The sequence below is a fragment of the Silene latifolia genome, chromosome 11 (assembly GCF_048544455.1).
Source record: "Silene latifolia isolate original U9 population chromosome 11, ASM4854445v1, whole genome shotgun sequence".
NCBI lineage: Eukaryota > Viridiplantae > Streptophyta > Magnoliopsida > Caryophyllales > Caryophyllaceae > Silene > Silene latifolia.
In genome coordinates, this window is record NC_133536.1 from 206,028,236 (window position 1) to 206,100,324 (window position 72,089).

Here is a 72,089-nt window from a genome sequence, read left to right on the forward strand (position 1 = left end):
TACTTTTTTAAGTGGTTCAAGCTTTTTTAACCATTATAAGATGATCGTTGATCTCAAAATGGAGATCTTATAATATTTCTTTAAATTTGTTATTAAGCGTATATTGTTGTGTAATTTTACTATTATGCTTTCCCGATCAACCTATTTGAATTTGTATTTTTGTATTCATGAGTATAATCATCTCTAACATATATTTTTCTTTTTCATTTTATATGAACTATTATCATGGCATGTACTAAAAGGAAGCGTACTAAATGGAAGCGAAAGTGAACTTTCAGATAAATATTAAATAGTATGGTTTCTAAATTCTAATCCGTATATTTTAAGTTTATGTGTTTTTTTTTTTCAAAACCGGAAGAGATTATTTTATAGTCTTTAATACTATTTTTATTTTTATATAGGATCGTGGACATAAGTATAACAAGAGATGGATCAAATTCTTGAAATAGTAATAATGAACTTAAAAAAATTTATGAACCTTTTGGAATTCGTATTAAGGGAATATAGTTTTTTAGATTATTGAGCAATTGAAATGAAAATTTAATTCGTAATATATGGAGTAGATACCGACCATACCGTTGAATCGTATCTAATATTTTTCTATCGATATACTAAATATTTTTCGGATGTAAATAATAATTGAAGCATGCACGTGGTGATAAGACTTCAAAGATATTTCTATGAGAAAGTTGATGAAGAGGTCTGAAAATAATTTGATCTATTGAGTTTACAACCTTATACGGCGTCATTGAAGATTTTTCCATACGGAATTTATTATATGCGGATGGTTTTAACTTTTAATATTTAAAAAATTCACTTTATAATATTGCGCAGTAAAACACACGTATATATAATGAGTCGTCTTTGTCATTGCTCCGTTGTCAAGTTTCTCAAAATTAGTAGCTACCACATTGTCGCGATTCGATTTAAAAAAAATAAACCAAAATTGTCAAAGAAATAAGGTATTAACTAACTAATTTCTACGTATTTGAAGACTGTATATTTTTAAATGGATCAACAACTAATTGCTTGAACAAATATTAACAATACAATAAAATATCAAAACTAAAACAGATAAACCCGTGAATTTCACGGGTCACAGACCTAGTTGTTGAATTAAAACATTATGATTGCTTTAAAGTTAAATTTTAGACATAATCATTCAAAAAATGGCTCGACTGAATATGACCTGACCTGAATGTTTAATATTGCACACTCATAATTATGCTTAAATAATTTGAAAATATTTTAACCCAAATTGATCCGAGTCCAAAGTGACAAACCCGACCTAATCGATCCGAACTCTTACAAATCCGAAATTAACCTGGGCTCGAGTTGACTCGTCCCACACTCAATCCGCTTGACCCCTTTAACGGATCTTGTTACAACCATAACTCCAAAAGCCCAAAAATATTTATTACGCCGAGAGTTGGCATAAAGGGCCGCGAGCCGGTGGGCGGCACGGCCCAAGGCACGGAACGGCCCGACGAGAAAATCGAGGAAGTAGGGGCACGTCACGACTAGGCTTGAGACGGGCTCCGACGCGATTTTCTTCAGGGATCCGTGCCCAGGCACGGTGGAGCCCGACACGCACCAGGCACGACGGGCTTGACATGGCCCGACCCGGCCCGAAGAATGGCCCGTTGATCATTATTTATTAAACAAAAAGTACAATATTAAAATATATTTAAACCATTAATCATCATTTATTAAGCAGCAAAAACTACATTAATATTTAATAAAATATACATTTAAACCATTAATATAATATATATTTAAACCATTAATCATCATTTATTAAACAAAAATACTAAAAATATATCAATTATATAACGTTTTTTTTTAAATAAAACAAATATTAAAGCACATGGGGCCGGCCCACGGACAAACTTTGACGGTATATAATAGTATTATAATAACCCTAACCCTAAAAAAATTACTCAACTTTTTGACTGTTCAGATCCACATTCTCTCTCCAGGTAATAAAAATATCTCTTCTCTCTCTTCTTTTATTATATTATTAATATGGTTATTATTAATTACTGTATTAATTATTTTATTAATTATTAATCATGCATAGATATTTACGTAATGACGGAAAAGAAATCCATTGTCAGTCGTTGGGGTTGGCACCGTAGGTGTTGCCGTCGGAGATAAGGTGCTAGCTCAGGCCAAAAGTTATGGGATTTTCTGTCGATTATCATTTAGTGGAAGTTGTATACATTGGAATACTTTACTTTTTTTAGTGTAGGTGAGGGGCGAACCTTGAAAATTAATTAGTTATTACACGGGGAATAGCTACCCCAAGAATGTCCTCACGCAAAATAAAATGTAGTTCCGCTGAAGTATAATCGACAACACTAATGTCGGATAATCAACCATTAAAATACTTTATGAAATCATAGAATGTATGATATAGTATGAGTAGAGCATGAAAAATTGTGACTTTTATATATCCTGTAGTTAGATAACGGTAGATATAATACTATTTCTGTCAGAATATCAAATTTTGAAATACTTTTAGATAGAGTCTTTACTCCTTATGAACCAAGAAAAGAAATTATATAATACAATTAAAAAATTAATTAGTTATTAAGAATAGGAAAACAACTTGAGAACATAAGTAGTCACTTATTTAACATTGTGACAGGGAGTGATTGATTGAAAAATTTGAGTTTGAATAAATAATAGTCTATGCGACTTTATTTACTTTACAAACATGAGTATTATTAATTAAATAAATAGATTCCAGTCTTTTAGTAATTGATTAATTTTTGCAATGACGGTTTTAATACTATTCCATTTTGAAAACAATGAAACAAGTTTGATTTCGTAAAAACTCGGAAATCCATTTGTATATGGTTGTTGCTTAAGCGCCATATAAACATGAAATAATTTGTATCTACATACGACAACAATGGGCCCCTTTCTAGCTTGGGCCCTAGGCCGTCGCCCCTCGAGACGACCCTCAGAACCGGGCCTGGTGGTGGTGGTGGTGTGTGTGTGGGGGGGGGGGGGGGGGGGGGATTCTACCTCCTCTTCACAAGTCACAACTATTATCCAATAATATTCATGCAAGAGTTATTACTTGTATTGTGTTAAAATCGTTGTACACTATACTGGGAGTTTTTATTTATTTAATCATATTTATTGATAAAACTCTATTTTCTCAAGTCCAAACATTTTCAAGAGCTGGCAATTAAAGATTTACCGTCACAATTTTTTAAATTTACGAAAAATTCATACGGTACTCCTAACGTTTGACAATTTGCATAAAATCGATTTTTCTATCCTATGCCCACTAGGCATAGGATAAGAAACCTAAAAAGGAAAGAATTAATGATGTTTTTCTTGTAAAGTGATAAGATATTGCAATTTTCCATAAAAAAACATCATTAATTCTTTCCCTTTTTGGTTTCTTATCCTATGTCTAGTGGGCATAGGATAGAAAAACTCATATTCTAATTATAAAGCTACATATATTATTCAGTTGGTTAAAAAAAGATAGAGATTATAAGACTTTGAATACTAGAGTTTAGTATCACATGTAATTAAATGCTAAATTTTAGTATGTACTAGGTAGTATCCCGCGCTTCGCGCGGCCTGTTTTAATATTTTATGATTATAATTGAAGAAAAATTATATAATTCATATATGACCTTCAATATTTTCTCTTATAATTTTTTTTCTCAAATTTAATATTTTTAGGTTTAACTTCAATGTTTTAAAATAAAATACATAAGAGTTTTAATTAAAACTAATAAGTGATAATTAATTCTGCATGATCAACGTTTTATAAATAAATTTGTGACTGGTGAAATATCATATTAATCAAAATAAAATTTATTCGAATAATACAACAATCAACAATAAGTTCTCAAATTATATCATTTCACGATACTTTATGTCTCAAAACAATTAATATTTATTCAAAATGACGTGAACATAATTTTATGTAATTTTTAATTTTTTATGTATAACATGTGACATTTATCTATCAAACATATAGAGTTCAAACTCAACTTATTCAAATGTTTTGACTGTGTCTTGCATGTGATATGTGTCAAACATATCTATGAGAAATTTGCACCTTTTGTTTTTTTAAACAATTATATATAATGATGTTTAAGAGTTTATTACCTATAAATATAAAAGGTTGAACTTTCTCAAATATTATTTTTTGATGTTTAACTTCAAAGTATTTAAAAGATAACATATAAAATATTTAACTAAAAGTAATACGGAGTATTTGGTTAGTCATAATCAATATTTTATATTTGACTTATACATATTTAATTAAAGATATTAAAGAAAAATGTAACGTGTTTTCTACTTTTTCATGTCGTTTATAATACTATATTACTTAATAATCATTACTTTTGTTTTGATTATTCAAATGCACTTATTCAAATGATTGTAAGATATAAATGTTTCACAATCTTAACTATTGAAAGTAATGATGTATTTCTTGAAAAAACATATTGTGTATGTATATATGTACTTATTCAATTAATATATCTTTTAATTAAAACATCCTCAAGATTATACAACTAACATTGACATTAATTCTCGACTTATAATTAGTACTCTATGGTCAATGTGTTCTATGTATTGTTTTGTATTTTTAGTTAAGTTTATAACTTATGCTTATGTTTTACTAAATACTAATGATCAGATTGGATATGTGACATGACAAATTAAGCCTACAATGAACAATGAACATATCCAGCTTTATATTTAGTTATTGTAATGCTAAATGTAAAGTAGAGGTAGTATATGAAATCATTCCTAAATATTGTATATGTTGGTGAATTAGCCTATGGTTCTTTAGCAACTTAGTGATTTTTTTGTATATATACACAGTGAATTGTTTGCTTGTTCATAATATCTTTATAAAAAGATAAATAATTGGTTGAGAAAGAGGGATATAGTTTTAAAACTGGAAAAAGTACATACTTACATAGCAAAATTGAAACTTAAAGTACCCTAAATTTGTAAATACTCATATCCCTCTATATATTCCATTTTACTCTCTCATTTATTTTTTTACTATTATCGTCCTCTTTAGTATATTGGGAAGATTTAAAGAAACACAAACTATGAACAACTTATGCTACCCTTCAAATTAAAGAGAGTTATGACAATTTGATGAAAATATTATTAATTAGTTATCTTGGGCAGTATTGAATGGTCAGATTTTCTTTTATCAAGCAAGGAATAAAAATTTTCTCTTATCACAAAGTACTTTAATTGCAGATTATATATGAAATATGATAATCATCAGAGGCATAATACGAAATACAAGGGAACATGGCAATCAAATACATTTCTCTTAAACTATAATAAAAATGGCAGGCTAACTACATTAAACTCAATGCATTAAGAATATACTTTGATGTTGATTAACACTTGTACAAATCCGAGCCCGTTTCCTTCATTATCACTGGCCATTTAACCGTTATGAGTAAATAAGTTTAATACAAACAATTAAAGAAATAATTTTAGTATGAGGTTGGTATCTTAGCAAAGTTTCTATTACACACTTTTTGTAGATAACATTTCAGGTGCACAAAAATTATTCTGATAAAAGTTTCCATTGAACTCCACATTATTTTAAATCCTTGTAGCGATGCAATTCCGAAGCAGCTAAATAAAATCGAGAAAGATAAGGTACTGATAATTATGTACTTTAAAAGCTTAACATCTAGGCAAATATTTTTTTAAAATATGAGAGGAGGAAAAAGATAGAAGAACTCTAACACTAAGATGAAAGAACTACTTGTTATAAATATTTGAGAATTTATATCTACCTTCTCTTTTCTACCTTCTCTTCTCTACCTTCTCTTCTACCTTCTCCTCTCACAACCGATTAAAATATCATTTCTTTTGCTTCTTCTACTTGCTTTTTGACCCCACACGATATATACTAAATTTAATCAATTGTGAGAGAGAAAGGAAGAAGGTAGAAGAAAAGGTTGGAGGGAGAAGGTCTATAGCACCCCTCTAAATATTTATACTTGTGTATGGCTACATATGTAGGAAGGAGGTCAATGAAAAATTTCGTTGGAAGTTGAGGCATTTATTGAATATTTGAACATGTAGCACATTCGTTCTAAATTGCCCATTTGAATCTATAATGCTCCATTTACTATCTTATAGATCTGGCTAATTAATTGACTAAATTCGACGTTTAAAGTTATTGGAATTATAATCCACATCTTATCAATATCGTACTCCTCCCTTAGTCATTTTACTACCTATGAAAAATTTGGTGCATCTGGACATACATCGTATACTTGTATGAACATACTTTTGATATTTATGATGTATTTTTTTAAAAAATAAATTTTTCTATATGCCACGTTGTAGATACCTCATTTCTGCACCTCTCGCAAACCACCCGGTGATGATTGGGCCGCATGTTTGATTCGCGGAACGATTTGTGACAGTTCGTAAGATTATCGTCAAGTGATTGCTCAAATATTAATGTCGACCTCATAGTTGTCATCTACGTCCTGATACGGTCGTTTTGGCAGTAATTAGAGTACATTCGGAGTCCGGGTCAAAAACCGTCTCCATTTTCTGATAATTGTTAAATCCCGAGTCGGAATGTTCTGGAATGTTCCGGATATTTCTATTCCATATTTCACAAGTTTTATCTTTTGGCAAATAATATCCCGTAATATTCATATTAAATATTAAGGAAGATCGGATTATTTCCGTCCTACCATAACTCAAACGCGGAAATCTTTCTTCAGCAGGAGGAAACCTCCTGGGAATAGACGCAGCAGGTGTTGCGCCTCTTCCAAGAGACGCAGTGGCTGCTGCGCCTCTTCCCAGGCCCTTCTCTGCATGTTCCACGTATCTTTTTCATATCTTTCCGAGATTCATTTCCAAAGAGTCTCCGAAACCCTAAATCCGTCACGTGATTAGTATAAATAGGAGCCTTCGCTCCTCATATTTCTCACGCGAGTGTCCGCCCTTCTCTTCTCCCTTTGCATTCTAGACTTCGTTCTTACTAATTGGCGCCTACGTGCTTGAACTTTCGACCACGTAAGCTCGGATCCTTCCGGGTACCAGCCTCTCCGTTGCATGACCGACCAATTTGACCAACTACACAATAATCAATCAATTTAATCAATCAACTTAATCGTTTTCCTCTTACGAGGGCACTTTCTTTGCATTCGCGTCGAGCATCACTAATCGATATCTTAGTCCATCTCGTTTCGTCAACATGTAAGTCTGAAGGTGTATAATCCTTATTTATTTATTGTATTTTAATTATTGTATCACAATTGTAAGATTTATGTCGAAAACATCTAATTAAAACCGATTTCTAAAACGGTCTTTAAAAATCTCTTTTTACGGATTTCCAGAAGACTGACAGTCGAGAAAAGACGCAGCAACTGCTGCGCCTCTTCGAAAGAGCGCAGTTCCTGCTGCGCCTCTTCGTGAGGCTGCCGCAGTTCCTGCTTCTTTTCTTCTTCCTTCGTCCTCTGTAATTCGTCTTTCTTATTTGTTTTCACTCGTTTTATTTAATTCTTCGGTACAATAGTTTAATAATCACATGTATATAATTCATCATTCATTAATATGTTTTAATCATCATGAATCCGACTTAAATCCCTTATAATCCAATATTCGCGGGTTTTCGTCATTAAATTCAATTCCGGGTTGTAGAGATTCAATTCATCAATATTGAGTTTCTGGAATTCGTCTTTGATATAGTTTTCATCTGTTTGTTCACATGTTCGTCATTGATTTGTTGTTAATTCATCATGTTCATCATTATTTCATTCACCATGTCACTAATTAATATTTTTCACTTCTGTCATTATTCCATCTTGTATTAATTCGTTTGCATCCGTCTCACTCATGTTTTATTGCTTTCATGACCCATTCATATGTTAAATAACCTGCTAATCACTTTTATCCGAGTAAATAATTTAAATCCATCATTAAAATCATCAATTAACATTAACGGTTTGCAATTACGGCTTCACAGCCAGAACTGAGCCAAGAACAGACGCAGCGTCTGCTGCGCCTATTCCAAAGGACGCAGCTCTGTTGCGCCTGTTCCTGGCTGAGTTCTGTCTCTGAACTCCGTTTCTGCCTTGACTTAGTTTAATTAGCTTACGTAATTAACTAACTAATATCCGTAATATCGCTAATTTCTGTTTGTTTATTTCATTAATTTTATTCTTTTAATTAATTCTTTTATTCTTTTTCTCAAATTATTCGTTTTAAAGGTATTTTCGACATAAATCGTCTATCCCAATATAATTATTGTAATTTTCATTATTGTAATTTATATTTATTTCGTTATTGTATTCCTTTTATTGTTTGTATGCTTTCCCATGTAAATCAATATTAAATCCTATTTCGACCCAATTGTTTGTTAAATTAATTGTCAACCGACTTAGTATTAATTCTCACATGTTAGGATTAAAACTTGGATGTTGCATTGCATGCATATAGCCGACGATATATCGAGTACGAATAACTTCCCTAATCATTAGTAGAGGCCTCTATCGAGGCGGGCGGGATTAGGTGTTCGATCAAAAGAGCTTCCTAATACGTACCCTCACCCCTTACTCCAGATCTCCGTGAGCACCCGTGTTCATTGGCATCCACGAGAGTCATTCTAGACATAGAATGCTAAGGGTAACGATTGCTTAGTGTTCATGTCACTACTTTATGTCTTGACATGACATGAGGTATTCAAACGGTTCCAATTTCCCATAAAAATTGGTGGCGACTCCATACAAAATGCAGACGCTTGTTTCGACCTTCTCACCAAGCGCCCCCGTGGGCGGCCCGCTGTCCACAGTTTGGCGACTCCGCTGGGGATTTACACTTACGTGTAGCTAGGGTGAAACTCGAACAAGGTTAGGGAATAGTTTGTACAAGACAATTGTCGGTTTTCATAACTTGGTCTTCCTAGATCGTTTAATTCGGCCTTCCTAGGCCCAACCCAACCCATTCGACCAATCGTCCCGTCTAAACGGTCCTAATTCTTATTTGGGCCTAAGGATGGATGACGATTGACGTCATCCGTACCATGATGCTTACTCTTGTTTGTGTCAAGGGCCTTCACTACTTGAGGAAATGGACTAGGAATCAGCCTTACTCTTGTTTGGCACGAGCCTCTCCACAGACTTCGGGTTTGATGGTTCGGTATGGCAACTCACCCTTTACACCAAAACCCTTCTAAATGCACTCAGCATCCCGTTATAATGCTTGTATAAATGTGTAAACCCTACGTGATCACCACTTCTAAACAAAACCATGACGAATTTTCAAAAAATCAAAATCCTTTTTTTAAACAAGAATTTCGAAAAAAGGCCTTCAATTAGCGCAAAATCCGGTCAAAACTCTGTCCGTTTGTCGTGTCAAAATTCGGGCCACAAGCCCATTTCAAAACCTCACTTCGAGTCCACTCCTACAACTACACTACAGTTGACTAGGACACACATTTTCAAAGACCTTGTCTTTCTTCAAAACTCACTCAACACAAGTGGCACACACCCACTTCACGAGTCAAAACTTTTCTTCTTTTAGCAAGTGTGATAGAATGGTCGATCGTGTTTTGATTCGTCGCCGATCTCTTATCCAGTTTCCAAGATGCCCGGATCAAGTGATGAAACAAACCTCCAGCAAATTCAAGATAGTAATGATCGAATCCTAGCCGCGCTAGCCCAAATGCAAATTACTCAAGAACAAACCTATGACCGCCTTGAACTTATCGAAGGCCGTATCTTTGATGTAGAGGGAAAGTTGCCTCCCCCTAAAAGTGAAGTACTACGTTTTTCCGATGACGAGTCTAGAGATGAGAATCCTATCATAGGGACGACTGCAGCTGAGAAAAGGCTCCAATACCCGGAGGAGCAATTGATGTACCTTAAGGGGGATGACATTTATAGGGAAAACAATCGCAAGTATGAAGCCGTCAATTCCAAATTGCCAACTAACTTTAGCATGACGGATATCCCTAAGTTCAAAGGACATGAGAACCCTTTGAACCACATCCGTGCCTTCAAGGATTACATGTCTATCAAAGGCATCAAACCCGAGATGTTCTTAAGGATCTTTCCTTCATCTCTCGACACCATCCCGAAGCAATGGTTCTACACTTTAGATCACAAGAAGGTCGCTACTTGGGAAGACGCCGCCATCGAGTTCTCTAAACAATATGCGGATAATGCCGAGATCCAAGTCAACATGCGTACTCTAGAGGTTCTTACCCAAAATGACAAAGAAGGATTCACCGACTTTCTAAGTAGGTGGAGGAAGACTAGTACTCAACTAGTTGAACGCCCGGATGAAGCTACTCTTGTGGAAAAGTTTGTAGATAATCTCAAGCCCATATATGCCAATCATTTAAGGTACCAAAACATCAAAAGCTTCAAGGACTTAACCGTATTAGGGACGCGAATTGAAGATGACATCCGTAAAGGACTCCTGTCCAAAACGGTAGGTAGAGGATATCAAGGGTCCACAAGTCGTTCATACGGCTCTACTAGCAAGACCGATGAGGTTAACCTTCTCGAGCCATCCAAGAAAACAACCCCACCAAGGAAGTTCACAAATCTTGGGGATACTTACTCCAACGCTCTAAAAAGGCTAATGAAACAAGGTAAACTCCAACCCATTGGACCTACTCCCGAACCCGAAAGGAAATCCAAGTTCTGGGATGAAAATTCATACTGTGAATACCATAGGGGCAAAGGGCACGACACAGAAAAGTGCTACAAGTTGAAACACGTGCTTCAAGATATGATTGAAGATGGTCGACTCCCAATACCCCCAGGAGGTAAACCCAACAACACTCAGAATCCTCTTGGAGTTCTAGTGATTACAAGTGATGAATCTACCTTAGATTGCTCACACCTCATTTCTCCCATCGAAGATGAAATCCATGCAATCGAGAATGAAGGGAACTACTCCACCATGAATATGTTGTTTGGAGAAGACCGATTCATTAGGGCCGCGCAGGATGAGATCATTACTATGATACTTCAGGACGATCGCTTCAACCCTACTGCGTTGATCACAGAAACCGACACCAAGCAGCAGAAAGGATGGAGAAAATCAATCAAATGGACCAACAACCAAGGAAGACTCTTCAAGCTCACCACTGGAGAAGGAGAGATGTTCAAAGGAGAACCAGAAGACGATGAGTTCGAGTCGGAGTCGGAGTCAGAGCCGGAGTCTAGAGAAGTCATTAGAAAGTCTACTCCTGTTGTCATCCTCACTCCCTTCGTTTCTCCTAGCTTAGCCTCGAGTAGTCACAGTAGTTCGGGAAATGCCCCAACCATGTCCTTTGCCGCCACTTGACCATGGATCGGTTGGCTTCTTTGTTTCAACTTTACTCAAATCTTAATATGAATAAATCAGGTTCTGCTTACTCTCTGTGTTCTTTCGAGTGCAATTCTGTTTATGATGATACTGAGGATGACCAAGACCCAGACTTAACCGAAATACCTCCCTACGTAGCCAAAGAAATATTACAGGAAGGGGAAGGGGGACCAGTAATAGAGGACACCGAACCCATCAACGTAGGAACCGAACTAGAACCCCAAGAACTTAGGATAGGGACTACCTTGAGCTCTACCGAAAGGGCCGATTTCATAGACCTCCTAAATGAATTCAAAGACGTTTTCGCTTGGTCCTACAAAGACATGCCAGGGATCGACAGGGATATTGCCGAACATAGGATTCCGATTAAGCCAGGTTTCAAACCTGTGAAACAGAAGCTTCGACGAATGAGAACAGAATGGGCTCTAAAGATTAAGGAAGAAGTTGATAAGCAATTCAAAGCCGGGTTCATCAAAGTTTCCGAGTATTCTGACTGGGTAGCTAACATAGTACCCGTACCCAAAAAGGATGGGAGAATCCGTGTTTGTGTTGACTTTAGGGACTTGAACAAAGCGAGTCCAAAAGATGACTTTCCTCTACCTCACATCGACATATTAGTGGACAATACTGCAGACCACGCATTACTATCCTTCATGGATGGATATGCGGGTTATAACCAAATCAAGATGGCCATGGAAGATATGCATAAGACCGCATTCGTCACCCAATGGGGAACCTATTGCTATACAGTAATGCCGTTTGGATTAATCAACGCCGGAGCTACATACCAACGCACCGCAACTACACTCTTACATGACATGATGCACAAAGAAGTTGAGGTATACGTAGATGACATGATCGTCAAATCCAAAGAAAGAGAGGGACATATTGCGAACCTTCGCAAATTCTTCGCAAGACTACGAAAGTACAACATGAGGCTCAATCCTCAGAAATGCACATTTGGGGTAACATCTGGCAAACTCCTGGGATACGTGGTTAGCCAAAGAGGAATAGAAATAGATCCTTCTAAAATCAAAGCTCTGATCGAAATGCCACAACCCCAAACAGAAAAAGAAGTCAGAGGATTCCTGGGAAAGGTACAATATATAAGTCGATTCATATCGAAACTTACGATGATTTGTGAGCCTATCTTCAAGAAACTCAAGAAAACAGACCACACCATGTGGGATGATGATTGTCAAAAGGCGATATTGGCTAAACCACCAGTGCTCATGCCGCCACAACGAGATCAACCTCTTGGCTTATATCTCACAGTAACTGAAACTGCCATGGGTGCTATGCTGGCTCAAACTGTAGGAAGTGAAGAAAGAGATATTTACTATCTAAGTAAGAAGTTCTTGGAATATGAGTGCAAATACTCACAACTCGAAAAGACATGCCTCGCTCTTGTGTGGGCAACGAAGAAGCTACGTCACTACATGCTTAGCTACTCCATCAAGATATACTCCAAAATGGATCCAGTCAAATACCTCTTCGAGAAACCCGTCCTCAACGGGCGTCTGGCAAGATGGACTCTGATGCTCTCAGAATTCGACCTTAAATATGTACCACTGAAAGTCATAAAAGGTCGCGCCGTCGCCGAATTCTTCGCAGAAAATCCTATCAACGACGCACAAACCATAGATACTTGGTCATTTTCCGACGAGGATATACTTCAAACAGACGTAGACTCCTGGGATCTGTACTTTGATGGAGCATCAAACTTAAGAGGATTCGGAATATGAGTGTTGCTCATTTCTCCTGAAGGTGAGCATACACCGATTGCTGTCAAACTCGACTTCGAGGTGACAAACAACGCCGCAGAGTATGAAGCTTGTCTCATCGGACTACAGGCGGCAGTAAGCTTAGGAATCAAAAACCTCCGAGTACATGGGGATTCATCACTGATCATCAACCAAGTTACAGGATCTTGGAAAATCCGAAGTGAAAGCCTCGCACCCTATCAGGCTAGGATAGACCAAGTGGCTCAATTCTTTGATCACGTAACCTACTTACACCTACCTCGAGAGGAAAATCAATTTGCAGACGCTCTTGCGAAACTTGCATCTTTGATAAATATGCCAGATCACATGATGGACATGCCTTTGTGCATCGAACGACGGTCAGAGCCGGCTTATGTCCACCAAATCACCGATGAAGAGGAAATCGCGCAGGAACCCTGGTTCCAAGCAATCTTGAATTTTAAGCTTAATGGTACCTATCCACCGGATATGGACAAGAGGGGACAACGTGCTATACGCCTATTAGCTTCCCAATACATTCTGATGCAAGGAGAATTATACAAAAGAACACCTCTTGGTGTAGTCCTACGTTGCCTTGATCATTCACAGGCACGAAAGGTGATGGAAGAAGTCCATGATGGAGAATGCGGTCCCCACATGAGTGGGCCTATGATGGCAAATAAAATCACACGTTTGGGATATTATTGGACCACAATGGAATCTGATTGCATCAAATACGTAAGACATTGCCACAATTGTCAAATCTTCGGGAATGTGCAACATGTCCCTCCTTCGTTGCTCTATACAATGACATCTCCTTGGCCATTTTATGCATGGGGAATTGACATAATCGGAAAGATAACCCCAGCCGGAACAGGAGGTCACTGTTTCATCCTAGTAGCAATTGACTACTTCACCAAATGGGTAGAAGCGGCTTCCTACACTGGTCTTACAGCTAAAAATGTGGCAAAGTTCATACAAAACAACATTATCTGTCGATATGGTTGCCCACATGAGATCATTAGTGATAATGGGTCACACTTCCAAGCTGAAACCGAGCAATTGCTAGCCAAATACAAGATTAAGCATCACCACTCTTCGCCCTATAGACCACAGACTAACGGCACGGTAGAGGCGGCGAACAAGAATGTTGTCACAATTCTCAAGAAAATGATTGACAACTATAGAGATTGGCCAAGCAAGATACCCTTTGCTTTATGGGGGTATCGTACATCAGTTAGGACGCCCACTGGGGCTACTCCTTTCTATTTGACCTACGGCATGGAAGCCGTACAACCAGTCGAACTAGAAATACCATCCTTGCGTATTCTACTAGAAAGTCAAATCCCGGAAGCCGATTGGAAAAGGGATAGATATGAAGAACTCATCCTCCTGGATGAACGTCAGCTGCGCGCCTTGCATAATGTCCAAACATATCAAGCACGTATCAAACGAGCTTTCAACAAAAGGGTTAGGCCAAGAAATATCAAAGAAGGAGACTTAGTACTCAAATCGGTTAGAGCTCTTTTACCTGTCGACCCAAGGGGAAAATTCAAACCTAATTGGGCCGGACCATTTCTAGTCAAATCCATACTCCCAGGGGGTGCGGTTAGAATCACAGACCTAGATGGGAACGAGTTTTCAAACCCCACAAACCTTGACCAATTGAAACGATACTATGCCTAGAATAGGACCAAACACGCGCCTCGCGTAAACCTATGTGCCGCTCTTGTGGCACTGAATAAACGGCCCCTGGCCAAGCTGAAATAAGCTAGTGTTACTATGCTCTTGCATTTTGACAAGATTGCCATCCTCACATCATCAAATAAACTAAATTCGCACCTTGAGAACAAGCAAAAGCTCATGCTTATTTTCTATGTTCATTACAAGCTCTTGCTTCGAACAATTATTCTTTTACATTTACTCGAACTACGCGCAAGGGTTTGATTTTGCTTTTTTAAAGTGAATACGTAGGCAATCCTTCACAGGATTCAACCCGTTATACCTAAATGTAAATAGAAAGACATTTGCATTGCATTTGAAATTCGACAAGAATAATAAAAGAAAATCACAACGGTTTCATAACCATTTAACCTTTTATTCATTTCCAAAATAATAATAGTACGTTACATAATAAAAATAGAATAGGCTAGGATTATAAAAATCCCTCCTTTTTATTACAACGACAATAATAATAATAATCAAATAATAAATAAAGACTCGGGCTATTCTTCCATCTTCCCTTTGCCCTTGTCATTCTTGTCATACTTCTTGTCACGACCTCGAGCTGGGCGCTCTTGCACCACTTCAGACCTAATCACCAACGGTCTTTCTCGAGGCCTGACTCTTCCATTCTTGCCAGCCACCATCTCTACAACAGGAGTAGTCTTTGATTTCTTTGAAGGACGAATGACCTGAAGCCCGGCTTCTTCTTCTCCCTCTGTCAGATGCTTCTCTTTCTCTTTCTCTCCCTCGCGCACCTTGTAGTCAACAGGTTCGCGTTTCCTCAGTCTCTCGCGCTCTTCCAAAGTCGCAGCCTTTCTCCACCTCAGATAGGAATCCGACACCCATAAAGCATTGGCGGAGAAGTTCAAGAACCACATGTTTCTTTGGGCCCATTTAATAGCCCACTCTCTTCGGCTCTCTGTAGTAAGCGCCATAGCAGTCTGCGGGACGGTGTCAAGCCTCGGGATAAATGCCTTGCCCCCAACTTGCCTCATCGGTCTTTCCGGAAAGATGCATACCATAAACTCCAATCCCGGAATGCGCACGGACCTAGTGGGATCCAAAGAAGACACTCCAGTGACAGACTTGAGGTGCCACCACGGTACGACCCACCTAATCAACGGGCCATCATCACTTTTCAGCTTGTTCTTCCAATAATCGCAGACCCGGGTGAAGTCCACCATGTACAACCGCGTCCTCATCGCAATCATACGGGAATGATAGGAAAGTGCATGAACTGGGGGCTCGATCAATCGGAGCCGTTCCATAAGCCAAACCTACCAAAAGCAGGTATTAGACATCGAAAAAAAAAAAAAAAAAAAAAAAAAAAAAAAAAAAAAAAAACAAAAAAAAAGAGAGAAAGAAAAAGAAAAAGAAAAGATGTCTTTTACCTGCAAGATGACGGGACTCCCCAAAAATGGCAGATCACGGTTGGATTTCCTATTATCCAAGCCCAAAATAATCTCCCCTAAGCATAAGCAAGTGGGCTCTGTGACTCCATTTGCTCGATAAGGCACAAAAGACGAGGATCACCTCTCAAGTCTTCATCAACATGCCCTTGGAAGACATACACATGCAACAAACAAAAGCCAAATGCTCTCCTCCTAGCAACATGAGAGACAGTAGGGTCGGCCCTGTTGATGAATCGATCAATAAAGTTCAACATTCTCACGCCTTTCGGGGTAACTAGACGATCCACCTCAAGTCTGGTCAGTCCAAGCAAGTCTCTGAATTTGCTCTTATACCCTTGTGAAGTGGAAGGAATGGCAGAACAGAACACCTTGGGAACAGGCGCAGCACCTGCTGCGCCTCTTCAAAGGGACGCAGCTCATGCTGCGCCTCTTCCCCAGTCTCACTTCTGTGATTTCCGCGTTGGATCTTTCCTAATTCTATAAACGCATGATTTCCTATTCCTGCGAGGTTTTATTTTGGTAAATACGGGAAGATTACCATGTTTCGAGTTTCCTAAATTCGCCGGCACGCATTTCGAGGCAACGTCGACACCTTCGCCATTTCATCACACTAAAATCCCTTTTCCTTTTTAGGAAATAAATTTCATTTTTCATTTTTTTTAGGAAATAAATTTCATTTGGGAAATAATTTTCTTTTGTTTTCATTTTCAACATTTCATTTCTACACTTATAGATTTCTCTTTTTTCTTTTTTTAGGGGGTAACCCTCCCTACCGTCCGGTCATTTCCGACAAATTTTTTGCATTTTCGTGTTCTTTCGAGTCTTTTTTTGCGCTAATTAAGGCCATATGTATAAAAAATATGTTTTGCGTGATTTCCATGTAAATTTCGGCAGCATGACGGCGTAAACCGTTATCTACCAAACCTGTTCAAGAACTAACCTGCAGATACAAGCAACACAACCCAGCAGCAAAGGCACTCAGGCCATCATATATATACCAAATGAAGCAAATGTACAAGCAAACTGGGGGCTTGCGCCCCAAACAAAACCCAAAAAATGTTCAAATCAGATGTCCAAATGTACAAGTCTACAAAACTACACAAAACTACTGCTGGGCGCCCTCCAACTCAGCAACTCTTGCCGTGAGAGCGGCAATCTCGGCATCCCGAAACTCGAGCTCCCTCAACAAGCGAGCCGTCTCCTCCCGAGACTGGGTCAACTCTCGCTCCAGCTCGCGGCCAGCCTGTAAACAGCAGTAAATTGGCTCATGTCAATCAATTCAAGCAAAATTGGAAATCAAAAAATCAAAAAGAAATCAAATAAGGTTCATACCTGACGACCTCGACCACCGACGAGGGCCTCGATGGCAGTAGCTCGCAGCCGGTTGGCCACCCTCCATAGTGCCACGAACCGAGACGGCGCGACCTGCATTTCAAAAGAAATTCTCAGCAAATTGAACAAGTTCAATCAGATGTGTTCTTACACGAAAGGCATATAAGCTGGAGGCTCACCCTCCGAATCAGATGCTGCCAGTCGTCTAGGCCAGCATCCGTCACAGCTACGTCAAAGTCACGAGGCTCGGAGATCGTCGTCCTCCAGGTCGCATCAGTATACTCAAGGGTCTCGGGGTACACTGGGGGCTCGATGCCCGCCGCCTCGACCTCCTGCAAAGACAAATAGCTCTCATTAATCGATGATCTTTCGTCGTAACTCTCAAAATCAAATCAAGGAAAAGTAAGATACTCACCACTACTGGCCAGTACGCCAGCCTCCCGTAAAGGAACGCCGAGTAATCCTCGCCAGGGAGAAGAAGGTCGTCGCCACTGGCACCAGCCAGGTCCGCCTCCCTCAAAGATCGAAGGCTCCTAAACATCGTCCCGGGAGGATCAACCGGAACCGTCAACGCGTCCCGAGAGCACTGACGAGCCAAACGCTCGCCCAGATACCACACAGGACCCATCGACGTCCACAACAGCATCCGACTCGGGCTCCTAGGTCGAAGGACCTCAGCGACAAAAGGAGGCGCTCCAGCGTACTCCGCCCAAGGTCTGGGCACCCACTGCGACAAGATAAGGCAAAGATCATTCCTATGATCAAGTAAAGGCAAAGGATAAGAAGCAAGTGTATACAAACGGGATACTCACGCTGCTCAGCTGAAGGGCGTTCACGTCCCGCCGGTAGACGTTGTGAGAAGAACGCTTGCTCTTCGTCCGGCACATCACCCAATCCCTCACCACGGGATATGCCTTCTCCAGTGGCTCCGTCCTCTTAGGCGCGAGACTCGGGAAGTAGGAGTACACCCACGCCTGTAAAGTAGAATAATCAGTGACGATCTTTCGTAATTCAATAAAGAAAGGAATTTGCATTAGTCTAAAAGAGGAAGGTTCATACCTCGAGCAGTAGTCCAGGTCCGACAGCACCTGGAGAAGTCCCCTTCTCCATCAGCTCTGGACGAACCATGGCCCTCATAAAGCGGATGAGGACCGCAAAACCAGCAGTGACCCAGTCCCAGCGCCCTAGGGAACTCAGGTCAGAAAGAAAGGGAAGAAGCTTCGTCGACAGCCTCTCGCCCTTGTCTCCGAGGTAAATCGAAGACAGAAACCACCACAGCCACAGGTGAGCCCTCTGCTCAGCTGTGCAGGGAGGAGGAGCCGTCTCCCTCCCCTCGATCGTCACCAGCGCCGGGGTCTTCCCCGCAAAGTAGTCTCGAACGTAAGTACTGGGTACCAAGCCCGGCACTGCAACAGCCTTCGGCGACAAGTTCCAGCCGATCAATCTCCTCGCCTCGGCCGAGTCCGCCCTCATGGCAGTCTCCGGCCACACCATCTCCTCGGTCCCACACAGCAGACCAGAAATCATGCCGTAATTGTAACACCCGCGAATTTTCTATTTTGACATTTAAAATTTATTAAACCGTTTGACTACTTTATTTTATAATTTTGAATTATTCAATTTAATTAATTTTATGTCAAACACGATTTTTATAAACGTATTTTATAAAAGCTCGTTTATATAAAAATACGTACGATTAAATTATATCTTTAAGGCATGATTTATATAATAATATATATATACATATTTTTGGTCGGATAATAATAATGACTGTAATAATAATAATTTCCGTCTTAATTTTCGTCTAACATTAGACCGTCACATTTTATTTGAGAATCTTATCTTAACACGGACCAATCGTATGTCGACAGCACATATCCTATCCACCCCACACTCTGCTTTCACATATTATTATATATTATTATATTTTTTTTTTTTTTTTTTCGACAAAAGTAAACCATTATATTAAAGGAATGAAACAGAAAACAGAAGAGTCTGATACCAATGCCACTACAACTAGAAACTAACCAGTAGCGAAACTAACCGACCAGTTACGTCGGGAACGAAGAAAAGTGCGAATTCCAGACAGGGAATGGCGCACATCGATTGGAACTGGCATTTGAGATGCCAGAACTGAAGATAATTTTGGCGATGAAACGATAAAAGCAATGTCAGTAGACGAAACATCCTGAGTCTTCATGACCTGGTGCAATGCAAGAGAATGCGCCGCGAAAAGAGAGGAAGCACGCAAGTAGAAGATCATAGGTAAGCAAGTATCAGATACAACAGTAGCCACATATCCATTCTGAAAGGAACTCCTGCAAATAGAGATCTTGTAAGAGATCGTAACACGCGAAAATATTGGAGATATACCTGCCAGTTTGGAAAACCGTCGTGATTGAAACTCTTCAAGACGGAGAGAAGATAAACTTAAATGGGACTGGTGCAAGGTATATCATCAAACCCTGTTGAAGAAGAACGATGGAGATACAGCAGATGATCAGCCAGCCACTTACTGAAAGGGACAGTTGAATTAGACATAGATCTAATGCCAAGCAAGGAGGCCCTCCAGACATGCTGGATTACATCACATGAACGAAACAGATGTTCAGGAGTCTCCGTACCCGTCTGACATAACGGACAGGAAGTATCAATGCTTAAACCTCGATGGGCTAAAACAGTCCTAGTTGGAATAATGTGATGAGCTAGACGCCAAATAAAAAGAGGAAATTTCTTTGAAAACGGAACGAGCCAAATCAATTTCCATGGGAAGGCATATAAATGTCGTGGGCGTGGCGAGAGCTTAGGGAGAAGATATTTGTAACCCGATCGGATAACATATGCACCATCCTCAGTGTATTTCCAATACAGATAATCATCAATTTCAATTTGAGGTGGTTCCATGGCCAAAATGGCCTTAGCAGTGGGAACATCGAAAACCCGAAAGATAAGAGGTGTCTTCCATGAGCCATTCTCCAAAATCAAATCAGAAAGAGTAAGAGAACGAGGACTTGGGTCCTGTCGAACACCTGGGCACTTTCCTTGTACCCAAGGACTTGTGCGAATATTAATAGAAAGGCCATTACCAACCTTCCATGCCATGGCATCAGAGCAGCGCGATGCAACTTTACAAAGCCCTTGCCATACAAACGATGGCTGTGAAACCCTTGATTTAGGATTAGGAATAGGGAAATCTTTTTGATACTTGGGTGTGAGATATTTGGCAAGAATACCAGTAGGATGATGATGAATGCGCCAAAAATTCTTCAAGAGATAAGCCTGACTAAGAATAGTCACTGATTTGATACCAAGACCTCCCAAATCCTGTGGTGTATGTAAGTGTGGCTGAGAGAGCCAATGAATTGATCTTTGAGAAGAATTTTTACTCCACCAGAAGGCCGCAATTAAGGAGTCAAGTTTTTTAGAGACTGAAAGTGGTAGAGGAACAGCAGCAAGAATATGGACCAACGAACCAATTAAGATAGAGTTAATGATAACCAACTTGCTAGGCTGCGATAAATGAAGAGATGCCCATGACGAAATTCGTGTAGTGATCTTATCCAGTAATTCATGAAAAGCATTCTTCTTACATTTAGGAAGATCCACGGGAACACCCAAGTAAGTGCCAAAGGAATCAGCAATTCTCATTCGCAAAATAGATGTCATATGAGACTTGAAATCAGCTGGCGAATTCGGACTAAACTTAATAAAAGACTTTTGAAGATTAATCATTTGACCTGAGGCAGCTTCAAAATCATGGAAAATATCCCGAATAGACTCAAAAGAAGCCGGCGTTGCCTTACAGCAGATAAAAGCGTCATCAGCATAAAACAAGTGCGAAAGAGGTGGAGCATACCGAGAAATCTTAAGGCCAATAAGTTGATGCCGGGACTCAGCTGCCTGAAGTTGACGAGAAAGAATTTCCATACACATGATAAATAAATAGGGTGATATAGGATCTCCTTGGCGTAATCCACAAGAAGGATGGAAAGAAGGGGAAGGTTCGCCATTAATCATGATACTATATTTCACAGTGGAGATGCATTCCCAAATGAGATTTCGCCAGGAAATTGGAAAACCAAAGAAGTCCAAGGCTGACATTAGAAAATTCCAGGATACCCGATCAAAAGCCTTATGCATATCTAGCTTGATTACAGAATAACAGTTTGTTCCCTGTTTAGTTTTGTTAACATAGTGCATTATCTCATGAGCAATAAGGCATCCATCAGACATGAGACGACCAGGAACAAAAGCTTGTTGAGATTCAGAAATAATGGAAGGAATTACCAGCCTGAGACGGTTAGCCATACACTTGGAAGCCAACCGATAGATGACATTGCATAGACTAATAGGTCGAAATTGCGAGACACACTCCGGTTTATCAGTCTTTGGTATTAGAACAATGATGGTATTGTTCCACTCCTTTAGCATGACACCCGAATTAAGAAACCGAAGAACTGCCGAGGTCACTAAATGGCCTATCTGTGGCCAAAAAGTGTGAAAAAAGAGAGGTGTAATACCATCCGGACCTGGGGATTTCGATGCATCCATACCACGGAGAGCATTCATAACCTCAGCTTCCTTGAAAGACTCTTGAAGTATCGAACATTCAGTGGGTCCTAACCGGGAAGACGATAAACCAGCAAAACAAGAATGTAGAGAGTCCACACGATAGGCAGGATCCAAAGCAGTAGTAGAGGTTAGCAACAGTTTGAAGTAATTAACAATCTCATCACTAATATCACTGGGGGATTCCAACCATACATTATCAGCAGATCGAAGGGTAATGATACGATGTTTTGTTGATCGCTGTTTCACTCGATTATAAAGAAAGCGTGTAGGAAACCCATCTAAAATCTCACGCTTGACCTTGGATCGTTGAACCCAATATTGTCTCTGATTTCGAAGCAAATGTAAGCGAGAAGAGCGAAGCTGTAGAAATTCAGATGCAGAATTGTTGTCCACTATATGGGTAGCAGTTAAATCCAAATCAGCTTCTATTTCCGACCAGTTAATCCCGTGAGATATACGATGATTGACTACCCATTGGAGGATTGCACGTCGAGCTGTAGCAAGTTTACGGGAAACTACAAACATCGCAGAACCAAAGAAAGGGGTTGCCCAAACTTGTAAAACCAATTCACGGACCTCAGGATAAGACAAGCACCAGTTATCAATACGATACGGTCTTTTACGTGGTTTAGAATCCGGGCATAAAGTAAGGATTATAGGAGCATGATCCGAGACAAGAATAGGAAGATGTAAAATTGAAGTATACGGGAAAAGAGCAAACCAATCCTGAGTAGCATAGGCACGGTCCAGTCGTTCCATTATAAAATTACCATCAAACTGACTATTCATCCAAGTAAACCGGGGTCCAAAAAAAGGAACATCCATAAGACTATTCCTAATTTTCCAAGTCGTGAAATCACCTTGACCCCGAATTGCAACTGAACCGCCAAACTTATCAGCAAACAATTCAATCTGATTGAAATCTCCTAAGAGAAGTAAAGGAGAAAGATTCAAAACCTTAGAAGTAATACGATCCCATAAAGATTGGCGGTATTCAAACCGAGCTTCACCATATATAAAAATAATATATAATACATTATTTGTACAAGGAGCCATAGGGATTACTAATTTACATAAGATAAAGTGAGGTTCTATATATAAGGTTGTTAAAAGCAGAGAGGTATCCCATCGCAAAAGGAGGCCGCCACTACGTCCAACTGAATCTACACCGCAACAATTAGGCAGGCCCAGATGAGAAGTCTTATACGAAGCCGAGTCAAAGGTAGTCATAGTTTCTTGAAGAAACAAAATAGACGGATGATATTTGTGGACACTTTTATGTAGAAACGGAATTGTAGGATCATCCGTCGATCCTAGCCCCCTACAATTCCAACAAAAGATCTTCATGGGTAAACGGGTGGCGAATTATGGTCCGCCACCAGACCCAAAACAGGAACCACAGCATCACCTCTGGACAAAGAAAAAGGAACAAGCGTTAGTAATGGTCCGTCCCAAGAAAGAAAAGGACCACCTTGTTCCATACGTGGTTTCTTAGACACAGGTTCATCAAGAACCGTTGAAGAAGAGCAAGAAAAAGACCGTTTAGGCCGCAAAACAGAAACAGAGCACGTCAAATCCAGCGGCCTAAAAAGGAAAGGCTCAGCAGATAAGGAACCCAACAGTAACTCAACAGGCATTGGTTCATAGTCCATATCTACAGCCAAATCCATATAACTCATTTTGCGAGTATGCTTAAAACGAGTTCGGCTGTAAAAGTTAAAACCAATCCCTACCTTTCTTTTAAAAACAAATTTCACCGACCGTCCAAGAGAGTCCAAAGCAATATGACGAGTATTAGAGGAACTAGCAGGGGGACGAAAAAGGCAACTAACATCCAAAGAACGAGGAGGAGTGGACGGCTCAGCAAGGCCAAGTTCAAGAGTCGCATCCACCTCCTCCTCAGGCACACTCATGCGAAATGCGGGGGATACCTCCCTAAAGCGAGAAGGTACACCACCATGTGATGGGCCTCCCACCTCAAACGAGGAGAGACCACCACGAGAATGTCCAGGCACAGTAAAAGGAGAAACATTAGGGGAAAAAGGACCCGGCACAACCGAACCACGAATGACAGGGAAAGATTCAAGCAAGACCTCACGAGACTCGTCCTCATGGACACAAGTCTCAGGAGGATAATGATAGTCCATGCCATGATCCTCATCATCTGAGGAGGAAGACGAAAAAGGAAACACCGGTGATCCTCCACCGGAATCCACAACAACAGGGTCCTCAGAAGAGAGTGTATGAACATCCGAATTTAAAAATTGGATACGAGGTGGAAGTCCGAATATGTCAGGAGTATAAAACGTCGACCCAGGAGGGCCATGTAGCACTTCCAGTCCACGAGCAGCAAGCTCATTCAAGCGAGCTTGAATACCACGAGCACCATTAATCCTACCAGATGGACAAAAGGACACACGATGTCCCAAAAGGCCACAAGTTTTGCAGAATCGAAAAACTCCTTCGTAGGAGAATCCAATCCAAAGGTGTTCTCTATCATTAAGAGAAAGATAACAACCAGGAATCAGGGGTTTGGAAAGGTCCACCCAAACTTTAACCCGGACAAAACTCCGAGGTGGAAGGAGCGATGGATATGACTCTTCCTCACAAATATCTCCCACATGGGAGAGAAGAAAAGCAGCAACCGAGGGACTCAGAAACTGAAGAGGCAGATGATGCACCCTTATCCAAAGAGGAACCACATGAAAGAGCAAGTTATCAGGAACAGTGGAAGGAGAAACCGGACGAAAGACAAACAAACTTCCTTCAATGTTCACAGTTTGTCGCAGACGGAAGTAGGCTAAATCAACAGCTGAAGAAAACTCGAAAATGTAATAAGGCTTCATAGCACGAATTGTAACAGAGCCTTGAAGATGCCAGTGTTGAGAAATCTGATCATATATACGGAACACATCCAAAAAGCGTTGATCAAGAATCTTAGCAATTAGAGCTTTCGAAAAATCAACACCAGTGAAATCCGCACAAAGATATAGGGGCAATTTAAGACCGACACCAGATCGACACAGGTTAGGTTTAGAGGAAGAAGCCATTTTTGAGTAGAACAGAGTTAAGAAACAGAGGAACAAAGGAGAAAAGGTTTGAACAGGGAAAGTTTAGAGGAGGGCACGGTGATATTTAACGATGGAAAGGAGACAAGAGGGAGGTGAGGTGTCAAGAAAGGGGCTGCATGACTGCCAACTCAGCAAGTTAGGGGAAGGTAGGCAGGTTAGGCGGCGAGGAAGGAAAGTGAAGGCTATGGTGGAAGTTAGGCAAGGAAGAAAGGGAGGCGGTAAAATTAGGGTAGGAACTCTATTTTAGAGGAAACTCTATTTCAGAGTTGGACTGCTCACTTGTTGACTATAGTCTATCTTTTAGCTTCAGTTTATATTATTATATATATTACTATTATTAATATTACGAAGTACTACATTTTTATGGTTGTTGTTTGTTCATCCGTGACCCCCACACTCCCCTTTTTTCTTCTTTTCTTTTGCCAGCGGAAAAGACAAAGCAAGCAGCAACTTTAGCAACAACAAACCAGAGCAAGCAACCGCCATTTTCGACCCAACCAAACCAAGATCCCGCCTTCATTTCTCAACCAAACTCCATTATTTTTGTACCATTAGCTTCCTCGTCCCTTCCTCGTTCTTTTAAGGTAATAAAGTTTGAGTTTTGACTGAATTTTCATAAAGGTCGTCTTAAAAGACAGCTCAGTTCTTTATACTTTTCCTCATTTTGTATGCTCAATTTTAGTTGCGATTATTAATTTTATCCGTAGTTATAATTTTTGTTTTCTATACTGTCATTATATTGTTGGTAAAATGGGACAAGGGAAGGTTAACGCAGTTCGATCCATATTTTGAGGCCGTTAGTAATAGAGACAGATGTATAGGATGGGAATTAAATATTATGCACACTAGTAATTTTATGTTTTCTACTCTTAATTTTATCTTTGTGAGATGGGTTGTATTAATTGAGGGTTTGCGGTTTGACTATGGTTACGCAAATTGGGGTTCGTGAAGGTGGGATTGAAAACAACGGAATTGTTAATGCTTAAATGCAAAGGAGCTTGAGGTGGTATTCTGCATTGACCATATGATGATGGCTGACTAATTAATGACAATTAGCTATAAGATTATAAGGGGATTTTGTGCGCAAGTTGTCCTATTTGGCCAAAGTGATAAGTTGCAAACTAATTTGTTAACTTAAGCATAAAGGATTGATATCTTGATCTTGGACATTGTATATTACTACGAGTATTTGCGCCCGTATTGTGTTTGATTCGTAGTTCCTTTGACCATGACTCGTGAGTGAGTAGCTTAAAGTCTTGTACCTTAAGTGTTGAGCAGTTCCTTTAAGGGAATATTTGACAATATCGATATTGAAATTGAGATGGAAATCTGGTTATTATGGAGTATTATATTATGAGACGGAGTAATGAGTAGGACGGAGTAATGAGAGAGATGGGGTAGAGAGTTGAGATTGAATTAATTTTTGAGACGGTTTTATACAAGTTTTATTTATCCATTTTGAGAAAAGTTGGTACCTTTGGATTCATGGTGAAGTGGGTGATTATGTTGGGTAATTTAATTGGGTGAATAGTATCATTTTAATGCTTAAAATTTCGTCTTAAGACGGTCACAAATGAGCTTCTTTAATAGTGAAAATGGGTTTTGTCGAGCAGTTTTAGCGGGCTGTTTTGACGGGTTTCTTTATGTTATTTTGAACCAACCTCTTTGCTAACGTCTCAAGTACATGTACATGTTGGGTTTGGGTCTTTTGTTTGGGTGATATCCGTCGTGGTTTGGCCTAGGAAACCGTCCTAAGACGGCTGGACAGTAGGGATTGGCCTAGCTGTGGCCTGGCCGTGGCCTGGCTGTGGCCTAGGCAGTGGCCTGGCCGTGGCCTAGGCAGTGGCCTGGCTAAGTCGCGAGTTTGGGCCGTATCTATAAATTGTTTTGACGCTAGTTTGGTTTATTTAAAATATAATTAAATTAATTTTCGTCTCATATTTTATATAAAGATAATTCGTTAATATCGTCCTTTCACATAATTATTTTAGGTGGCTCATATGGGGTTGAAGATGAAGAGTAATTTTGAGGTTTTAGAAGCTTTCTCAAGTTTTTACTTATCTCTTTGCTAGCGTAAGGTAACTATTCCGAGTTACTCGACGAATTAATGTCACATTACTAGTTAATGTGTGCCTGTTGTTTGATAAGTGTTTAGGTGAATGAATAATGTTAGTAGTAAAGATAATAAGGTTGGTAAAAATTATGCTTATATTGATAATTATCACATGTTAGGATAGTTTATAAATTGAATTTGTAAATAATAGGCTCAGAATGAATTGTATAGCTATAATTGAAATGTTTTGTTGATTGTGCCGAAAACTGAGCCTTAGTCCCTTTGACTGATGCGATGTCAGTTAATTGAGTGATTGGTCGCCGCAATTTGACCCGTACTGTCGCAGGGCTGGGGTTGCGGGTAAAAATTCGGTTGAATGAATTGATAATCGGCCTTTTTCTTGTTTTAGGCCATTTATTATATCTCTATTTCACATGTGTAATTAGTTGAATTTAAATAGTTTCTTATTTAGTTAGTTGAATTTAAATAGCTTCTTATTTTGTAGAAATGGCCCTAGTTTCCCCTAAAGCCTTTTATATTGTTATAATTGCTAGGATTGGAAATTAGTATTGAATATTTATTGAGGAACTGTTGGGATTGTATGCTGTAAATAGACATTTATATAGCTTTCACATGATAGAATGTTAGAATTTATGTTGGTAAGTAGGACTTTTTGCCCTCTTAAGGTTAAGTGGGTGTCTTACTTGACTTGTGTGGTGAGTCTTGGGTGGTGTGGGCTAAAATATTCAAGCTGGGACTAGCTGTGACTAGGTCATAGGTGAGTATTTCGGCCTCCATCATAGATAGGTCTTTATAGTCTTTGACGAGTATATGTTCACTGCTTGATAGCCTTTGTGTTCCTGACTAGTGGATGTTTATCCAAGTTGGGGCATGACCTCAGGTACTAATTTTGATAGTATGGGGTCAGCTTAAGTACTAGCCGACCCTTCGGTGGTGTCCTTAGGGTACTTACTCACTTCACTTTGTTTTAAAAAAAGTTGTGAGTCTTGGGTGCGGTGGTGTGTATCCGCATGTCTAGGTCTGCGCAGATTTTAGGCTAGGGTTGTGTTGTCTCTTGGCCATGTTTTCTTAATAGTGTGGCCGAGCCAAGATACCGGTTCGAGTACCTTCCTACCTCGTGGTATAGACTCGAGTTACAAAGTGACTATTGACGGGACTAAGAACTTATGCCTGTCTTTGATATATTGCCCTTTCTTGTATGGTGATTCTATGAATCATAGAAGGTGAGATGCAAGCCGGCTATGGTTGATAGAGTTTGGATTCCTGGATGTTATGTGATTCACATGATAGTGTAGTATGAGTCGGTCTAGTTTTCACATGCTAGGACTATGTGTTGTTATATTGTTGTTCACATGATAAGCACGATTGTCTAGCATCTATATGCTAAGGCATTGTGTGATTCGTATTCATATTCTTATGTTTACATGTTATATTAATTATGACATTTCGTGGCTGGGAGAACTCGGAGTTACTCCCCACTGACTGTGGCTTTCGTATTTGTATAAAATGCGAATGACAGGTAGGTGATGCATATATGGGGTACATGGACGAGCTAGCGAGCAAAGTAACCTTGGGACCTAGACTGGTTTTATTTCATTGTGACCTTAAACCCTTTTTATGTCACATACATTTTAGGGACATATGTCTCCCTTTTCTATTTTGGGTTTGTATCATTACATTTTCTTATCGTTAGCTATGGCATGTAAAGTAGTTCGTTAGCATTGCAGGTTTTGGCACCCGCCTCTTGGGAATGTTGGAAATGTTGTGATTGGTTTAGAAAGTTTTAAAAATGACAGGTTTTTGGCTAGTTGAACCAATTACAAACATATCCTACCAATTTTTCTGTAGAATTTACGTGTTTACTTTTTCGCGATAAGTGAGGGTGTCACAGTTGGTATCAGAGCATATTTGCTCCCGACGCACGTTTGTGCACCCCACTATAAATAACTTGACCTTAAAATAATAAACTTGAGAGACGGGTAAGATGGGTAGAATTAGGATTTATGTGGTAGTCTCTGTGTGTTTGCTCTTTGTTAGGTACTAACATGTTTGTTGATTGTCATTTAATAATTGTTGCGTTCTTAGATCAATGACCGTGAACTTATTTATAGTTAATGGAGTTATTGCCCTTATTAAAAAAATTTGAACTAAAGGTTTTGAAAATATTTTAATGTTTTTCACTGGTTTTAACGTCAATTAGTGTTAAAGCTTGTTATTGGAGACGTCTGATAATTAGTTTTATCATTTGTTGGTGTAAAAATGTATTTTTATGTCTTTGAATTGGAATATTGATGTTCTTGAGTGATCGCCAAGAGTATCTCCGTTCCATTGAAAGGACACTTATATTTTAAGAAGATCAAGATTTAGTGCCTATTGCTGAGGATTGAAGATTTGTTCAACCTTTGAAGAATGCTTCTACTTCCTTGAAGATATTTCTCGTTCTTTTTGTATCTCGCCTTATTCTTAATCTCTTGGTGCCTATCCTTCATCTAAACTCTCTATTCTTCTTCCTAGGAAGTTACATTTGTATCCTTCCAACTTGTCCTTTCACCCTTGCTAATTCTCCCTTAACGCCTTTTAGATAGTTCTCTTTCTTTTGTGGGGTGTTAACCTTGGTTGGATAATTTGGCTTGTGGAGTTGTTTCTGGTTGACCTATAACCCCGGTTTTGAGAAGTTGTGATATTGGAAGGACTTAGGTTGAGTGTTGATACCTTAGGAGTAAACACGGAGTAAGGTTTATGATGTGATTTTGGAAAGAGATACCTTTAGGATGTTGATAGGCATACATAAATTGATGTTATCTTATGACATTGTTATTTGAGATTTGAGTATCTGACTTTTCCTTGTTGTCTAATTTCCCTTTCTCCTTGATCATAAGCGTTACCGTTCATACCTCCTTTCCTCGCTTCATCTTGCTCCTCCTTTAAGTTTGACACTTGTATCTTGTGAAACTCTATCTTTGACATCCTTGTAATTTTGACTTCAATTTCTACCTTATAAAATTCATTATAGCTCTCTTGTTGCTTAAGTTTGAGCTCTCTTAACATACTTTGTTTCTATGCTATCTAAGTTACTTTCCTTTTTGGTACAATTTTTAAACTTTCAAGCTACCAGTTTCGATTCATTCTTAAAAGTTTATGTCACTTCTGCAAACCTAACCTATTTTTAAAGATTTGAAAATGAAAATTTGATTTAGTTCCCTATTCATTTCTTGAATATAAACTCATTTATCGTAATTTTAATTACTAAACCCGAAATTTCTTTAAATTTTATCCAATTTCTATTAACCTTGATCTATTTATGACTTCTTTGTCAAAGTTTAATATTATATTTCCGGAATTTAACTCCCCTTTTAGTTTAAAGGTGAAACCTTTATTTCTACTTTGGCTTTTTGCAAAAGAACATTTGAGAAGATTACCTTTCTCTTATTTTGATTTTAACGTTGATCGGATGTTAGAACTAGTTATTGGAAACGTTTGATAACTTGTTCTACGATTGTCGGCGAATAGTTTTTGTTTTAAATTTGTCTCTGACTTGGAAAGTTAGCGTTCTTGTGTGCACGACAAGAGCATTTCCGTTCCATGAATGAGACTTATATTTTTGAAAACTCTTCATTAATGTTTTTGAAGGTATTTTAATTTTTGATTTATATAATGATTTGCCTTTTGACCTTATCTTTGATTTGGAATGTGATGTTCTTGAATACGTAACGAGAACACTTCCGTCCCTCTAATAAGAGTCTGGTTCTGTAGGAAAATTTTATTTGAAACTTTTGAAAGAATTCTAATTCTCGCGATAAGTAACTTTTTAAATGTTTTGGTTACCAAGTCCAAAGTTCCAATTTTGTTTTATATAACCTTTCATTTCTACTTTCAAGTTTCGAGGACGAAACTTTTTAAAAGATGGGGTGATTGTAACACCCGCGAATTTTCTATTTTGACATTTAAAATTTATTAAACCGTTTGACTACTTTATTTTATAATTTTGAATTATTCAATTTAATTAATTTTATGTCAAACACGATTTTTATAAACGTATTTTATAAAAGCTCGTTTATATAAAAATACGTACGATTAAATTATATCTTTAAGGCATGATTTATATAATAATATATATATACATATTTTTGGTCGGATAATAATAATGACTGTAATAATAATAATTTCCGTCTTAATTTTCGTCTAACATTAGACCGTCACATTTTATTTGAGAATCTTATCTTAACACGGACCAATCGTATGTCGACAGCACATATCCTATCCACCCCACACTCTGCTTTCACATATTATTATATATTATTATATATATTACTATTATTAATATTACGAAGTACTACATTTTTATGGTTGTTGTTTGTTCATCCGTGACCCCCACACTCCCCTTTTTTCTTCTTTTCTTTTGCCAGCGGAAAAGACAAAGCAAGCAGCAACTTTAGCAACAACAAACCAGAGCAAGCAACCGCCATTTTCGACCCAACCAAACCAAGATCCCGCCTTCATTTCTCAACCAAACTCCATTATTTTTGTACCATTAGCTTCCTCGTCCCTTCCTCGTTCTTTTAAGGTAATAAAGTTTGAGTTTTGACTGAATTTTCATAAAGGTCGTCTTAAAAGACAGCTCAGTTCTTTATACTTTTCCTCATTTTGTATGCTCAATTTTAGTTGCGATTATTAATTTTATCCGTAGTTATAATTTTTGTTTTCTATACTGTCATTATATTGTTGGTAAAATGGGACAAGGGAAGGTTAACGCAGTTCGATCCATATTTTGAGGCCGTTAGTAATAGAGACAGATGTATAGGATGGGAATTAAATATTATGCACACTAGTAATTTTATGTTTTCTACTCTTAATTTTATCTTTGTGAGATGGGTTGTATTAATTGAGGGTTTGCGGTTTGACTATGGTTACGCAAATTGGGGTTCGTGAAGGTGGGATTGAAAACAACGGAATTGTTAATGCTTAAATGCAAAGGAGCTTGAGGTGGTATTCTGCATTGACCATATGATGATGGCTGACTAATTAATGACAATTAGCTATAAGATTATAAGGGGATTTTGTGCGCAAGTTGTCCTATTTGGCCAAAGTGATAAGTTGCAAACTAATTTGTTAACTTAAGCATAAAGGATTGATATCTTGATCTTGGACATTGTATATTACTACGAGTATTTGCGCCCGTATTGTGTTTGATTCGTAGTTCCTTTGACCATGACTCGTGAGTGAGTAGCTTAAAGTCTTGTACCTTAAGTGTTGAGCAGTTCCTTTAAGGGAATATTTGACAATATCGATATTGAAATTGAGATGGAAATCTGGTTATTATGGAGTATTATATTATGAGACGGAGTAATGAGTAGGACGGAGTAATGAGAGAGATGGGGTAGAGAGTTGAGATTGAATTAATTTTTGAGACGGTTTTATACAAGTTTTATTTATCCATTTTGAGAAAAGTTGGTACCTTTGGATTCATGGTGAAGTGGGTGATTATGTTGGGTAATTTAATTGGGTGAATAGTATCATTTTAATGCTTAAAATTTCGTCTTAAGACGGTCACAAATGAGCTTCTTTAATAGTGAAAATGGGTTTTGTCGAGCAGTTTTAGCGGGCTGTTTTGACGGGTTTCTTTATGTTATTTTGAACCAACCTCTTTGCTAACGTCTCAAGTACATGTACATGTTGGGTTTGGGTCTTTTGTTTGGGTGATATCCGTCGTGGTTTGGCCTAGGAAACCGTCCTAAGACGGCTGGACAGTAGGGATTGGCCTAGCTGTGGCCTGGCCGTGGCCTGGCTGTGGCCTAGGCAGTGGCCTGGCCGTGGCCTAGGCAGTGGCCTGGCTAAGTCGCGAGTTTGGGCCGTATCTATAAATTGTTTTGACGCTAGTTTGGTTTATTTAAAATATAATTAAATTAATTTTCGTCTCATATTTTATATAAAGATAATTCGTTAATATCGTCCTTTCACATAATTATTTTAGGTGGCTCATATGGGGTTGAAGATGAAGAGTAATTTTGAGGTTTTAGAAGCTTTCTCAAGTTTTTACTTATCTCTTTGCTAGCGTAAGGTAACTATTCCGAGTTACTCGACGAATTAATGTCACATTACTAGTTAATGTGTGCCTGTTGTTTGATAAGTGTTTAGGTGAATGAATAATGTTAGTAGTAAAGATAATAAGGTTGGTAAAAATTATGCTTATATTGATAATTATCACATGTTAGGATAGTTTATAAATTGAATTTGTAAATAATAGGCTCAGAATGAATTGTATAGCTATAATTGAAATGTTTTGTTGATTGTGCCGAAAACTGAGCCTTAGTCCCTTTGACTGATGCGATGTCAGTTAATTGAGTGATTGGTCAGCCGCAATTTGACCCGTACCTGTCGCAGGGCTGGGGTTGCGGGTAAAAATTCGGTTGAATGAATTGATAATCGGCCTTTTTCTTGTTTTAGGCCATTTATTATATCTCTATTTCACATGTGTAATTAGTTGAATTTAAATAGTTTCTTATTTAGTTAGTTGAATTTAAATAGCTTCTTATTTTGTAGAAATGGCCCTAGTTTCCCCTAAAGCCTTTTATATTGTTATAATTGCTAGGATTGGAAATTAGTATTGAATATTTATTGAGGAACTGTTGGGATTGTATGCTGTAAATAGACATTTATATAGCTTTCACATGATAGAATGTTAGAATTTATGTTGGTAAGTAGGACTTTTTGCCCTCTTAAGGTTAAGTGGGTGTCTTACTTGACTTGTGTGGTGAGTCTTGGGTGGTGTGGGCTAAAATATTCAAGCTGGGACTAGCTGTGACTAGGTCATAGGTGAGTATTTCGGCCTCCATCATAGATAGGTCTTTATAGTCTTTGACGAGTATATGTTCACTGCTTGATAGCCTTTGTGTTCCTGACTAGTGGATGTTTATCCAAGTTGGGGCATGACCTCAGGTACTAATTTTGATAGTATGGGGTCAGCTTAAGTACTAGCCGACCCTTCGGTGGTGTCCTTAGGGTACTTACTCACTTCACTTTGTTTTAAAAAAAGTTGTGAGTCTTGGGTGCGGTGGTGTGTATCCGCATGTCTAGGTCTGCGCAGATTTTAGGCTAGGGTTGTGTTGTCTCTTGGCCATGTTTTCTTAATAGTAACCGCTGAGCCAAGATACCGGTTCGAGTACCTTCCCTACCTCGTGGTATAGACTCGAGTTACAAAGTGACTATTGACGGGACTAAGAACTTATGCCTGTCTTTGATATATTGCCCTTTCTTGTATGGTGATTCTATGAATCATAGAAGGTGAGATGCAAGCCGGCTATGGTTGATAGAGTTTGGATTCCTGGATGTTATGTGATTCACATGATAGTGTAGTATGAGTCGGTCTAGTTTTCACATGCTAGGACTATGTGTTGTTATATTGTTGTTCACATGATAAGCACGATTGTCTAGCATCTATATGCTAAGGCATTGTGTGATTCGTATTCATATTCTTATGTTTACATGTTATATTAATTATGACATTTCGTGGCTGGGAGAACTCGGAGTTACTCCCCACTGACTGTGGCTTTCGTATTTGTATAAAATGCGAATGACAGGTAGGTGATGCATATATGGGGTACATGGACGAGCTAGCGAGCAAAGTAACCTTGGGACCTAGACTGGTTTTATTTCATTGTGACCTTAAACCCTTTTTATGTCACATACATTTTAGGGACATATGTCTCCCTTTTCTATTTTGGGTTTGTATCATTACATTTTCTTATCGTTAGCTATGGCATGTAAAGTAGTTCGTTAGCATTGCAGGTTTTGGCACCCGCCTCTTGGGAATGTTGGAAATGTTGTGATTGGTTTAGAAAGTTTTAAAAATGACAGGTTTTTGGCTAGTTGAACCAATTACAAACATATCCTACCAATTTTTCTGTAGAATTTACGTGTTTACTTTTTCGCGATAAGTGAGGGTGTCACAATCCTCCAAGGTGACTCCCACCTCACCGAAAGGCAGGTGAAACGTGGAAGTCGTATCCCAGAATCGGTCCAAGAAAGCACGGACCAAGCTAAGGTTAGCCCGCAACTTCCTCTTCACGATATCCCTCCAGACCTGAACCAAAGGACCGAACGCTCCACGCTCGATCATGGCCCTCTCCTCCGCCGACAGCCGCTCGTAGTGCTCCATCGCTGTCGTGTAACCCGAGAACGACCTGATGTTCCCGGCCTCCTATTATGATTCGAAACAAAGCTATCTTTAGTTTTGGCTGAAATTTGAAAGAAATTTAGACAAAAAGAATGAAAAAGGATGGATAGTGAATGGTGAATTCCTATTTACCAGGCTCTTCACCGTCCTGTAGGACAGATGACCCTCTGCAGCCCACACGAGGTGCCTACTCTCCCAGGTCTCGGCCCACGCAGGAGCTCCCCTCAGCTGACGACCTCCTTGCCCGACGTTGGCTCGTCTCGGGATCTCCTCCTCCTCGACGGCCTCCTCCTCGTGAAACTCAGCAGCCATCACCGCAGCGGTGAAAGCCTGCTCTAAAGCCTCCTCAACAGTAGTGGCGTCTATCTCCATGGGAGTCCTCCCAGAAGTAGAAGCATCATCACCTGCAACGTCAAAGTAAATTCAGACCGCGTCACATGACGACAAGCCTTTGTTAAGGAGTTTTCGAGCCTTCAAAGCCCTGAAAACACTCCTTTCCATGCCATCTTTGGCCATATTCCCGCCAACCCGATCACTCATGTGATAAATTGGGTCAAGTTAAGTCCAAGCCGAAGCCTAGTTCCGGGTTCAAGTCGAAAATTCGGCAGCATTCCGCTATAACGGCGATTAGGCCCTAGAAAGGTGTCCCGAAAAAGTTGTTACAAACCAAAATTCCGAAATGGTGGAAGGTTTACCCATCATCCAAGGATTCCAAATATCAAATTTCATCGCAAATGGGCAGTCCTAAGGCTATTTTCGAAGCATTTTACGGTTTAGCTGTAAAACCGTCTCAAATTTCACTCAAGAGCTAAAACTCGACAAAAATTCGAAGCAAACACATGGTTATGTTCCTAACATTGCCTACTATCCGTTTCTAACATCAATTTGGCATAGCAAATCCATTTGGGGGAAAAGCCCCAAATTTTCGATCAAAAGGGTCGAAAACCCTAAATTTCGCGGCTCAAAATTCAACAAATGTAGATGATTAATGCAAGATTGGAACACATACCTCGGTTAGTCATGTTTAATGCAAGCTTTTGGATCAAACCTCGGCGGAAATGGTGAAGATTTGAGAGAGAAATTGCAAGATTTGTGTTTCGAAATAATGAAATACAATCCCTTCTGATTTCGCGTTTTTACGCAGGAAAGCCAATTTGGGGAAACGACGCAGCAGGTGCTGCGCCTCTTCCAAGAGACGCAGCTCTTGCTGCGCCTCTTCCTTGTGTTCCCTTCATACGGATTTTCAAAAATTCGTTATAAGTTCGTTATTTGTGGGCCCATTTTTGGTGCGCCTCTTCCTCGACGCTGTTATATTCTTTTGGTCCGTTTCGATGATTTTCTTCGTTCCGGCCCGCATTTCATCAGCCAGCAGCGGACTATTGCATATTATTTATTCATTCATTTTATCCAACGCAGTAGTATTTTGCAGTACTGCTCAATTCCTTTTATCCAGCGCAGTAGTATTTCGCAGTACTGCTCAAATCCTTTTATCCAGCGCAGTAGTATTTTGCAGTACTGCTCACTCAAGATTTCTCCCATGACGATCAAGATGTTCCTAGTCGTCAATATATTTCCCAGCAAGAGTTCGCTTGAGACCGACGCAAGCAGATTCAACCTCAAATTTTGCCAGAGTTCGCTTGAGACCGACGCAAGCGGATTCCCCAGCAGTTTCTACCGACGTCCTGCTGCTTTTCAATATTTCTTGTTTCCCCGCGGAGTTCGACCCAGGGTGCCGTTCTCCAGAAGTCTCAAATCAGAGCCTTCATATCTTTCAGAAATTTATCTTAATCTTTCAGATTACCCTTTTCAGATAGTCCCCTTTCAGTCCTTTAGAGAGAATTTTCCTTCAGCCTTTCCTTCAGAGAGAGGTAGCTTTCAGAGTTAGTCTTCAGAAAGTATTAAGAGATTTCTTCAGGCCAAGTTATCTTGGGGTATCTCAGGTATGGTCAGACCAAAGAGTTTTGCCGAAGCGTCTTCAGTCCCATTTCACCCAGGGGTATCTCAGGTATGGTCTCTTCTTATGGCTGGCGAGCTTCCTTACGTAGTCTAATGGACTTTAAACGACCCTCCCCGATAGTCGACAGACTCTAAAATGTTCCCGACGACAGGTCCTTGGTTCAGACCCCTTGAGCGCCTCGCGTCGCCATAGTCGTCGAGTTGTAATCTTCGATTGACCTGATGGCTATACTTTGACTTTCGCCTTATCCAAGCCTCAGTCAAAGTGGGGGCTCTGTAGATACCTCATTTCTGCACCTCTCGCAAACCACCCGGTGATGATTGGGCCGCATGTTTGATTCGCGGAACGATTTGTGACAGTTCGTAAGATTATCGTCAAGTGATTGCTCAAATATTAATGTCGACCTCATAGTTGTCATCTACGTCCTGATACGGTCGTTTTGGCAGTAATTAGAGTACATTCGGAGTCCGGGTCAAAAACCGTCTCCATTTTCTAATAATTGTTAAATCCCGAGTCGGAATGTTCTGGAATGTTCCGGATATTTCTATTCCATATTTCACAAGTTTTATCTTTTGGCAAATAATATCCCGTAATATTCATATTAAATATTAAGGAAGATCGGATTATTTCCGTCCTACCATAACTCAAACGCGGAAATCTTTCTTCAGCAGGAGGAAACCTCCTGGGAATAGACGCAGCAGGTGTTGCGCCTCTTCCAAGAGACGCAGTGGCTGCTGCGCCTCTTCCCAGGCCCTTCTCTGCATGTTCCACGTATCTTTTTCATATCTTTCCGAGATTCACTTCCAAAGAGTCTCCGAAACCCTAAATCCGTCACGTGATTAGTATAAATAGGAGCCTTCGCTCCTCATATTTCTCACGCGAGTGTCCGCCCTTCTCTTCTCCCTTTGCATTCTAGACTTCGTTCTTACTAATTGGCGCCTACGTGCTTGAACTTTCGACCACGTAAGCTCGGATCCTTCCGGGTACCAGCCTCTCCGTTGCATGACCGACCAATTTGACCAACTACACAATAATCAATCAATTTAATCAATCAACTTAATCGTTTTCCTCTTACGAGGGCACTTTCTTTGCATTCGCGTCGAGCATCACTAATCGATATCTTAGTCCATCTCGTTTCGTCAACATGTAAGTCTGAGGGTGTATAATCCTTATTTATTTATTGTATTTTAATTATTGTATCACAATTGTAAGATTTATGTCGAAAACATCTAATTAAAACCGATTTCTAAAACGGTCTTTAAAAATCTCTTTTTACGGATTTTAAGATCGATGATCGAGAAAAAAAGACGCAAGAATCGCTGCGCCTCTTCGAAAGAGCGCAGTTCCTGCTGCGCCTCTTCGTGAGGCTGCCGCAGTTCCTGCTTCTTTTCTTCTTCCTTCGTCCTCTGTAATTCGTCTTTCTTATTTGTTTTCACTCGTTTTCTTTAATTCTTCGGTACAATAGTTTAATAATCACATGTATATAATTCATCATTCATTAATATGTTTTAATCATCATGAATCCGACTTAAATCCCTTATAATCCAATATTCGCGGGTTTTCGTCATTAAATTCAATTCCGGGTTGTAGAGATTCAATTCATCAATATTGAGTTTCTGGAATTCGTCTTTGATATAGTTTTCATCTGTTTGTTCACATGTTCGTCATTGATTTGTTGTTAATTCATCATGTTCATCATTATTTCATTCACCATGTCACTAATTAATATTTTTCACTTCTGTCATTATTCCATCTTGTATTAATTCGTTTGCATCCGTCTCACTCATGTTTTATTGCTTTCATGACCCATTCATATGTTCAATAACCTGCTAATCACTTTTATCCGAGTAAATAATTTAAATCCATCATTAAAATCATCAATTAACATTAACGGTTTGCAATTACGGCTTCACAGCCAGAACTGAGCCAAGAACAGACGCAGCGTCTGCTGCGCCTATTCCAAAGGACGCACTACGTTTGCGCTGTTCTGGCCGAGTTCGTCTCAACTCCGTTTCGCCTTGACTTAGTTTAATTAGCTTACGTAATTAACTAACTAATATCCGTAATATCGCTAATTTCTGTTTGTTTATTTCATTAATTTTATTCTTTTAATTAATTCTTTTATTCTTTTTCTCAAATTATTCGTTTTAAAGGTATTTTCGACATAAATCGTCTATCCCAATATAATTATTGTAATTTTCATTATTGTAATTTATATTTATTTCGTTATTGTATTCCTTTTATTGTTTGTATGCTTTCCCATGTAAATCAATATTAAATCCTATTTCGACCCAATTGTTTGTTAAATTAATTGTCAACCGACTTAGTATTAATTCTCACATGTTAGGATTAAAACTTGGATGTTGCATTGCATGCATATAGCCGACGATATATCGAGTACGAATAACTTCCCTAATCATTAGTAGAGGCCGCTATCGAGGCGGGCGTGATTAGGTGTTCGATCAAAAGAGCTTCCTAATACGTACCCTCACCCCTTACTCCAGATCTCCGTGAGCACCCGTGTTCATTGGCATCCACGAGAGTCATTCTAGACATAGAATGCTAAGGGTAACGATTGCTTAGTGTTTATGTCACTACTTTATGTCAGCATACACCGTCCTAAATATACCACTTACTAGCTAGCATCCCAAATGATCCCTAGAGGTCAGTATACACCGTCTCAATCATCTCCACATATCAGTATACACCGTCTCAACTATACAACTGACTAACCAGCTTTCAAAATACACAAATTTAACAAGTAATACTGAGTAACCTATCATTATTACCTTTTTCCGATTGAACTAATCATTTATGACTAACAAATATTCTACCAGACCGTCTATTTTAGTACATACAACCGTCTTATAATAAACAAAGCTAAAAATATAAATTGGGTTTGTAAAAATACATAACGAAAATGAATTTTACTTACAACGGATTGACGAGAACGACGAAAGGAGCGCTATGGAACAAAAATAGTTGAAAACGGATGACAAACGGAGCACCAGGACGGATTATAGACAAAGGTTGAAGAAGGAACAAACAGAAGGACGAAGAAGGACGAAGAAGAACAAAAGAGACGTGGGAAATGAAAGAATGAGTGACGTGCACCTTTAGCCTGCTATATATTATACGACGTTTCTTCGTCGTTAAGAAACTTCGATCGTTATTAAAACCGTTTGAGTTAAATTTAACCGATTTAAGTAAAAGTTTCAGTAATAAAACGGAATCAATAATAAATAAATTTAATGAGTGAAAATAAAATAAACTCAACTAGTTAACGTAAATAATACAATATCAGCTTGAATCGGAATTATTAGCGATTTTTACAAAACTAACGGATATTAATAAAAATTGCTAATTTAGTGAAATAAGCTCAAAATAGCTAATTGGACGGTTTTGTTCCCAAAATCCATCTCGGGTTTACTTAAAACAACTTTCATAAGGACTCGTAAAGAAACGGAAATTATTAAATAAATAAACTCGAACTAACTTTAAATAAACTTATTAATGATTATTAAAATTAACGTATCGAATTATGATGAAATTAATTAATTAGCTAAGCATGAATATATAAATCGTTAAATGATGTAATTAAATTCAAAATAGCAATTAAAAGAATTTTATCCAACTTAATAAAATACGGGGTGTTACAATCACCCCATCTTTAAAAAGTTTCGTCCTCGAAACTTAAAAGTATAAATGAAAGGTTATAAAAATAAAACTGAAATTGGAATCGGTAACCAAAACATTTAAAAGGTCACTTATCGTAAGAATCAAAATTCTTTCAAAAGTTTCAAATAAAATTTTCCGACAGAACCAGATTCTCATCAAAGGAATGGAAGTGCTCTCGTTGCGCATTCAAGAACATCACATTCCAAATCAAAGATAAGGTCAAAAAGCAAATTATTTGTATAAATCGAAAATCAAAATACTTTCAGAAACATTAATGAAAAGTTTTCAAAAGTATAAGTCTCATTCATGGAACGAAATTGCCCTTGTCGTGCACACAAGAGCGCTAACTTTCCAAGTCAAAAACAAATTTAAAACCGAAAATCACTCGTCGACAAGAGTAGAACAAGTTATTAAACGTTTCTAATAACGAGTTCTAACATCCGATCAACGTTAAAATCAAAAGAAAAGGTAATTTACCCAAATTTTCTTTTGCAAAAAGCCAAAATAGAAATAAAGGTTTCACTTTTAAACCCAATTGGGGGTCAAATCCCTGAAAGTGTAACATTAAACTTTGACAAAAGCATCATAATTAGATCAAAGTGAATAGAAATAGGATAAAATTTACAAAAATCTCAGGTTTAGCAACTCACAACTATGATAAAGAAGTCTATACTCAAAGAGCAATTAGAGAATTAAATCGAATTTTCATTTTTCCAAATCTTTACAAGTAGGGAAAATTTTGTAATAGTAACATAAAATTTTAGCAACGAACCAAAAATGGTAGCTTGAAATATTTAGAAATTGTACAAAAAGGAAAGTAACTTAGATAACATAAAAACAAAGTATGTTAAGAGAGCTCAAACTTAAGCCACAAGAGAGCTATAATGACTTTCATAGGGTAAAAATTGAAGTCAAAATTACAAGGATGTCAAAGATATAGTTTCACCAAATACGAGTGTCAAATTTAAAGGAGGAGCAAGATGAAGCAAGGAAATGAGGTATGAACGGTAACGCTTATGAACGAGGAGAAAGGGAAAATTAAACAACAAAGAAACGCCAGACACTCTTATCTCAAACAACAACATCACTCAAAACGGTTCCGAAAACTTCCTAACAACAAAACTCATAACCACATCACTCCCAAGGTTTTCCTCAATCGCTTATGTTACCTCATCCTAATCTATTCCCTGAAACAAGGTACTCCACTATAAGTGTGATTTCATCGCTCCAAATCCTCAAACATCCAGAAACAACTTTCACAAGCCTAAGGTCAAGGCTTCCAACAAAGATATATTCGTATCCAACTAGTGTCAACTATGGGTTTCTCAAAAAGGTAAACCTTCAATCAAGAATCCCAATACCAAGCTCTAAACTCCAAGAGAAGGTTCCTCAAATATTCCACAAGGTTCTCATTTCAAAACAAGGTAGTAACATACCAACCCCAAAATCTGAAAAATCAATAGGATCTCAAGTTTCTCTATCCTTTTACTTATCAAGGATTCCCAAAAGCGGAACTACACTCAGCTACAACATCATCCCGTCATCTCAAGTACTCAATGCGACCTCAAGGTCTATACAACTATAGGGTTAACAAATCCTTCTCAATACTAAGTCTCTCTCAACTCAAGAACTCTCATACCATACCTCAAGTAGTAATCAATATCACTCACTAAAACTAACTAATAATCCCACATTTAACATTTCTCCCACGGTAACTTATACATTATCAAACCCTCCTATCCAAAGTGATTATGGAAGCCAATCACAAACTCGACTACTTAGTCAATCCTATATCCTCAAACCCACCATTCAGTTTCATCCATTTTAAGTCAAGTACTAAGCACTAATATCCCAAACATAAACAACAATGCCATGTTCCATAACCTTAGTAACCAATGCAACTCACACTTGACACACAAAATCTACCAATCCAACGTACTCACTTTATCAAGGATCTATAGGTATAAGAATCATCAAGTATGTCTCATCACACTACCTAAGTCTTTCCAACATCAAATCCTCTCAAAACCAGGAAAGGGTCAAGCACAAACAATCCCTTCAAAGGTCATAATTTCCAACCAAGGTCAACATTCCTCAAAAGAAAGAGTACTATCAAAAAGGCGTTAAGGGAGGATAAGCAAGGAACAAAGGACAAGTTAGGAGTACAAGCGTAGCTTTTAAAGTAAAACAGAAGGGAGTTTAGATGGAGGATAAGCACCAAGAGATTAAGAATAAGGCGAGATACAAAAAGAACGAGAAACATCTTCAAGGAAGTAGAAGCATTCTTCAAAGGTTGAACAAATCTTCAATCCTCAGCAATAGGCACTAACTCTTGATCTTCGTAAAATATAAGTGTCCTTTCAATGGAACGGAGATACTCTTGGCGATCACACAAGAACATCAATATTCCAATTCAAAGACATAAAAATACATTTTTACACCAACAAATGATAAAACTAATTATCAGACGTCTCCAATAACAAGCTTTAACACTAATTGATGTTAAAACCAGTGAAAAACATTAAAATATTTTCAAAACCTTTAGTTCAAATTTTTTTTTAATAAGGATAATAACTCCATTAGCTATAGATAAGCTCACGGTCATTGATCCAAGAACGCAACAATTATTAAATGACAATCAACAAACAGGTTAGTACTTAACAAAGAGCAAACACAAAGAGACTACAACATAAGGTCCTAAGTCTACCCATCTTACCCATCTCTCAAGTTTATTATTTTAAGGTCAAGTTATTTATATTGGGGTGCACCAACGTGCGTCGGGAGAAAATATGCTCTGATACCAACTGTGACACCCTCGTTTATTGCGGAAAAGTAAACACGTAATTCTAGAATAAAACTGCATGGATATGTTTGTAATAGGTTCATTTGGGTAAAAACCTGTAATTTTTAAAACCTGAACCTGTTATAAAGATATCCAAATTGGAAGGTGTCAAACATACAAGGTCTAACTAGAAGTTTCATAACATAACCATCGCTAAAGTCGCGAATAGCAAATTATACAACTAAATGTAAAGAGGGAGACATATGTCCCTAAAATGTATGTGACATAAAAAGGGTTTAAGGGTCACCATAAAATAAAGCCAACCTAGGTCCCAAGGTTACTTTGCTCGCTAGCTCGTCCATGTACCCCATATATGCATCACCAACCTGTCATTCGCATTTTATACAAATACGAAAGCCACAGTCAGTGGGGAGTAACTCCGAGTTCTCCCAGCCACGAAATGTCATAATTAATATAACATGTAAACATAAGAATATGAATACGAATCACATAGCCTTAACATATAGATGCTAGGCAATCGTGCTTATCATGTGAACAACAATATAACGCCACATAGTCCTAGCATGTGAATACTAGACCGACTCATACTACACTATCATGTGAATCACATAACATCCAGGAATCCAAACTCTATCAACCATAGCCGGCTTGCATCTCACCTTCTATGATTCATAGAATCATCAAACAAGAAAGGGCAATATATCAAAGACAGGCATAAGTTCTTAGCACGGTCAATAGTCACTTTGTAACTCGAGTCTATACCACGAGGTAGGGAAGGTAATCGAACCGGTATCTTGGCTCAGCGGTTACTATTAAGAAAACATGGCCAAGAGACAACACAACCCTAGCCTAAAATCACTGAGACCTAGACATGCGGATACACACCACCGCACCCAAGACCCACAACTTTTTTTTAAAACAATGTGAAGTGAGTACCCTAAGGACACCACCGAAGGGTTGGCTAGTACTTAAGCTGACCCCATACTATCAAAATAAGTACCTGAGGTCATGCCCCAACTTGGATATAAATCCACTAGTCAGGAACACAAAGGCTATCAAGCAGTGAACATATACTCGTCAGAGACTATAAAGACCTATCTATGATGAAGGCCGAAATACTCACCTAGGACCTAGTCCCACTAGTCCCACTTGAATACCTTAGCCCACACCACACAAGACTCACCACACAAGTCAAGTAAGACACCCACTTAACCTTAAGAGGGCAAAGAGTCCAGCTTACCAACATAAATGCTAACATTCTATCATGTGAAAGGCTATATAAATGTCTATTCAGCAGACAATCCAACAATATCCTCAATATCAATAATAATCCAAACTCCAGCTAACCGTTAATTTCATAATTCATGAGAACAAACTAAAATGGCAAAGAGGCAACAAGACTGAAGTATAAGGCAACCAATTCATCCAACAACCAACATGTGAAATGATAATTACAATTATCAAGACATAACATGAAATTTCCAATAACAACCAAACTCATCTCAAAGACAAACCCTCGACCCGAGTCCCGCGACGGGTCATCGGTCAAATCGAGGCTGACTGGTTTAAACCTAGCTTGACCAAACTCGTTCGGTCAATCTGGTCCAGCTCAGAGTCTTGGCCTACTTTGGCCCAAATTACAAATTTTATCGCTATATTATTCTCATGCTATTTCCAATTTCTATCATGTGAAAAATGAAAGTAAAACATTATCAATCACCTAAACACTTAACAAACAACAGGCACCACATTTACTACTTATGTGACATTAATTCGTCGAGTAACTCGGAATAGTTACCTTAAGCTAGCAAAGAGACAAGCAATAAACTTGAGGAAGCTTCTAAAACCCAAAATTACTCTTCATCATCAACCACATATGAGCCACCTAAAATAATTATGTGAAAGGACGATATTAACGAATTATCTTTATATAAAATATGAGACGGAAATTAATTTAATTATATTTTAAATAAACCAAACTAGCGTCAAAACAATTTATGGACACGACTCAAAAGTTATTATGACAACCTCAAACTCGGCATAACCACCAACTACACATGGCCTCAAACTCGTGACTTAGCTAGGCCACGGCCACAGCTGTCTCCAACACTCCACCTAAACAACTACCCATCTCAGCCACTAAAACCCATGCTTGACTGTTCTAAAATCAGCCCACTCAATCACGTTAAAATAGTCCCAAAATCTTGCAACAGAACATCCCAAAACAACCCCACCACAGTCCATGAACAACTCTGAAAAACCTGCACAAAGTGACCTCAAAACAGTCCTAAAATAGTCCCTCATCACCCCACGAAACAGCCTACTCAACACATTATAGCGGTCCCAAAAATACACAGGAAACCGTCCAACATCGTCACTCTTACGCCCTAAAAACGAGTCCGAAAGGCACCATTTATCCATCCCAAACTGCCCCAAAACAAACCCTACATGTCAGTATACACCGTCTCAAATATAAAAGACAACAATTAGCACCCAAAACAATCCATACATGTCAGCATACACCGTCCTAAATATACCACTTACTAGCTAGCATCCCAAATGATCCCTAGAGGTCAGTATACACCGTCTCAATCATCTCCACATATCAGTATACACCGTCTCAACTATACAACTGACTAACCAGCTTTCAAAATACACAAATTTAACAAGTAATACTGAGTAACCTATCATTATTACCTTTTTCCGATTGAACTAATCATTTATGACTAACAAATATTCTACCAGACCGTCTATTTTAGTACATACAACCGTCTTATAATAAACAAAGCTAAAAATATAAATTGGGTTTGTAAAAATACATAACGAAAATGAATTTTACTTACAACGGATTGACGAGAACGACGAAAGGAGCGCTATGGAACAAAAATAGTTGAAAACGGATGACAAACGGAGCACCAGGACGGATTATAGACAAAGGTTGAAGAAGGAACAAACAGAAGGACGAAGAAGGACGAAGAAGAACAAAAGAGACGTGGGAAATGAAAGAATGAGTGCGTGCTGCTAGCCTTTGCTATATATTATACGTACGTTTCTTCGTCGTTAAGAAACTTCGATCGTTATTAAAACCGTTTCGAGTTAAATTTAACCGATTTAAGTAAAAGTTTCAGTAATAAAACGGAATCAATAATAAATAAATTTAATGAGTGAAAATAAAATAAACTCAACTAGTTAACGTAAATAATACAATATCAGCTTGAATCGGAATTATTAGCGATTTTTACAAAACTAACGGATATTAATAAAAATTGCTAATTTAGTGAAATAAGCTCAAAATAGCTAATTGGACGGTTTTGTTCCCAAAATCCATCTCGGGTTTACTTAAAACAACTTTCATAAGGACTCGTAAAGAAACGGAAATTATTAAATAAATAAACTCGAACTAACTTTAAATAAACTTATTAATGATTATTAAAATTAACGTATCGAATTATGATGAAATTAATTAATTAGCTAAGCATGAATATATAAATCGTTAAATGATGTAATTAAATTCAAAATAGCAATTAAAAGAATTTTATCCAACTTAATAAAATACGGGGTGTTACAAGAAATACAATGACTCTTCTAAATATATTTTTCTTAGGATTTAATGGTTTAAGTTTTATAACTTTCTCAAAATGTCTTTTTACGTAAACATAAAATATTATGAGACACTCACTTTCATCATCTCTCTACAAATAAAAATATTTCAATAAATATAAAGAAAATGCGCACCAAAAAAAATATAATGAAAATTATACTCAATTTGAAGCATTTTTCGCAATGAACGTAATTATTCACGTTTTAAAATTTATATCAAAATAATTTTTTAATAAATTTAGTATCAAATCACCATAATTATTTAATTTAATTTTATAATAAAATTTATTAAATTATAATATATTTTGCTGAGATTTATACAGCATTTATTATGTTTATATTTAATGTTCAGCTGTAATTAATACTTGTATTTAATGCTGGGTTGACACGTTGCGCATCCACCGCGTTTCAACCCAGTTTTATATATATATATATATAAGATAGGATACTATATTACTACTGGAATTAAATGCTAAATTCATACTCTGTATGTTTCATATATATATATATATATATATATATATATATATATATATATATATATATATATATATATATATATATATATATATATATATATATATATATATATATGTTTCACGGTTAAATTTTTAGTGTAAAATTTTCTTGTATGGAAACCCTCTCCTAACCACCCCTACCCCTATACATTTCCCTCCCATTCCCATGTCATATACTCATATTGTCATGGATTTACTGCAGTTGTGTATTTTTTTTTAGAAAAGTATTGTAGTTGTGTATTGCTGTGTTATTGTATATGGTAAATTTAACGTTATTTTTTTTTATTATTATTATGATTGTTTATAATGTTGTTTAATTTTTTTTTTGTGCAGTGAGGAGTATTACCTACGGAAATTTGATCAAATAACGTAATATATAACCCTCGATAGTATTGAATGGTGAGGTTTTACCATATTATTTAGTTATTCATGTTTTATGTAGTTGTGTATTTTTTTATTTTTTTGAGGAAAGTATTGTAGTTGTGTATTGCTATGTTATTGTATATGGTAAATTTAACGTTATTATTTTTTATTTTATTATTATTGTTAATAATGTTGTTTAATTTTTTGTGTGCAGTGAGGACTGAGGAGTATTACCTACGGAAATTTGATCAAATAACGTAATATATAACTCTCGGTAGTATTTAATGGTGAGTTTTTACCATATTATTTAGTTATTCATGTTTTATGACAAGGTCTATTCGTCCAATTATGCCGAATTTCATTAATGATTGCTTTATTTTTTTTTTTAAATAAGTTTTTTTGTGAGTGTCTCATATTAAGTGAACCCAAGACTGACTTAGTTATGGGAAAATTTCTCATATTTTCTTATATGGACAGTTTTATATACGTTTTATGTGAAACAGTCTCATATGAGAATTTATGCAACTATTTCAAAATCAACTTTCAATACCATATGAAAAGTAAGGGGGCTTTTGCTTCCCTTTTTTCTTATAAATTCTGCGTACTATTTAAGAAATTCAAAATATACTTGAATGGTGAATGCAGGCATGAATCTTCAAGATAAATAAAAAAACATTGCATAAATATCAATCCTTCCGAAAGAAGAAGAAAATTACATCATTCGGTACTCATGCATGTAGCACGTAAAAGAAAGAAACTAAAGAGAATAATGCACCCATGAGCAATTACAAATATGAAAGATCAAGGATTGAGAAGCTTTATAATAAAAAATTTGATAAAATAATTAGTTATTTCCAATCAATTAATCTGAGAGTTTTATAGTAATTGATTTTTTATCAAATAAGTAGTTCATGATTGTTGAAGTCTTTCACATAGTCACATTATGTATCATTTTTTCGCTTTCAATTTTAAACAATACATTATAATATAGATCTCGAATTATATACCAAGTTGTTCAATACTGCCTTCACCACTTAATAAATCACAGACTTGACCATTATCTAAACAAAATTACGATTTTAATAACATAGTTACATTTTAGCTCGACATTGTTCAACCATTATCGTAGCACAACTACACCATTATCATAGCGTTAATTAGTCAGTGGTTCCAAGTAATATCTATAACGATTTCTCGGTTGACGACCACACTCAACACGGAAAACATTACATTCCAATTTAGTAAAGTATACACGTCATGTATTCTATGATAGATTTATGAGAAGGGGAAGAATTGTATTAAGAATTGTATGTCTTACATTGATAATAGGTAGTATATGTATATACTAATATACCATGTGCTAAATTAAAGTAATTGCAATGATCTAGACGGAAAATAAGCAACAAAAAAGGAAGAGATAATTTTCGAAACCAATTAATGAGGCAGAGGTGGTGCAGTTCAATGATGGCTATAACGAGGGGTGGTTTTGGATCAGAGCATTGGTGAGAACTTGCGAGTGTAATAGAGAGCATATGCGGTATTGCGATGGTGCTTGGTAGTGTAAGGTGACGACGGAACCAGTAATACCATGTGAATTAGATAGTACAATAGTTTTTTTTTTAAAAAAAAAATATTATAGAGAAAGACGAGTTTTATGGAACTATGGAAGATGGATTTCTCATGATTTCATGCAAGAGTTATTAGAGTGATAGGAGTATACAAGATTAAAGAGTTGTTGGTTGGTGGAATCAATTTTTTTTTTTTAGAAAATAAGAAAACTTGAAGAATTTTCAGAAGGCTTCAAGAATTTTCATAAAAACATGAATCGTGATTAACCACTGTTTTTAACTAATTAGCAAGCATATAAGAATTTATGAATTTTAATTCATGTGATAATTTGATCTTATTAAATTTTCTGTCGATTATCATTTAGTGGAAGTTGTATACATTGGAATACTTTACTTTTTTTAGTGTAGGTGAGGGGCGAACCTCGAAAATTAATTAGCTATTACACGGGGAATAGCAACCCTAAGAATGTCCTCACGCAAAATAAAATGTAGTTCCGCTGAAGTATAATCGACAACATTAATGTCGGATAATCAACCATTAAAATACTTTATGAAATCATAGAATGTATGATATAGTATGAGTAGAGCATGAAAAATTGTGACTTTTATATATCCTGTAGTTAGATAACGGTAGATATAATACTATTTCTGTCAGAATATCAAATTTTGAAATACTTTTAGATAGAGTCTTTACTCCTTATGAACCAAGAAAAGAAATTATATAATACAATTAAAAAATTAATTAGTTATTAAGAATAGGAAAACAACTTGAGAACATAAGTAGTCACTTATTTAACATTGTGACAGGGAGTGATTGATTGAAAAATTTGAGTTTGAATAAATAATAGTCTATGCGACTTTATTTACTTTACAAACATGAGTATTATTAATTAAATAAATAGATTCCAGTCTTTTAGTAATTGATTAATTTTTGCAATGACGGTTTTAATACTATTCCATTTTGAAAACAACGAAACAAGTTTGATTTCGTAAAAACTCGGAAATCCATTTGTATATGGTTGTTGCTTAAGCGCCATATAAACATGAAATAATTTGTATCTACATACGACAACAATGAGCCCCTTTCTAGCTTGGGCCCTAGGCCGTCGCCCCTCCAGACGACCCTTAGAACCGGGCCTGATTTCATTAGATATGGCAGAGAAGATACAAGGCGGGATTGAAGCCTTGGTTGGTGGGGTTGATGGATATTATAGAAGGAAGGTTGAGAGAGAGGCCATGAAAGTACAAGAAGAGAGAAGAAAAGTTCGAGAAGAGCAACTTAGGGACATGGCCGCTGATGTCAGAGCTATAAGGGGTGACATGAAGACATTTGTTAGCTTGTTCAAGGCTTCAATTACCACAGTTCAGTCCCTACCTTCTGGCCCTGACACCGAGAAGTCTCCAAATTCTCAAAACGGTAACTAATTAATTATTAATTATTATGCATGTTTCAGAACTTTCAGAACATTTGGATTTGTAGTAATTATGTATGTCTTATCTGATGGATTTTAGGTTGTAATAATTTATCGGATTATTATAGTGTTTCGTTTCCGTTTCGCGTATAACAGTGTTTGCAGTCTAGACATGTCAACGCCCGACACGTTATTTTAGGGTCATAAACCCGATTTTTTCGACCCGATAATACCCGGGTCGGGTTGGCTGCGGACGAAAATTTTCTTCATCCAGGCCCTTTTTCAACAATTTTGTTTTTAAAAAAAATTATTAATTTCCGTCTTAAATTAGTTTTGGGTGCGTGGATCGATAATTCCTAATCCGTTCGTCAAATCATAAACTTGAAACGTAAACATATCTCTTGAACGGGGGAGTTTAATAAATAAAGACAAAATATTGAGGACAAACAACAATAATAACAAAATTCGTGGCAAAAGATTAATAAACGTAACAATATTCATAGCAAAATATTAATAATTTGAGATAAAGTTTAGTAAATTGTGGTCATAAACATAACATATGTTTGGCGATATATTATGGCAATATACCTATTGATTAATATTGTACGGGGTGATATTTTCGTTTTCCTCAAAAAAAATTAATAATATTATGCTTGCCTTTAAGGTGAAAACTAAAAATTGAGACGGTAATTTGTATTTGGATTTGCACCTATAAATTCCTGAACGTAAATGATCCGACTATAAAATACATACAAACAGTACTAAAGAAAACATGCATAATATAAACCGAAATTTAGATAGTATAATGAGATGCTCGAAAAATAGCAATAGACAGAAAAAATATTGTATAGTATAGAAGTTAGCTGTAAATTGAGTTATTTTCGCAAGATCTACTCTCTTGTAACTTGTAAGCCTAAAATTTTCTTTAAAATTTTACTATAGCAAATGAAATTTTTTACAAGAAAGATAAAATGTTGAAAATATTTATTGTCATTTAACAATCACTGTCAATTTTGACAGACAGTAATTTCTACATTCTTTCTTCAGCTAAATTCCATCTGCCTATCAACACTAACATCCAAGGGCATATAGCATCGAGGAATCGATTATCAAACACTGTACTCTACCATCTACGAGGATATATTACATCGGACTTTTTTATGTACACATTCTAGTCGATCCTGTGCAGAAGCATGTCCACCAACAGTATAGTTCTTCGGGTGAGATTATCTTATCGGGGAAAGGTTATACATCATGGAGTTTTCTTCGGGTGTCATTCCACTTTATATTGGTACAGCCTGCTTTAAAAGGTAAGAGATGGACATTAGTACTTTGTAAACATTCACAAAGAAATACAAGATTAATCAATGCCTCAAACTAAAATGATCCCTTAAATGGCCGGTAAGTGGTTGGAAAGATACCGTCTTACCTCGTGTGTTCATAGGACCAAAAATGGAAAAAATGCCGGAAAAGAAATCTGTTGTCAAGAAATTGTTGTCGGTCGTTGGAGTTGGGACGGTAGGGCTTGCCGTCGGAGACAAGGTGATAACTCAGGCGAAACATTATGGTATCATTTCATCCGATACGGCAGAGAATATACAAACCGGGATTGAAACATTGGTTGGTGGTGTTGAAGGATACTATAGAAGAAAGGGGGAGAAAGAGGCAATCAAAATACAAGAAGAAAAAAGAAAGGCTCGAGAAGAGCAACTCAAGGAGATGGTTGCTGATGTCAGAGTTATAAGAGGGGACATGAAGACCCTTATTAGCTTGTTCGAAGCTTCTGTGACCACAGTTCAGTCCACAGATGGTGGCCCTGACACGAAGAAGAAGTCTCCAAATTCTCACGGTAACTAATTAATTATTTGCATGTTTAAGAACTTTCAGAATGGATTTGTAATAATTATGTATGGATTTGTAGTATGGATTTGTAATAATTATGTATGGATTTGTAGTATGGATTTCTGATGGATTTTAGGTTACTTTAATTGTGCTTTCTTCTAAGTTGTGACTCTTTGTTTTATCTTTTATAAGCGCCCTTTTGATTAATTTAAACAAACAACTTTTTGCATTTTTTTGGTCAATTTTTACCAGCTTTTTGTTGGGACTTGGGAGTATACTCTTGGGAACCCCTCTTTTCTTTGAATTGATCTCTCTTAAGACGGTATATCACTTCTAATTTGTCGTATTAATACTATTTGATTTGTCGATATCCGTCTAAATAAAAATGTGTGCTTTTTTAAACCAACTTTTCTTAGTCTTGTTATTTTCTAGGTTTTGGTTGTTTTTGCTGTGATGAATATCAAAATTTTATGCTATGTCTCCTCGAAAATTTTATGCTATCCGGGGGTGGAGGCGGGATTTGAAATTATGTCGGGTTAGATTTCGAAATAAAATTCTAGGTTCAAAATTGTGTGGAACCTTTTGATTTGTATGCGTGTAAAATATTTAAATAATTATAAGTACATTTTGTTTTCACGATAATGTTTTGTTTTACGGAAATATTTCAATAAAAAAAATTCTTGTGTCCTTCGGGAGGACCATCCTCTTTACACCCAAACACAATCCACCAATAAAATATTATAAAGACTTGGGTGTAAGGAGAACGGTCCTCTAATTTTGATGAAGAAACACACATACAGATTTCCTTTTTTTAACGAATTTAGTAATTTAATTTTATAAATTATCGACTAGTATATTACGGAGTATATTTTTATAAAAATAAAAGTCAAAATTCATCTCGCTAAACGAAAACTTCATATTATGATTTTTATAAAAATAAAAGTCAAAATTCATCTCGGTTAAACGAAAACTTCATATTATGAAACAAGGAGAGAGTAATTTAATTTTATGATTTACCGATTAATAAGTTACGTAGTATAATTACATATTTTTATAGATTATGAAAGATTTAATTTTATGATTTACCGACTAATAAGTTATGTAGTATAAGCTTAATGTCATGTAGAATCTGAAATCAAATTTTATTTATCACCAAATTCATATAGGGCTATAACCCATATAGCCCATAGGCTACGTCCGCCCCAACACTTAAACAAGTGCCATGATATTGTCTAAGTCACAATGAACATTTGTTGTTGACGGTCTCTTAATAAAAATGGGTACATTTATTATGTTAATAGGTACGAAATTATTATGTTATGATCAACAACAAATGTGGTACGAAATACAAATAAAATGGTATAAAAGATTGATCTCTTAATAATTTAGTGAGATACTGTCTCTCCTAAGTTTTAGTGGTAAACTTGACACTATATGGACGCACTAGTTTTTCCCCACTGATCACTTATTGCTAACGTTTATCTATTAATTTATGGATTTTTCAATTCAGTGTCCTTATAAACGCGAAATTATCATTAAAATAGTCATAAACTAGAAATTTTTGCGAACGCTATTACCTTACTACGGAGTACTTATTGGAAGTTATAATGTAGGGTAAAATGTTATAAAACCTATTTTTGATTCACAGGATGGCTAAAAATTTAGAAAAAAAAAAACTAAAAATATATGACTATATTAAAAAAAATGTCGCACTTAATAGAAAAAGAGATAATTGTAAATAACGAACTTACAAAAATGTCGTAATATATAAAAAAAGCGTTAAAATAAAAAATAACCAAGCGATCTGACTTATCTTTTGACCAGTATTTTGACCGTAACCCGACCCGCATGACCCAACCCGTATTTGACCAGATTTATATACAACCCGACCCATATTCTGATCCAACCCGGGCCCGACCGACCCGTTTGACAAGTATGCACGTTCGTTCTATTTGTCTTATCTTAATTGATGTGCACAACAATTTTAGTAATTTGTTGCATGTCTCGATTGAGTTATTCCTTACGGCTTTTTTGATGTATGGACCAATTTGGTCCTTAAATGGGTCACTCGGGTAAGGGTCACTTTGGATCGGGTTATTTATTGGGTTATTCTTTGTCGTTTGGTTCATTTCGGGTTAACATTCTGCTTAAAACAAGACAAGTCGGGTCATTTCGGGCCTATTAGATCATTTTTTTATCACTCCAAGTTGCCTCATTTCAGTCCGGGTCACTTGATTAGCTCCTGACTCCAAAGAATTTGTTTCCTCGATGTGATCCGACCCGTTTGACTTGACCCAAACATAATTTGTCTGACCCAAAATTGTTACCTCTAACTTTTTGTCGCTTCTTAAAAAAGGGTATACGAGAGATTCATCATATTATTTGGGCCGGACATCAATCTAGCTTTGGACTAGTATTAGTGTTTTATTTGGGTTAAATGGCTTACCTGCCTATATTAAAGGCCGGATAATTTATGGTTGTCAATTTCATGAACACTTTCCTATTTTTGGTTTGATAATTGTAGGTAACAATTGACACGGTGCCTATATTTTTCAGTCTGGATCCGCTGTCCCAGTTTCGTGTCCTATCTTGTGTCTCACTGTCTTAATATTCTGACACCTCATTCTTAAATACTTATTTTTAATGTTTATTGCTTATGTGTCAAATGGAGAGATAGTGGGACACAAGATGAGACACGAAAATGGGACATAGGATCCAGATTGTATATTTTTTGGTTTGATAATTCATAGATAAACAAAAAAAATTGTCATTTTCTGAACTCGTAAACGCGAGTTATGATCTCTTAAAGTGTACCGGGTCAAAAATGGGTATTTTATGCAAATTGTCAAACGTTAGGGGTACTGTATGAATTTTCCATAAATTTAAAAATTTTTAATGGTAAATCTATAATTGCCAGCTCTTAAAAATGTCGAGACTTGAAAAAATAGAGTTTTATCAATAAACTCCCAGTATAGTGTACAACGATTTTAAGATAATAGTCCCTCCCATCCACACCAAAGGTTACATTGACTTTATCACACTTGTTGAGACATGTTTTGCAACAAGAATATCTTTAGTTATACATTATTAAAAATTATAAAAATTTGATATTCTTATAGCATTCATGACGATAAACCAAACAAGATCTCACATGACTATATTTTCTCTTATAGATTAAGAATAATATCAAAGATTCTCTACGACTGGATGGGAGGAAGTACTTCTTGGATAATAGTTGTGACTTGTGAGGGGAGGTAGAATTACTTCTCCCCCCATCCCACCCACCCAACATGTTATTGGCCTTAGCCCTTATATATACCCCTAAAAATTATACGGAATAATTACTCGTTATTCTTACTTTTGAAAAACTCGTTTCGTTTTACAAAAAATTCATAATATTTTCTATATTGTATGGGGTGATATTTTCATTTTCCTCAAAAAAATTTAATAATATTATGCTTGCCTTTAAGGTGAAAACTAAAAATTGAGACGGTAATTTATATTTGGATTTGCACCTATAAATTCCTGCACGTAAATGATCCGACTATAAAATACATACAAACAGTACTAAAGAAAACATGCATAATATAAACCGAAATTTAGATAGTATAATGAGATGCTCGAAAAATTGCAATAGACAAAAAATATTGTATAGTATACTCCGTAGTAGTTAGCTGTAAATTGAGTTATTTTCGCAAGATCTACTCTGTTGTAACTTGTAAGCCTAAAATTTTCTATAAAAATTTACTATAGCAAATGAAAATTTTTACAAGAAAGATAAAATGTTGAAAATATTTATTGTCATTTAACAATCACTGTCAATTTTGACAGACAGTAATTTCTACATTCTTTCGTCAGCTAAATTCCATCTGCCTATCAACACTAACATCCAAAGGCATATAGCATCGATGAATCGATTATCAAACACTACCATCTACGAGGATATATTACATCGACTTTTTTATGTACACATTCTAGTCGATCCTGTGCAGAAGCATGTCCACCAACAGTATAGTTCTTCGGGTGAGATTATCTTATCGGGGAAAGGTTATACATCATGGAGTTTTCTTCGGGTGTCATTCCACTTTATATTGGTACAACCTGCTTTAAAAGGTAAGAGATGGACATTAGTACTTTATAAACATTCACAAAGAAATACAAGATTAATCAATGCCTCAAACTAAAATGATCCCTTAAATGGCCGGTAAGTGGTCGGAAAGATACCGTCTTACCTGGTGTGTTCATAGGACCAAAAATGGAAAAAATGCATCAAAAATTGATAGGTCCATTGTTTTCTCATAGTATAAGCAAAAGGCCATTTAGGAAGTCATTTTACGTTATTCTATCATATATCCCAGAATTAAAAAGCAAAGTCAAAAATTAGATACACAAATATACCTTAGTTACACGCCAATCTGTACGAATCCCTATTCATTGGGATGCAACGGACAAAAACCTGATAAATCGATGTCCACGAGCCTGGTTGAGTTTCCTGGAAACGTCAACGGATAAACTTTTTCTCTCTCTCTTTGTTCGGAAAAAGAAATCTTCTGTATCGAGAACATAGGAGATCTACATAAAGACCAATTGAGATCAGATTCAAGGTGGAATCCATTCTGCCACCAATTTATTAAAGAGGGCATTTGAAGAACTGTCTATTAAGTAAACAAAACGATACACGTCTTCAAGACAATGCCCTAACAGGTTGATTTCTGGAATTAGGGGGAAGGGGTGCCAAACCAAAACATGTTTGACTGGATCAGTCTATGTCCCTCTTATAATAAATTAACATAAAACCATTTCACAGTTAAAACTAAATGGGTTACCAAACATCGTAAAATAATCACAAATGATATAAAATAACTCACCAATTAAAAAAAATCAGGTCGACGACAAATAAGTCACTAGCATTGTGAAATTGTTTACTAGCTAAAAGGGTTACTATTGGCGTTAAAAAGGTTAGTAAGGAAAATTAATGGGTTACCTTCATTTCTGAAAAAAAGAGGTCTTATACTTTTATACTATCACGATAACTTTTGTGATACCATTTCATAAAAAAAATTGTCATCCAGTACACTCATAGGTTATTTTACGTGAGCAAAGTTTGAGTGCATTTCATCAGGGAGCTTTAATTGGAATTGAACAAGTACCACCCACATAGATAGAGGGCAAATGGGTGCATTGAGCATCTGAAACTGGCGTCTCAAGTTACCGTTGTATTGTCATCATTTCCTACCAGACGGTGATAATAAAAAAATGTAAATCATCGGTCAGAAAAGGGAGAGGATATTAACATGACGGATTGAATAAAAAACATTGGTCAGATGAAATGCAAGAATTTACAGAACAGTATCAGATAATTCAACAAGTACAACGTTTTACACAGAATTAAGAAGAATAAATGAGCATGTGAATATACTAGGCACCCATGTACAAAGAACTGCAAAGTGGAGTACTTACCTTAGATGAACTGCAAGATACTTTACATTCCAGACCATTAGATAAATGAACACCCTTCACAGCTTTCGACGAGGCCGAATATTCATCCAGGTCAGCATATAGTTTTTTGTTCCTGAATTGGAGGACACAGGTCAGTCAACACCAAGAGCACTCTCTCATATTTACACAATCTCTTATTACAGCAAAGATTCTAAGCCAAAGGTCTCAGTCTCTCAGAACTAATCAGATCATTTGGGTGGTGACAACTCTGACAAGTAGGGTCAGTCAATGTCGAGTCACTTAAAGTATTATACTCTTTGGGTCCAATCAGGTCATTTGGGTCAGTACAGATCAACAGTTTGGTTATTTCGGATATATCCAAAATAAAGTTGTTTGCTATGTAGATAAACCTGGTGTGATTTCAAGATAGTTCATTAAGTCATCTCGGAACAGGAAGTTTGCATGTCAGATATTTTTGGGTCAGATCATTATTGGATCCAGTAAAGAGACCATATACGGATCAGACTGGTTGACTCAGGATCGTGGTCATTTTCGAGTTATTCTTTAAATCTCAGGTTATTTCAGGTTCACATTATGCTCTTCACGATAATGCATCAGGTCATATAGACCATATACGGATCAGACTGGTTGACTCAGTAAGCTTCATATGTACAGCAGACTGAAAAACCAACCTTTGCAACATGATTCCCTTAGGCTCTCTACTTCTGGAGACAACAGAGAAAAAATCGTTGTAGAGATAAGCTGCAAAATTAGGATCTAAAGATACTGCAACCATCTCAGGCTTTTCATTTTCGTCATCCATCAGCTGCATTGACATGCGGTCAGGCGAAGAAGCCTAGTACAACACAAAAGCCAATGTTAAGGGCTTCAAAGACATGAACAAGATAACAGAACCTATGAAGTGTATCGTAATCTTCATCCATGAATAAAGATCCTTGTTTCTGTTTTGGGTTGCCCATAAATAAAGGGAAATGATAACGCTACTGCAATTTCCTTTAATGCCACTCAAATACAAGGTACGTCTAAGGGTACATTAGTACGTTACTATTCACTGTCTCACAATTATGAGTGGAATTAGTCATTTTAGTAGTGGCGTTATGCGTCCCCTAAATAAACTACCCACTAGGAATCTTCCCTTTTTTACTCACTCTGATTGAGAAATGCTTTCCGTATTCGATACATGCAGGAATTAAGGAGTACTCCATGAGTATGCTACCATACTCATGTTTTTTCCCTCATTTTTTTAACCCAAGGATGAATATTAGTCCTTCAGGTGAAAAAAAAAAAGAAAAAAAAGGAAGAAAACACTAGTATTTGTATTTTTGCCTTAATTTTAGTAGAAATAGGACAACAAAAAGTTTTTCTGAATCAAAGGTATTTCTAATCCGTCTTCTTAGTTGTTGTACAAGTTTGAATATGGAAAATATTTGTATATAGCAGAGAGCATATTCTCTATCACTGATTCTCATTTCAGACGGAACATATTCCGTCTGAAGGCTTCAAACGGCCGGCCTTATGTGGCCATTTTTATGGTAAAATGTGACCATTTAAAATAGGTCACATTTTTATGGTAAAAATGTGACCGTTTAAACTGGGTCACATTTGGCTGAAACTCGTAAAGGGTCACATGGCCCTTCTGAAGCCTTCAGACGAAAATGACCGTATGAAAGGAGATCTTCTGATTATCTATGGTCATTATGATTTGTGGCCCCACATTTTTTGTCAACTTGCATTTCCATACACATCTTATTATGTCCTTAAATTATGTGTGAAATAAATCAGGTTATCTATTCATGGGCGGAGGGAGTATATATTTACTAATAATGAGCACAAGAATCTTACAAACTCGACTCGATATATGTTGTCCTCATGGAGTATAACACGAGCATTTTCGTGATAAACTGAATCAAGAAACTTTGAAGGTCTTCTTGATCTTTCATACTCATATAGTTGCAGAAGCTTATTGTCTGTCTCATCAGTTGCGATAGCTTGAAGCTACAAGGAAAACGAAAATCAGAAAAGAAATCAATAATACTGCTAGTACTTACTATAGAAACAATAATGTTATATGTCATCATGAAAAAAAAAACAAAAAATTAATGTCAGAAGGGGTGCAAATGACGTACCTGTTTAACAAGTTTATAAATCAACTTATCCAATGTAAATAACACATATGACTGGTTCCCAATAATAGCGCGGCAGTCATCCTCAAACTTTGCGTTGTCAGACAAACCATCAAGCAAATTATACAGCGCCGTCATGAAACTACATATACATACAACATGAACATTTATTATATTATTTATACATCAGACAAGCAATTGAAACCAATCGAGTTGAACAGCTACATTACCTGGCATAGGGATCCAAATGGTTTGAATCTTTTGAGTTTTTCCATTTTGATTCAGAACATGTTGAGTTGGTTTTCGCTGTAAGTATCCTTTCATATAGCATCTACAAAGTCAGAAACAAAAAAAAAAAAAAAAAATCACCCCTTCAATTATTATCTATTAGACACAAAAATAAAATAAATTGCCAGCAGATACTACTATCATAGTAACACCATGCACCATTCCACCCTAAGGAGGAAACACCAAAATAACATGAGAGCCAAGAGAGCTATCTTACCCGGTGAAGCCTAAAAAGAGCATAGAAGTCATCATTTCCGTAGAAGACTCGAAAATCACTCTTGTCAGCATCGCGTGAAGCCAAAGAGTTATACTTTGAAAGCGGTTTAGCCGATAAGAAACTCTCTGATAATTTCAATGACCCTACATCCCCACATAAATGATGCACTTCAGCTTCCCCTTCACTCTCAGCTTTACCTTCAAGCTCATCATGTTCAACATCTTCCTCTTCTTCATGCTCTTCCCTAGAACACTCATCCCCAGCAGATTCATCGACTGATAAATCATCACCTCCCTCAGAAGCATTTTCACTGTCCTCATTTTCGGCATCGACTTCATCCTCTAGACCACCATTTTCAATAATGTCATCTCGATTTTGCTGGTTTTTGATACTATATTTAGCCTTAGGTGGCATTTCACCCTCTTCTTTGTCAACTTCAGACTGACTAACGGTTTTCTCAAGATGTCGACTTGCTTTAGAAATCAGAGTGGAGGCTTCAGTTGTCATACCGGCTAAAGTATCAGCAGCCTAAACAACATCAAAAGATATGTGGAAGTTAGATACTTAGATGTGATGGGTGACATACTGACATACAAAAGATAAAAACGAGAATACTCAGCCAGACAGTTTTTTCATTAATGGTAAAACTGCATAAATGAAAGGCACCTTGGATTGTGGCTGGACAGCATCGGTAGAGGACTTGGGCTCCTGAGCATCACCATTACGCATCCCCGGCGGAATTGATAGAGGACCTTAGAAAATTTAGGAGTCTCAGTATAAAATGAGTGAGATGTTGAGAGTCATAAAAGGGAAGCTAAACGCGTCCTTAATAAACATCCACTACACGATCTCTGATTAGTGTTAATAATCATTGTAACTCCTCCGTTCTTAAAAATAAGGACTTTTTTCAATTTTTGAAAATATAGTTTGACTTCTAATTTAACAAAAAGTTCTGGTAAAAAAACTGTGGGACAAGTCATTAGCCTCGTACCAAAAAATGAGTTAATAAGAGGACATGCACTACATATATAAAAACAACAGAGGGAGTAATAAAATGGAACAAACCTAACGCTGCTTCCACGTTGTTTCTACCATGGTGGCTTTGTACAACATTTTGAGCCAATGCACTATATCCCACACTAGCATCATTCAGTATGTTTGACTGAGCATTAGAAGATGACCCTTTTTTACCTGTCTGCTCTTTAGTTGTAGCATTGGTTCTCGCATCTCTTGAACTTTCTACCCCATCAACAACCAATCTTGGCTTTTTCCCATTGATAGTAGCACCGTCAACAAGAGGACTTTCAACCATTTCTGCTTTCATACCATCTCTTCCTGACAGTTGTCTAGCTTTAACATATTCACCATCATGAGTATGTGATGTAACTCCTAGTATAGGCTCTAAAAAGGTAGTCCAAAGCCTCATGACTTTGTTCAGCTGCTCTTTAGTTGTCACAACCTCCTCACATGAAAATTTTATTAATTTATATATGTCTTCATGGATGTCACGGTCAGAATACTCAAATTTGAGATGAGGAACCAAAGATCTTTTGTTTCCAGCGGCAACTGCCAAAACCATGTCATCCTCTTTTTGCATACTCTCTTTAAGTTCTCTGATATCTGCAACCAAGGCTGTCATGGAAATAAAAAAGCATATTTAGCCAGTAGCAAGCAAAAAGGCCATACGATATGATGGGCTGCGAAACTTTGTAAAGCCTCGTCTACCTCTTTTCAAACATAAACAACAGAGTAAATAGTCGGACTACAAGAATGCACAAAGATCATCAGTACATGGAGATTAGATGTAAGTTATAAAGTAAAATTAAAGACCATTTCCTCAGCACACATATACTTGAATCTTGACAGCAAGATTACAATTTCTTTGAGAGGAAGCAATGTCAATGATACCACACACACAGCGCAGGATGAAAAATGTGCACAAGGAGTCAGCGTCCGATAAGCAAATTACGTGAAAAGTAACTTACACTTGGTGCTCAGGTTTTTGGAATCTTGTTGTTTGAAATAGAAACTCCGGTGATCAAGTGACTTAAAGTGATTCTTGGCGTAAATTTCAGCCCAAACCTTGTTGAAATCTGCTCGACACTTGGTCCATTCTTCTTGTTTCTGCTTGAGGCGAGTAAGGATGACAGGCAATGCAAGAGCAGGATTTTTACGCAGTATATCCATAACGTCCAAACCATGATCACCATAGAGACGCTCAATGCACCTTAGATTAAGAGCTGCAAGAGTTGGAAAAAAATGATTAGTCAAGGAAATTAAGAGTGGCAGTTCTTAGAAAAAGGTAAGTGATGCAATTGATAGCTCGCTCACTGGATGAAAACAATAAGATAAACCGTACGTGTAAAGTGCTCTTCTATGTGAATAGGGGCATCTTTAGTAATGCTGCTACCATTTACACTGTCCAAGAGTTCTTCCACCTTTTTGGCAGTAGAGCTCACAGACTCCAACAACATGTCCAACTCGAATCTGAAATAAGCAAAAAAAAAAATTCAAATATGTAATAAGAATAGCTTTGACGAGAAAGCTGTTTAATGATCAAAAACCTAACTTAATTCAACTGATATTCATTTATAACAAGCAACAAGATTTGATCTCGGAATCGGTCATCACAACCGAGATCATTGCGCCAGGCCACCCCACTGGCCCGGCCTTTCCCGAGGGGCTGCTTAGTAACCTTCAAAATCTTGATGACTCGGCCGTAGTGACATGCCATGGCCCATATTTAATACCACCACTTACTCACACAATCATGAGATGAGACAAACATTGACATCATAAGATTGATCTGTACTGCAAGTAAGGTCATACACAATATGTATTCGGCAAAGTGTAGCTGCCTACCTGTCATCTTCACATTTAAATAGGCTTTCCTCATATTGATTTCGACGCATGTGTTTAAAGGAGTAATCCTCGCTTCCTGAGGTCACAGAGACCCAATGATCATTCAGCACTCGTTCACCAATCTCTGATCGTTGGCTTGCCGTAGGTATGGGATACTTCAGGGTGCAGAGATATGAGGAGCATCAGAATAGAAATCAACTAAACTCAAACTATTTCATTCAATTTGCCTCATTTTTCTTATGTGCTAATTGAGTGAAATAGAGTAAGTAATAAGACGAAAAAGATAGGAAGCCATACATCATCAGGTAAAAGTCGGTAGCTAGGTGTGCAGCGCTTGCAGTTAGAAAGATCAAGTTCTTGGATGGATTTAGAGCTATAATCCTCATTTGGCTTTTCTTTAGCCGAATCTATCTCACACTTAGGCCCTTTGTCTTTATCATCTGCCTTCACTCGTCGTGGCAAAGGTCCATCGCTCAATAGAGACTCTGAAGTTACACAGGAACTCGCCAAGTTATTCACATGGACATCCTAATATACATTCTGCATATGATAACAACTTCCATGGAAATGTACCACAATAAAGCAAAAGGACAATATACTTTACATACTTTTATTCATAACACCAGCAAGAAATCCATCTGCAAGAAAGGATACAAATTTTAGTAGATACTCTAAAAGATGCCTCAAATTTTTTGGAGTAGATAACATAAAATAAATTGAATAAGCGAAATTTAGTGCCTACAAATATTCTCGCAACGTTCAAGAAATTTACTGAACCCCTCCATGAGATCTGGGTACTTCCCCAATAAATCAGCAACCTACATAAGTTGAAAGACCAAAATTAATAAACTTCATCCCGTACAATATTTCGGGATCTTGGATTAGAAGACCAACTAGCAGCATTTGCATGTGTATTTGTCCCATATTAGTATGAACTATGAAGCAGTGAAGTATGCTTTCAACATAATTATCATTATCCAAATGCCTATTGCCTCTAATAGAGGCTTCCACTTCAGCCGTGATATAGGGTTGGAGGTTCACAACCTTTCTCTCTCAACAACAAAAAGGATATATTGAAGAAGGCTAAATCTGAAATGTGAGATTAAGGAGTACCATATAGTCAAGATACATACAAAATTTTGCAGTTCACTTCTAGTAATTATCTCTGTACTGTATATATGCAGACACTTCAAGAACGCCTGGTAGTCATCTGGGCCCAGTTTTTCCTTAACCTCCTCGCAGAAATGAAATTCTTGGCTGTACATGCCTATTATATCACAGAAAGATGAGCCATAAAAACAGTGAAACACATGTAAGAGTACAGAAGATTTATAGTCAACTGAGCATGAAAAACTCTATATGAAACTCGCGGAATCACGTAAAAAAAGACGAGCAATTTCCTAACTAGCAGCTATACAAAGTTAACTACTTAAGACCCATAAAACATTTATAAACAACGGTAATCAACGTTTCATAACTTAGATAGACCTACGGTTGAAAATGTTTTTCAAAATAGACCCTAGAGGCCTAGATTGATTCTATTAGCACTCTATGAATTCATTGCATTTACCAGACGCAAATCATAACGCTACCCAAGGCAGAAACACATTGCAGACAAGTATACATAGAAGGACTTACTTTTCAACGCATTCTTATCATCAGATGGTCCAAAAGCAGGAGCTGTCCTAAAATCTTCAACCTTACGGGCAGGCTTTTTTTTATCAGACAAACGCTGGACACTGAAGTCCCTGTTGATATCATCCTCATTCTCTCTATCATCCACGTCATGGTTCCTTCTATCACGATTTTCCTTCTCACGTTTCCTCTGATCCTTATGTGATCTCATCATTAGTTTATCTCCATCCAATTCAGGGCGCTCACCACTAAGATCATGATCGCCATGGGACGTACTAACTCTGTCCCTATCACGCCACCGCTGTTGACATATACTTCAATTATTAATTTTGGGGGTTTCAATCTTAATTGGCCGAAGATACCCTATTCACTGTAAAATTACCTTGTTCATACGCATGGGCTGAGAAGTACGCACTGTCCCGCTCCTTTCATCATAGCGCAGCAAATTGCTTCGTGCGTCCAGGGAAGAATGATGTATGGCGGCCGACGATGAAGTATCTGGTAAAAATCTAGTGAACTCCTCCAATAAATCAGAGTGATCCTCAAAAAGCTGGGAAACCTGAAAGTAGAAAAACTACTTGAGTAAAGGAGAGAAGGCTATATTGAGACTTGAGAGCAGCAATTTACAAGTAAAATACATCTACAACCAAAGAAATGCACCTCATCGTACACTTCACTTATGTTTTTATGCTCCTTACGGTACATATTTAATATGTCAAGGAAAGATTTATACACTTGATCATCATCTTGAAATCGATTCTGCAAGGTTAGGATGGAAATCATCAATAAGAAACACAGTTTAAACAATAAAGTTTGATGTAAGTAAAAGTTTTATTGAATCACCTTTATCTTATTAACGAAATTTATAGCTTCTTCAAACTGCACGACCTTCTTTGGAGGAGGATCCTCGTCATCCAATGTGATCTCATAGCCCTTAGGCAGAAATGTGTTAAATCCAAATATAAGGTTATTGTGTCCTTTGAATAACTCTTTGACCTGAGCTATGACACCCTCTGTATCAATTCTGTATACGAGAAGGAATCAACACATACAAAATCATGCAACACTAACTAGGGATAGCCACCAAAAAAGGATTTTGGACAGTGTCAAGCCACAAACTTAAAACCAAAAACATACCTTTGAGCCTTGAAATCTTTCATGACCTCAAGAAAGTGCTCATATTTTTCCCTTCGGTCCTGGAACATCTCTTTCACTTCTTTAAGATAATGAAGGGCGTCGTCTGTCGTTAGTTTCTGTCCTCCCACACCACCAACCGCAACTGTGTTTTGGGGTTGTCCATATCTTCACAGAAACGCTAAATGTATCAGCCGCAGATTCATGAAGAGCAATTCTAACAATCTAACCAACTTCCAATAATCCACAATGGAAAAGAAACTTTTACATGGGAAAAATCGATCACAAATTATTGTTTAAGACGGACATATCCGTCTTAAACAATATAACGGGTCAAATACATGGATGAGACAAAAAGCATAATGCTTAGGGACAAACTCTTGTCCCATCCACCAATACAACAACAACAACAACAACAACAACAACAACATTACCCCAGTGCCTCAATGGCTCCCGCAAATTGCGGGGTAAGGGGGGGTCGGATGTACGCAGCCTTACCCTTGTGTTAGCAACACAAAGAGGTTGTTTCCGAATGACCCAAGATGAAAATTGCGTCGAGAACTGCATCGAAGGACCGCCACTTCACAAAAGAAAGAAGCGCAACCACTTTAGTGAGCCATTTTGATTTATTACATTATAATCCATAACCAAAGAGTAATGAGTCTTTGGCTCCATTGGAAATATGGAAACGCCCATCCACCAATATGAGGTAATATTTAACCCCTTTTACACTTAAGACGTATATGACCGTCTTAAGGGAGACCAACTGAAAAATCGACTGGGGTCCATATGCAAGTATACAACCTTATATATATATCTTGATCCTATAGTAAAATTCTTTGATATACTCATCACACTGGTCATAAAAACAAGACTAAAAAACATAAATTTAGGGTTTTATTTCCATTTTAAGTTTACAATTTCAAAATCATGTTTCAACTAACAACCTAAATGACATAATTAACAACACCCCTTGTTTCAAATTGAACTAATGCAACAGTAAACAAGTCTCAAATTGGGGAAATATAGAGCAAACCACAATTGATAAATCACGCAAAATTGAGCAAAAACTGAAAACTTCACACACAAAAACATAACCAAACAGCCCAAATTACAGATTAACAACTTAAATTACATAATTAACAACACCCCTTTTTTTTTTCAAATTCAAGTCTCAAATTGGTCAAAAAGCATACTAAACTAGTTCATCAACATAGAGCTAACCACAATTGATCAATCACACAAAATTAAGTAAAAACTCAAAAATTTACACACAAATTACGAACAAAAGCAAAAACTCACGATTCGCCTCGAGAAGTTCCAAAGGGTCGTTTAAATTGAGACCCAATATAACTTTCTTCACGTAATCTCTTCATTCCTGAAAATACCCCAGATGATCAAACTTCATTAAAATTCAAAATTATCAAAAACCCATATCATAATTTTGGTCAATTTTGCACAAGTAATCAACAAAAGTAAAAAGTTAAAACCTTGCTAATTTCTCCAACACAAAAGTTTGGTAATTTGGATCTAATTTGGAGAAGTAATTAGTAAAGTACAATTTGGAGCACAATTTGATCAAAGTACTTCTTCAGCTGTGCTCTCTGTTAAATGGTAATTGTGGTTAATTTAGTGATATAATTAAGTTTGGGAGTAATTAATTACGGGTTAAGTTGTAGAAGAATTGGAATTGAAGAAAAAAAAAAAGAATATGGTGAGAAGTTGTCCGAGTTGAGAAACAAGAGAGAGATCGAACAGGGAGTTAGAGAAATTTTTGATACACGGGTTGAAGTTTTATTAGGAAAACACAATGACCACTTTCAATTTTGCAAAATAGCAAGTTTTTCTCAAGACGGTTTTAAGGAGTGGGGATCCTCTGTCCCATTTGGTGTCCCAATTGGTGTGCCACTCCAATCACCTTCTAAGTGGGACAGATGATCCTTACTGGGTTTTAAGTTAAATTTGAGTCAAATTTAACAAGTTTTCCTTTCTTTTTTTCAAGTTTTTATTTTATTTTATTTTTTTCAGTTTTTTTTCAAGTTTTCCTTTCTTTTTTTCAAGTTTGGGAAGGCCGAAATAGAGATTTGACATCTCCTTTAAGATTATTTTTTTAAAAAATAAATCTCTTGTATATTGCATTTTTTAAATGTTAATTTAGCGATTTAACATCTCATTTTATAGCTATTTTTTAGTCACGTGTTCATGGGACAATCTTTGAGGGATATTACATGTATTAACCTTACACAAAATCTCATTGAAGACGGCACGTATCCGTCACTTTGGAGTGACGGATACCATTTCCTCTCACAAATGACCCAAATAGGGGAGAGAGAGAAGCACATGGGGGTGCCCCCACCTTGTCCCCCCTATCCGTTTTGTGTGTGGCATTACCCGTCACTTGCTCCGACCCGTCTTCAGCAAGACTAACTGTTAACCTTAAGTATTGTTAAGGTCCTTAAACTATGGAACTATATTGATAGAGGTGGCACCCAGGGGCTGGGTTCTGAAACAATCTCCTTTACCTTAAATGGGCCCAGGGTAAGGGACTCACTGAGTCGGGTTGTCTCCTGTCTCACCTTAAACCAATATGTGACTACCTGAGTCGTGCCTTAACCCAATAATTTATTTTGATAATTTGTGCATTTAAATACTCCCTCCATTCAACTTTTATCACCTCACTTCTCCCAATATATGTGAGGAGTATTATATTGAAGTGAGGTGATAAAAGTTGAATGGAGGGAGTACTAGTTTAGATCCCGCGCAATGCATGCGCGATATATACATGGTAGTTATTCTTAGTTTTTTTTTGTTTTTTTTTTTTTGAGGAAATTATTCTTAGTTTGTTTTAGTTATAGGTTTGATGGGGCATATTCTGCACCGCTGACCCAGTCAACGTATTGAGCAAAGTCAAGGGTATCCACAGCAAAGTCAACGACTCAGACAGTCTAGCCGACGGAGCCCATCGGCCTGTCACTTGTGTCTCGGCCTGACAACCTGTCAGCCGGGGCACATATCCGCGTACTCATATCCAAGACCCTCGGCGAGCCTGCCACAGGTCCATCGGCCGAGGGTACAACGGTCTTTCCACCTGATAGCCATTTGGCCACTTGGCCACTACGTGACAAAAGGTGAATGCCTATAAATACTCCTCAACCTTCATTGAGGAAAGGATCCACAAATTGACCTAATAATCACTATTCATCTGGTAATATCTTCCTTATCTCTCTACAATACACTCTTAGCCAAGTTACAACAACTTCTCTCTAAGTTTACTGACTTGAGCGTCGGAGTGAGTACGCTCGGCCAAAGCCGAGCCCTCAGTTTGTTCATCGTTTCAGGAGACCGCAAGGAGGAATCAAGCAAAGACATCATTCTACAGCTACGAGTGGTAACAAATATCCGCTCCGGAATTACACCCAGGAACAATTGGCGCCGTCTCGTGGGAAAAGACACTAGAAGCTAGTCACATTCATTCCCAAACAACAAAAACAAAAACACAAAAACCCACCCAAAAAGCTACGAAGATGTCAAAACAACAAGAGGTATTCGAGAATGACGAAACCACATTCCACCAAGATGATACCTTTCACAATTCTGGAGTCGTGCAGCCCTCCACCGGCGGAGTAATCCAACCGGAATTCGGAATGCCGATAATACCGGACACACCGCCGCCCATCAACCAGGTCACCATCATGGGACAGGTGGTTGACGTGGCAAAACTGAAGACACTCCTGGACCTAATTGGGAGTATACCGGCTCACACAGGCACGCCGACACGAGCGGCGGAAGCCGTCCAGGAGACCAGGGCCCAGAGCGTGACTCCAAGAAACTTGAACGGAGCACCGCGTAAGCGCACCCTATCAAGACGCCGGAGGAGCCCAAGGTGCTCGTGGTAAACATAAGTCCTTCTCGCACTCGGGAGAGGACATCGCCGCCGCAACACCGACGAGGCACACCCGGGGGAACAGCGGCCCGACTCGGGAGAGTCGGAGAAGAAGCCAATGGGAGAAGGAGTCCTTCCCGCTACGAGGAGAGAAGTCGGACTAGGAATGCGAGGAGTCGGTCGCCACGTATCATCCGACACGTGGTCAAGCAGCCCCTCAGTGATTATGTCCTAGACATCGCCGTGCCACCTAAGCTGAAGTTGCCGGCGTTCACGTACAAAGGAGACAGTGACCCAACCGACCACGTCGAGGCCTTTGAGTCTTACATGTCGGTATGGGAGCAGCCCGATGAGGTCTGGTGCCGGGTCTTCCCGACGACTCTGCATGGGTTGGCTCAGAGTTGGTACAAGGGGCTTCCCGACGGTTCGGTATACTGCTTCGCCGACCTAAAGGACGCCTTCTTGGCCCAGTACTCTTGCAATAAGAGGAAGGCCGTGGAGACATCGGACCTCCTAACTATCAAACAGGAGGAGGGCGAGTCTCTACGAAGCTATGTGAAAAGGTTCGACGGCAGGGTACAGCAGATTCGGGAGATCAACCCCGAACTGGCGGCTTTCGCACTAATGAAGGGCCTCCCAAAGGGAAGCTTAAAAGACGAGCTCATCAAGCACGGGGGCCTGGGCCTAGACGCCGCGAGGAAAATGGCCGACCAGGCCATCAAGGTGGAAGATTACCACAAGACCTGGGTAGGCCCCAGCGAGGCCGAGCCCTCAGAGAAGAAAAGCCGCCGGGATGACAGCCCGGATGAGAGACGCCGTGACAATAACAGGTCACGGTCCGATGAGAAACGCCGTGACAATAACAGGTCACGGTCAGATAGATCTGCTAAGAAACAGGACTCGACGGGCGCCGGGGGGAGTTCGGGAATGTTTTACCAAAGGCACTACCATGACAAGACCCCTCTGGTCGCATCGGCCGCCGAGGTCTTCGCCCTGAGCAGAAGCGAGGGCCAGAAGTGGGAACGGCCTCCCAAGCCAAAAGGAGACGGTGACTCGAGCCAGTACTGCGAGTACCACGGTAGCACCGGCCACCTCACTGACAACTGCCGGCATCTGAAGAATGCTATCGAAGAGCTAATCCGGAAGGGAAGCCTCGACAAGTATGTGGCCAAAGGCCAGAAGACCGACGCCAGCGGCTCTGACAAGAAATCCGTTTTTCAACGGATAGGAGTGATCAATGTGGTCATCGGGGGAAACGAGAACGGCGGGTCAGCTCATGGGCACAAA

General features: G+C 37.7%; 1 protein-coding gene and 2 long non-coding RNA genes across 6 annotated transcripts; 1 reads left to right on the forward strand and 2 right to left on the reverse strand.

The window, feature by feature from the left end:
* Positions 1-17,202: 17,202 nt before the first annotated feature.
* On the reverse strand, positions 17,203-17,637 carry LOC141615384 (uncharacterized). Its single transcript, XR_012529831.1, has 2 exons — positions 17,570-17,637; positions 17,203-17,480 (listed from the first exon to the last, which is right to left on the reverse strand). It is a non-coding gene; the product is annotated as an uncharacterized LOC141615384 (long non-coding RNA).
* A 7,929-nt stretch (positions 17,638-25,566) lies between these two features.
* LOC141612450 (uncharacterized) lies at positions 25,567-35,065 on the forward strand. 3 transcript variants are annotated; one of them, XR_012529097.1, is made up of 4 exons: positions 25,567-25,796; positions 27,204-27,290; positions 33,258-33,344; positions 34,864-35,065. It is a non-coding gene; the product is annotated as an uncharacterized LOC141612450 (long non-coding RNA). The 3 variants fall into 3 exon arrangements; XR_012529099.1 differs by lacking the exons at positions 33,258-33,344; positions 34,864-35,065 and adding an exon at positions 28,806-29,007; XR_012529098.1 differs by lacking the exons at positions 25,567-25,796; positions 27,204-27,290 and adding an exon at positions 31,606-31,850.
* Positions 35,066-52,325: 17,260 nt separating this feature from the next.
* Positions 52,326-68,782, reverse strand: LOC141612451 (paired amphipathic helix protein Sin3-like 2). 2 transcript variants are annotated; one of them, XR_012529100.1, is made up of 24 exons: positions 68,410-68,728; positions 68,222-68,297; positions 66,923-67,087; positions 66,629-66,809; positions 66,446-66,544; positions 66,168-66,344; positions 65,789-66,086; positions 65,284-65,417; positions 64,893-64,968; positions 64,759-64,788; positions 64,448-64,635; positions 64,151-64,305; positions 63,648-63,775; positions 63,274-63,528; positions 62,354-62,920; positions 61,955-62,040; positions 61,289-61,816; positions 61,014-61,114; positions 60,787-60,925; positions 60,169-60,655; positions 59,332-60,124; positions 58,661-58,772; positions 57,599-57,772; positions 52,326-52,656 (listed from the first exon to the last, which is right to left on the reverse strand). XR_012529100.1 is itself a non-coding variant. In XM_074431227.1 (24 exons), the coding sequence occupies exons 2-23, from the start codon at positions 68,293-68,295 to the stop codon at positions 57,632-57,634; spliced, it is 3,951 nt and encodes a 1,316-aa protein (XP_074287328.1). In that variant the 5' UTR covers positions 68,296-68,297; positions 68,410-68,782; the 3' UTR covers positions 52,326-52,656; positions 57,599-57,631. The 2 variants fall into 2 exon arrangements, 1 of the variants encoding a protein (XP_074287328.1); XM_074431227.1 differs by having other exon boundaries at positions 59,332-59,495; positions 60,503-60,655; positions 68,410-68,782.
* Between the last annotated feature and the right edge of the window lie 3,307 nt (positions 68,783-72,089).

What these genes read in the sequence shown, in the direction of transcription:
- LOC141612451 (XM_074431227.1), bottom strand. Translation starts at nt 68,295, where the DNA reads ATGAAGAGATTACGTGAAGAAAGTTATATTGGGTCTCAATTTAAACGA. An exon ending in ATTTCGTTAATAAGATAAAG is followed by an intron (nt 66,545 to 66,628) that starts GTGATTCAATAA and finishes CTAACCTTGCAG; the next exon opens with AATCGATTTCAAGATGATGA. An exon ending in TAAGTGAAGTGTACGATGAG is followed by an intron (nt 66,345 to 66,445) that starts GTGCATTTCTTT and finishes TTCTACTTTCAG; the next exon opens with GTTTCCCAGCTTTTTGAGGA.